Genomic DNA, 72089 nt, shown 5'->3' with positions numbered 1-72089 from the left:
AGTTACTGATGAGCAAAGATCTCACACATTAGGACTTCTTACATTTTGCTTCTATCCTCTCCCTGCTCTTAGATGATTGCTCCCTGCCCAGGTTCTCTGCCCTTAAGGGCTAATTTCAGTTTTATCTTATGTGCAAGACTGTCTCTGGTCACTTCATTACAGAGTGATCTCTCTCTCTGGAACACTAAGGATAGCACTTGATCATATATTTACTGTCTGGTTTTGTTGTATCCCTAGTGCTATGCATATGGCCTGGCATGCAGTAGACATACAATACATGGTGCATGACGGAAGGAAGGAAAGTAGGAAGGAAGGAAGATGCACAGAGGGAAAGACAGAAGGAAGAAAGGAATTTGATATTGCACGCATTGTGTTAGGTGTCACTGAACTTTCATTTTTGGGTTTAACTTTTCATATGTAAATGAAAATCTACCCAAGTAGTTTAAAGGAAAGAGACACGACAGGTTTGGTTAACATTTATCAAATGCTCTATGATATGCTAGGTGCATTATATGATTATTCTCTTTAATTTCATCTTCATAGCAATCACGTGAAGTTTCTCCAAAGAGGAAATTGAAGCTGGGCAAGTTAAGTAGCAGTCCCCACGTCACCCAGCACCAGCAGGGCTTGAATTCAAATCCCAGAGCGTGTGTGTTACATGCATTTCTTCAGACTCCCATGAAGCTAGTCACTGCTTTCTAAATCTCACAGAGCATCTGACAGGAAGCAAATACTCATTTCTTTTTTTATGAATAAATAAATGAATTATTCAGTGCCTTATTAAACATGGATGACATTAGTGCCTTTTAATAAACTACTGCATTTCTACAATTGTGCTACTACCACCACCATCCCCACTGCCCTAACTGTTAAGAGCCCCAACTTTAGAGCCATCCTGCCTTGGTTTCAGTTACAGCTATCTCACGAATCAGCTGTATGGCATAGTCAAGTTCCTTAGTCTTCTGTGCCTCAGTCTTTTCATTTGTTACAGGAGGAAAATAATTGCACTCACTTCCTTGGGTTATTAGGAGGATTAAGTGCAGTTAGCCCAGTTCCTAGACCGTAATAACAAGGAGCATTTATTGAGCACTGAATGCTACCACCACTTCCACCAACATTTATTGGGTTTTTAATAAATGTCAGGAATTGTGCTACATTCTCACTATAAACCTTCTAACAGCCCCATAAACTAGATACTGTTACTGTTCCCCTTTCTAGATGAGCAAACTGAAGCTTAGAATAGAAATTGCTTGCCCAAGGTCACTCAGCTAGTACATGACAGAGCTGGGATCACACCCAAGTCTGTCTGATGCCCCTGATCTAAACTACTAAGTCTCTGCTGAAAATTTGGCCTCTACCCAGTTGCTCTTTGGGGACTTTTTGTGTCCTCTCCTCTGTGTATAGCACCTCTCCCAATATATGTTATGTTTGGCATGTCTCTCTCATTATGTTCCCTGTTGTCCTGATTCATTGTGCATTTAGCTATGCTCACTGGGTGTCCCTAGGACTCCCTTATTTTGCTGTCACACCTGAGGTTCCACCAAACTGGGAAGGTAGTTGGGTCTTGTTATTGCTGTGTTTGATTCTCATTCTTTTGGTTTGTGTCAGCTGTTTTACACACACACACACACACACACACACACACACACACACACACACACACACACACAGTGTCTAGAAAATGATCTAGAAAATGATCTAGAAAATGATCTAGAAAATGATCTAGAAAATGATCTGTTATCAAAATGCAATGACATCAGTCAGCACCATGGATTTCTCTAAGTGTCCTCATGGCTCAGGGGACGTCCTTGTCTAAAATAGTGCCCCCAGGAGAGCCCTATTTAATTTTCTCTAGTAAAAGCAACTTACTGGAAGCAATGTCAGTGAGGCTGTGTGCTGAGTGTGTTAATCTATTACCTGGAAAATGTTTCAGCCTAAAATGGGCTGATCTCCGCTACTCTGGGACACTTGTGATCTCCATAGGCGGTACCCAGTGATACGGGTTCAAAGAAAAATATCTGAAATAGGAGGCTGTTCTTTCAGAGTTTAAGTAGTAAACTCTTACCTTTCTTAATTCCCTCTTTTATCCAAAGTAAAGAGACAATCCATGGACTGTTCTGAGGATGCCCGAGGCAAATGAGGCAGCTAGATATTTCGTAGGTTGCCTACTATGTGCAATTCATTCAACATTTGTGCATTTAGGTTTTTTCACAGATACTGGGCTAGAAGCTTAGAATAAAAATAAAGACAGATTTTCAAGGGAATTGGGGTCCAGTAATACCAAATACAATACTATGTGACTTAGCATACATTTTCTCACTTAATCCTCATAATAGTCTTGAAAAAAACAAATTATTATCTCAGTTTTTACACATGAGCAATGAGAGGCTGAAAGAGGTTTAATATCTGATATTTCAATTAAGGACGATTTAATTCTGCAATTCATGCATCTTACACTATATCACTGTGTCTCCCAGGGGCCACTGTGGGAAACCTCTGGGAACTTTTGTGTAGCATAGTGCTTAAGATTGCAACTTTGGCATCAGACAGATTGTAGTTCAAGTACCAGCTCTGTCACCTATAACTTTTATGACTTCGGGTGTGTGTATATAAGCATGCATATGCCTACATACACACATATATTATATATTACACATAAACCTATATTATAGAATTGCCATGAGGATTACATGGGATACTATATTAAGCCTGCTATAAACCTAGCATGTAGATCTTTGTTAAATGGCATCTACCATTATATAAGTATTGAAGGGAGTTTCTGTTGGGTTGTCCAGTTATAGTAAGAAAAACCCTAGTGTGAAGTGTAGCTCTATTTTTCCACAGAGATAAGAAAAATGGAATTAGCTGGTGGGTAAACTACCATTAACATGAATGAATAAGCCCCATCCTTTCCCCTTCAATCCCTCCAGTTTATTATTTTTTAATAGAAAGATGCTTTTGAAAATTACAATGAAACAAAACCCATTCTCATCATTTATGGCTAGTTGACACTGGAACTAATTTTTGAATATTAAATGTAAAGCCTTAAAATATTGGTGAAGTTCCATTACAATGCTATGCTATTATTGAAATGAAGTGGGTCATGGGAACCTAGTAGGAAAATGCACAGCCTTCTTGCCCTTGTATGACTCTGTGGCACGTTCTCTCCAAAAAAGAGGAAATACCATCCCAATAATACTCCTAAGGAGCTTGAATAAGTGTAGGGGCAATTCTGACCTCTTTTGCCTTAGTGATCCATAAATATAGTAATTTCTGACTCGGAGACTTGGCATGGAAGATATCTATTCATTCACTATTTCAGCAAATACTTAGTGAGCTCCTCTCTGTAGTCCCTTTCATCACATGGAAATTTTAGTCTTGAGTGATCCCTTTCCTGTGTCCTTCATTCCATATAGGTCACATTTACAGTTGCCTATAATGTGCTTATGATATATACTTGAGTAATATAAGGTCATATAAAGTATCATTATAATTCTGCAAAAAATAAAGACAAATGTACAAAGAACAAAAGGCAATATAAAAATAGTTAATATTAACTATTTTGTACTGGTGAGGTTACAGGGAATTTTTGGTGTGTATATCTGTATGTGTGTGTGCGTGTATCTTCCATCATTTATAATATTATTAAAACTTGTAGGTCATAATTTTGTCTATGCCAACATTCCTAAAGTCATCTTTGAGCTTTTACTAGCTCTGCTTTATACATATGTCATTTAATCTTCATTACTCATTATTTTTTATTTTCATTCTACACTCATTCCCAAGGTGATTCATTCAGTCTCATGGCTTTAAATACCATCTATGTGCTGATGACTTCCCAATTGAATTTCTAGCTCTGACCTCTCCCTTAAACTCCATATGTGAAAATCCAGTTGCATACTTGACATCTTGTATTCAGTGTTTAATATCCATCTTGACAGTAACATGTCTCAAACAGAACTGATACAATCCTGACAAACATATCTCACCATTTTTTTTTTTTTTTTTTTACAAACTTCCCCTTTCTGTAAAATTTCAAGCACCACTTTTCAATGATTCATTCAAATAAAAAACCAGTATGTCCTTGATTCTTCACATTTCCAATCACCAAGTTCTACAAGCTTTATTTTCAAAACATATCCGCAGTCTGCCCACTTCTACTGTTAACCAGCCTAATCCAAGCTGACATTCTCCCTGACCTGGATGGCCATGTTGGTCTCTAAGCTGGTCTCTGTTCCTTCCCTGGCCTTCCACATGTCAGTTCTCCATGTAGCCATCAGGATAACATTTAAAAAATAAATCAGATCATGTCACTTACCTGCTCAAAACTGTTTAATGGTTTCCCATCACATTCAGAATAGAATTCTTTCCATGACTGGGCAAGACTCTTAGTGGTCATGGATTCCCTCCTTGACCACATCTCCCTTCCTCTCCCCCATTCATGTTGCTTCAGACACACTGGCCATCTCATGGTTTCCTGAGCAAGCCAACCTTGTCTTCACCTGAGCTATTTTCCTGCCTTGAACACTACTCCACTCCATCTTCATGTGGCTCACCCCCTCCCTTCATTTACGACTTTTTAAAATGTTAGCTCTTCAGAGAATCCTTATCTGACTAACATGGGCAGAAGAGCCACCCCTCTGCTCGTTACCCATCTGCTTGTTACCGTTCTTTATCTTCACCTGAAATTTTACATGCATATACCATATACCCATGTAAACATACACATGTTCAGATACTAATTTATTATTTGAATTACTCAGTATGTTTTCTGTGTATGTTTTTCTTATAAAAACTCTCCCTTCAAGATTGTAAACACTTCAAGATCTGGGACCGTGTCCCAATCTGTACCTATTGAAGGGATCAGCATATAATAATTCTTCAATAAATGTTTGTCAGATTGAATTGAATCAATATAGAGCCCTTCACATTTATTACTCATTCGCTTGTATTGATTTTTAAACTTACTAGAAGATTAAATAATCCATCTTTGCAGGTACATACAAAGAGTTAAAATAGTTTAAAAAAGAAATACAGCTTTTGGTTTAATGTGAATCCTTGCTGGGAAGAGTCACCCTGGTAGCTTACATACGTAGCAACTCTTTGAGGTCAGTACTGAGTAACTATTTTTATTGCCAATTTTGAGTTAAGGAAATTCAAAAATCTACATTGACTTTAATATCATAAACTGTAAAAGCAGTGAATAGTAGAGATTAGCTAAATCCAATTAGAGATAAACTGCAGCTAAGAAAAGCTAACAGAATTCCCAAAGTCTTTACAGACTCTTAGTGGACTAAGGCCAAAAAGATGAAGTGTTGGCAATGTTGAAATAAAAAATTATGCTTCATTCATACATGTTTTGAAGTTTTTCCATGAGTCTGTCTTGTCTCTTGTTCCTGGAAAGGCAGCATGCTGGGGGGGAGGGGAACCTGGTAATGAGGATACTGTGTATCCTTATGCATTCCTCAAGGCATCCACCCTGACATCACAGGGCAAGTTTCAATTAACAGTAGATCTTGGCAGCAATACTATTTGAGTCCTTTTTTCCCCATGTCTCTTCCAAGGTGCCAGGGTTCATCATGATATTTAATTATAATGTAATTGTAATGCACCTACTACATTGGTGTTGTTAAAGCAACATTTTTTCCTGTATACTTACCTTGTTTACCCACTCTGACCTTGTATGCTTACCTTGTTTTACCCACTCTGACCACAAGAACTATGTCTAAAAATAGCCAGGTAGGGTGTACCAGTGTCATTGAGTTATTTATCTTTAACCCTATCTGGAAGGCATCTGAGGTTTAGAACTTCATGAAAATAACAGAAAGATTGAGATTGAATGAATCCACGCTATTGAATAAATATACTGTGCTACATAATTTACATTAGCGTGATTAAATATGGCAACTCTGCATGTTTTACAGAGGGATACTACTTTTTTATTCTCCCAAATTCAGTAGCTGATGAAATTTCTTAGCTGGGGATAGCTGAGGAGAGAGTCCCTGTTTTGATAGAACCTGAATTTCTGCTTCATTTCTTCCTCATGGCCTATGACTAAGCACATGGCAGTCCACACTGAGCATTTACTTCCTCATGTTACCTTATGATTTTCAGAAGATTCTTGCCATTGCTTAATCATATACTTAAGTTCACTGTTAGTCTTGGGAATGTCTTTATTTACAAACTACAAAAATCCACTCAAAATGCTTAGGCCACAGAACAGACTTTGCTATAAGGATATAGGACTTTCTTCCAGAACCCCGTTTAGGGAGTGGAATCAAGTCTCGGGGAGATCTAATATCTGAGGCTGTAAAGCTCTCAAGAATCAAAGCAGATTTAAAGAAAGGTCTGTCTTTCTAGAGAAACAATTATATCACAGCTTTTTTTCAGCATTTCTCCTTCATTCTTCAACTCCTGATTTTACTGATTTAGCTCAAATGACCAGCAGACACAAATTGGCAGCAATCGATCCTGATTTAAATAAACAAGACAAAGTGGATGGAACCACTTGGATGAGATAGCCATCTCTGCATGAATCAGCAACGACCACAGGGAGAAGACCACAGAGCAAACGGCCTATAGCCCATTGCTTAGGCTGAGCAGAGGAAAGGTTCACAGGAGGGAATTTGGAGGCCAGGCAGACACTGCAGAAAGTGCCCCTGCTGGTAAAAGTATCAGTAGATTTGCAAGGAGGCTTTGCTGTCCTGCAGTATATTAATATTTAGTCCTGTATGTCGCTATGTACTTATGCGGAAAGGCTTTGCTGTATGGGTACAATCCAGCTTCCTACCTTTCTCTCTGCTCTGAATGTTCAGTGTTCCCTTATCTGTATCTTCGGGTTCTGCATGGTCAATATTTACATCGCTTGTGTCTTTTGTTGAACAAACGTTCTTTGGTTGTTCGTGGCCAGTATCTCTCTGTTACACAAATAATGGACTTAATTCACATGAATACTTTTTTCCCCCCCTGCTTACAGGCAAATGCCAAGGATTGATGGAGAATAAACAAACACAGTGAGGTTGTTTACTATGTTTATTTCTTATCTCTAAAGGAGATATAGCTCTCTCCAGCAATCCTACTACACATGTTAATTATGTATATTTTCCCATTCTCCAAAGACTATATATACAGCCTAGTTGACTCTCCTCAAGCCTTCTCCATTCCAGCAGCCCCTTACCTTCAGCTGATAACTCGCCTCATAAGTTATTGAGCTAATAGAAGTAATAAGTAGGTACTTCCTCATCTTTCCAACATCATAGTTACCAACCCATCCACATTTCTACTCATTCTGAATGGCCTTATCTTACAATGGCTGGATGTGGTATTGATCTTGGATAAGTTTGGCACTTCCATTTGGACTCCTGAATCTCCCCTCTTCTGCTCAAAAGCCTCTCTCCTGCTTTATACACACTCTCTCCAGCATCATCAGTTTCTCCCTCTCTGTTGGATAATTCCCCTATTACAGTAAAAGTCTTTCCAATTTTTTCCTATCTTTTTCTGTTTATTTTTTGTTTTTTTAATTAATTTTCATTGGAGTATAGTTGCCTTACAATGTTGTCTTAGTTTCTACTGTATAGCAAAGTGAATCAGCTATACATATACGTATATCCCCTCTTTATTGGATTTCCTTCCCATTTAGGTCACCACAGAGCATCGAGTGGCCAATTTTTCCTATCTTAAAATGCTTTCTGTTGACTCTGCTGAACTTCCTCTTGCCAATAACATATTTTTCTATTTTCCTTTGTTATGAGATTCTTAAAAGTGTGGTGCATAGTTGCTGTTCCCACTTACTACCTTGCAATTTTTTATCAACCCACAATTGTGTTTCTGCCCTCCCACTCCACCGAGACCGTTTTGTCAAAGTTATCAATGACATCCGTGTTGCTAACTGAATGATTATTTCTCTGTTCTTAAGCTCTCAAAAGCACTAAATATGGCTGATTATTCCATGGTTATTTGAACATTTTTATTTTGGCTTCTGTGACAGAAAACTCTCCTGTCTTTTCTCTTACTTTGATGGTTCCTTGTTCCTGCCCTACTTAGCTAACTGATCCTCCTCTGCTCAACTTTTCAATGTTGCATTGATCCCTGGCTCAGTCCTGGACCCCCTTCTCTTCCCTAACTACTCATTCTTTCTGGGTGAACTTTTTGCCTATGAACCATCTATATGCCCTTCACCTTCAAATTCATTACTTACAGAGTGAGCTCTTCCCACTACCCTACACCAGTGTATGTAACTACTTACATACTATACTACTGAGATTTCTAAAAGACATCTCAAACAGAAGAGATAGGAACTAGAATTCTTGATTGCTGACCATCTTCCCTCTACTCATCCTGTAGTCTAGCCCACACAAATAAATATTAAAAACACCCACTTGGTTGCTTATGCCAATAATCTAAGAGCAATCTTTAGCCTTGTATTTCACTCTTCTTACCATAGCCACTCCCCAATTGTTTTGACTCTACTTTTGAAACAGTTAATCAAGTATGCACCCACTTCCCTGTCTATTGCTATAGTTCTCATGCACGTCACCATCCTAGCCTGGGCTTCTTTAATAAGTACTTGTCTTTCAATTTTTTTTTTCAGTACATATCTTTTGTGTATGTATTTTCCATGTTGTCTTTTTAAAAAAACTTACACATAACTTGCCTCCCTCTGCTGAAAATAAAACCCTGCAGTGCAAATTTGAAATTTAATCTAACTCATTACTCTGATTTACAAAGTTCTGCATGACTAGGCCTCTGACCAAATCTCTGAAATTATCTCCTACCAGTCTTCCCCAAGTTTATTGTGCAGTCAAGAAAAACAAAACACACACACACACACACACACACACACAATGTTTTCTTTCTGTTTTCAACACACCAACCTTGCTCACTTTTCTGGTCTTAGTCAGTTCCAGCTTCTATAAAAAAAATACAGACTGGGTAGCTTAAACAATAATGATTTCTTACAGTTCTGGAGGCAGGAAAGTCCAGGATCAAGGTGACAGTAGGCATGGTGTCTGGTGAGAGCCCACTTCCTGGCTTGAGCATAGCTGACTTCTTGTTGCATCCTCACATGGTGGAAAGAGAGCTAGCTCTTTGGCCTCTTCTTACAAGGGCACTCATCTCATTCATGAGAGCCCACCCTCATGACCTAATTACCTTCCAAAGGTCTCACCTCTAAATACCGTCACTTTGGGGACTAGGGCTTCAACATGTGAATTTTGGGAGGACACAGCATTCAGACCATAGCAGGGTCTTTGCACTAGGTGTTCTGGAATGCTCTTCCCCATTATTCATGCTTAGCTACCTTTCTTGTCATTTAGATTTCTACATTACTATTGCCTTCTGAAAAAAACCTCCTTTGACCATCCAATCCCTTTCTAACATGTTGCTCTATTTTCATCACCTGCACATCACTTATCTTTTGAGACTGAAACAGCATCTGTTTTATGGTATATGCTCAATAAATATTTGTTGTTGCTATTTTTGCACAACGCTATTGACTTTTTGTAGGCCATGGATTTGTTTAGTTTGTTTTTTAAAGAAATAAAGAGCAACATCCAATTTGGTTTGAATTATAGTAATTAAGACACAATAGAGAAGTGCAACTGAAAATAAAGCAAACAGAAGACAACGCTAAACTGAATATTTTCAGAGACAGCATGTACTTAACCAAAGTGGAATAAATCTGTTTTTGAGAAAATGGGGTGGGGATGAGAATCCATAATGATTGTAGTTCTCAGGGTCCTGTTTTTACATCTTATTGAAAATAACATGTTTTTATACTGGAAGATTATTGTTTTACACTCCACGAACTTCCAAAGTTCTGTGCTATGTTCTTTGTGGGAAGATTGAAACCAGACTGGTATTTTGTTCTTTTGTCTCATGTCTGACCCTAATAGTGGCCCAGACAGGTGGAATTCGGGAGTTCCAGTCATAACACCAAATGATCTAGGGAAGTCAACAGGCCACATGGGAAACTCAGACCATGAACTATGGTCCTCCAAAGAACTGTTCTTTCTTTTATACAATGTGCTCATGGCTGCTTCTTTCAGGAATTAAAAAAATTGTGTGTGGTGTGGGAGAATTAGATTATTGCCATATCCATAGATTTAAATACCAACCAACTAGTTATTTTCCACCTGTAGCAGAGACATGTTGTTTATATTGCCCAGAAACTATTCACTTTTCTTCCGATAACATTTCAGCTCTCTCCTGGGCAACCGCCCTGTTATCCTACTTTCAGGTTACAGGTTTTCTGTGGAGTCAGCTAAGTTGCCAGCTAGAGAGTTGGTAGGTTTCTTTTTGTGACCAATCAGAATATCACACACTCATGACTATAGTAGTAGGTTCGATGCTATGCAGATAATCAGAGTCAAATTGAAATGGGGACTTTTATTGGGATTGCTGAGAGAAAAGCACTCTTTCTGTTTTTCTTGTCTTTATCATGACAGAATGGGGGCTGGATCTGCCACCCCAAAGAGTGAGTGTGCAGTTGAGCAGGCCCAGTGGATGGAGAGAGATCATGTCGTGATATCCAGCTGGCCCCATTCCTGGCCCTGTTCATTACGGGGACTAGTAAGTTTCCATTTTGAGTCAGGTTTTCTGTTATCTGGTATTGAAAGTGCTTCTCTTGAAATATTCAATTTAGGGTTCATTTTCCTGTTTCCTGATATTTTTGTTGTCGTCTTCTCTGCCTTCCCTTGTACATTGGACTCAAGGAAAACATTTAATGTCCTGCTCATTTTGATGTCACAATATATATGAACTTGTATTGATTTCCAATTGTATTTGTAGTTGTATTTATGGTAATGTGGCCGTGTCACACTATATTTTTGAGAGTACTGAGCAGAGAGAAAATACTTATTGAGTATGGATACATTATTGTGAATTATCTTTTTATACTACTTTGTGGATATCATGACATTAGATCTTGAAGAACGTAACAAAGAAGTTTAAAAACCAGGTCTTGTCATCCTAGACTTTCATTTCTGGTTGGGAAGATAGGATTGCTTATGGGAAGCAGCTGAGTGGGGGTAACAGCCTTGTTTAGTTGTCAAAATGAGAGGTACCACTGAATTTGATGGTTCAGAAAAGAGATAGATGAATATGGTTTGGGGTGTGCAGAGAAGAATTTGTGGAGGATTGGACACTTGAAAGATCTTAAAGGGTTAGGTAGGCTAGGTATAGTTGGAGAAGGTTCAAGAGACTTTTTGGTGAGGGGCAAACAGCAAAACCTTGGTGCCTTTGGAGAACAATGAAGCCAATGTGATTGGAACAGAAGGTGTCCCTTAATAATATGAGTTATTCTTATCAGAAAGTGCTAAGTTAGTCATTTGAAGAATGTAGTTTTGTCAAATATCAAAACAAACCTACATTAGAAGGCCTTATTTCCAGTTTATGGCCCAGAAAATTAATGATTTGTGCAGCTGTGTAACTTGCCCAACTTATAGGTGGCAGAGTAATAAGTGACATGTCTTGCTGCAGAGCATGTGCTTTTGAAGGTTGCACAGGCAGAGTGGAGCCAGTTCAAAGAGAGTCTCCAATACCAGTCTGAGGAGCCTGGTGAGAATTCTCTGGAGGGATCTTGGGTCTTTAAGGAATGTTCTAGTTGCTCATATAGTGAGGTTTTAACGTCGAATCAGGATCTTAGTGCAATTTGAAATAAGTAATAAGTCCTCTTCATTTGGGTCCATGATGCCACTCCGATAAGGAAGTATCTTCTAGTTGGAAGAAGGCTTTCTTTGCTTTATTTCATCCCAGTTTCCCCTAGAGCATCCCTGGATCTGTTCCCTAGCTTGTTTCCACAGGTTAGAGTAGAATTAGAATTGAAACAGGAAAATTAAACGCTGTTTTTCATTAGATGTATTTAAAGTCTATTTGTAAATTTTTCTAACAGCTGCAAAGTGGCTTTTTAATGTGTCCAGTAATTGAAATCATTTTGTAATGCAAGTCTTGTCATACCTCATTAAGATCATCCTCCTACCTCTAGGCCAATTTAGGAGTGGCTCAGACATTTGGACTGCCCCGCTGAATAAATCTAATTTGTTTATAGCTATCAGAAATGCAACATTAGTTTTGGTGATTCCAGGGTGACTGCTACATTCAGATGTTCAACGTCCTACCAGCTTTAGTGTTATTTTGCAGATCTGTCCTTGTCTTGGTTACCAGGGTGTGGGAATGCCAGTCTCTTGTTATTTATTGTAGGAGTTAATTTTTTCCCCTGAGATATATGTCTCTGTCTCCCACCATTAAATTTAGAAGTGGAGAATTGCCCACATTGCTGTCCGATTATGGTACCAGTGCCTTTGCCTTTAAAACTCCCTTTCAGCCTTGCTTTGATTGTTCTGATTATTTCCATTATCTGTTGCTGCTGTCGTAACAGCACTTTTGCTCTTTTACATTCATAGTGGTACCAAGGAATCAGTAAGCTGCAAAAACAATGTTTCATTTTAGTTCATTTTTATTAGGAATACTGATTACATAAACCCTTATCAGGATAAACTTACTCGAATTAAAGCAGAGGCAGAATTCCGGGATATAGCGACCATGTCATATGCCAGAAGCCGACATCAAAATACTCATTTGAAGGAGTCCAAATCTGGAAAGAGTAGAGTAGAGCCAGGTGATAGCCATTTCAGGCAAGCAGGAATAAAGCCAAGGTCAAGCCAGAGCTGAAGAATAAAAATGATTCAGGACAAAGCTAGAAAGCAATTGTGGATCAAAACCCAGCATGCATCAGATATTTTATCAGGAGCAAAGAAACAGCCCGGACACAGAATTCTGCTGGGCCAGGCCCTGATGTTGCGGGATTATATTTTCACTTGCTATTTTCATCTGTTCCACATCAAAAGCTTCTACTTCCAGAAATTCTTTAAGATAAGCAAGTGACTTCTACCACCCTTGATTGAGAACTGATGCATGGTGCTTTACATATATCATCTCTAATCTCATAAGAACTCTCAAGGTAAAGATTTTTACTTCAGTTTTACTGATGAGGAATTTACAACTCAGAGTCATTTAGTAAATCTGTCTGGGGTTATACAGCTACTTTGTGGCAGAGCCAGGATTCATAGCCAATTGTGTCTGAATCCAAAGTTGATTTGGGTTTTTTCCTGAGCTCTTACCCTGCTTGCCTTTTATCTAATGGAATTCCAAGTCAGAATGTCACCTCCCCAGTTGGAATGTCACCTCCCCAGTTGGAATACATGAGCATATCTATTTTATGTATAGTAGTTTATATCTGTTAAGCCCATATACCTAATTTGTCCTTCCCCCGCTTTGTCTCCCTTTTGGTAACCATACATTTGTTTCCTATGTCTGTGAGTCCATTTTTGTTTCACAGGGAATTATACTCAAAATCTTGTAATAACCTATAATGGAATATAATCCGCATTAAAAACAAACTGAATCACTATGTTGTACACCTGAAACTAACACAATGTTGTAAATCAACTATACTTCAATAAAAAATTTTTTTAATTTAAAAAACTGTACATGAGCAGAAGACAAAAAGATAAAATCAAATGTAGAATTCAAGTAGTTAAATTCATTATCTTTTCAGATTAGCTAAATAACTTTCCAAGGTAATTCATCCCAGTGTTGCCAAAACCATTACTGAAACCCAGGTCTCTAGATTCCTAGGCCAGTATTATGCCCCTAGACCTTAGTCTCTTGAGGTCATGCCACTGAGTATTGAGGCTGTTTGAATTTGGAGTCTCTGCCATTTACATTCTCTCCTGTCTTCCCTGACAGCCTGAACACTTTGAATTTGGAAATGCATTCAGTTATTGACCAAACACTTGGACCTTATTCAGGTTCAAGGGAGGTTGTCATCCAAATGAATACCCCTGTAGGAATTATTTCACATTAGGGAGGTCATAGGTGAGTGCCTGGTGTCAAAACTGATCCATCGTACATGAACAGGCAGCATGTGATTACATTTTTTTTGGTCCTTGTTGATGCGAGGTAATAATAAATCCCTTTAGCCTCAAGGGATTTGTTGTGGCTTGAGTTATGCCATGGAAACTTTCATCAGTCTAGTAGCGATGAAGTACTACTCTAAAAGAGGTGTGCAAATGATTTCTGTTATTGAGAAAACAACCCACAGATCTAGTCATTTGCATGGAAATTAGATGAAGCCCTAGAGCTTGGGACTTGGTTTTGTTCTGGACGTCATCTAAAAAGAGAAGTGCTCATAAGATGCCAGATGTCAAATAACGTTTTCATTGAATCAATTGGAATTTTAAAACTGATAGGAACAGTGAAAGTATTTTCTCAGTTCTGCTGTATTATTCCATCCACCAAGCTGCCACCTAAATAATCTCTCTAAAACAGTACTTCTCAAAGCGTAGCTCTCAGAGCACCAGCATCGAATGCTTTCGTGTCACCTGTGAACTTGATAGAAATGAAATTCTCAAGATTTACCCTAAATCTATTGAATTAGAAATCCTGATGGCCAGGACTTTGTGTTTTATCAAGGCTTCCAGGTGATTCTGATGCAACTAAGGTTTGAAAACCAGTGCCCTAAATCTAGACTTATTTGTGTTTACTGGGTGTATATATCAGGACTATGTTGTTTGCATGTGTCGGGAACTCAAGTTTAAACCAAGAGGATTTGTATTGGCTCCCATGCCTGTAAAGTCAAAAGGTACGGCTCACTACACTAGAATTCAAATGTTATCATCATAGTGTAGTTTCCAGATTTTGGGTCTGTCCTCCTCAAGGTTGTTTCCTTTATAGGCAGGTTCTTTACATGTAAAGAGGGGCACTGACAGCTCTAGGCTTACATAATTCTCATGGACCTTATTTCTGATAGCTTCAGTTAAAGTACATGGGGATTACAGTCATTGGCCTCTCCTGGGCCACTTGCCCATCCCTGAACTAATGATCAATGTGGCCCGTTAGATGGAGTATTCTCTTTTTTTTTTTTTTTTTTGGTGGAAGGAATTTTTTTTTTTACTTTTTAAAAATTTTTAAATTTTATTTTTTTATACAGCAGGTCCTTATTACTCATAAGTTTTATACACATCAGTGTATACATGTCAATCCCAAACTCCCAATTCATCACCCCCCCACCCCCCAACCGCTTTCCCCCCTTGGTGTCCATACGTTTCTTCTCTACATCTGTGTCTCAATCTCTGCCCTGCAAACCGGTTCATCTGTACCATTTATATAGGTTCCACATATATGCACTAACAAATGATACTTGTTTTTCTCTTTCTGACTTACTTCACTCTGTATGACAGTCTCTAGATCCATCCACGTCTCTACAAATGACCCAATTTCGTTCCTTTTTAATGGCTGAGTACTATTCCATTGTATATATGTACCACTTCTTCTTTATCCATTCGTCTGTAGATGGGCATTTAGGTGGCTTCCATGACCTGGTTACTGTAAATAGTGCCGCAATGAACATTGAGGTACATGTGTCTTTTTGAATTACGGTTTTCTCTCGGTATATGCCCAGTAGTGGGATTGCTGGATCATATGCTAACTCAATTTTTAGTTTTTGAAGGAACCTCCATACTGTTCTCCATAGTGGCTGTATCAATTTACATTCCCACCAACAGTGCAAGAGGGTTCCCTTTCTCCACACCCCCTCCAGCATTTGTTGTTTGTAGATTTTCTGATGATGCTCATTCTAACTGGTGTGAGGTGATACCTCATTGTAGTTTTGATTTGCATTTCTCGAATAATTAGTGATGTTGAGCAGTTTTTCATATGCTTCTTGGCCATCGGTATGTCTTCTTTGGAGAAATGTCTATTTAGGTCTTCTGCCCATTTTTGGATTGAGTTGTTTGTTTTTTTAATATTGGGCTGCATAAGCTGTTTATATATTTTGGAGATTAATCCTTTGTCTGTTGATTCGTTTACAAATATTTTCTCACATTCTGAGGGTTTTCTTTTCATCTTGTTTATGGTTTCCTTTGCTGGGCAAAAGCTTTGAAGTTTCATTAGATCCCATTTGTTTACTTTTGTTTTTATTTCCATTACTCTAAGAGGTGGATCAAAAAAGATCTTGCTGTGATTTATATCAAAGAGTGTTCTTCCTATGTTTTCCTCTAAGAGTTTTATAGTGTCCAGTCTTACATTTAGGTCTTTAATCCATTTTGAGTTTATTTTTGTGTATGGTGTTAGGGAGTGTTCTAATTTCATTCTTTTACATGTAGCTGTCCACTTTTCCCAGCACCCCTTATTGAAGAGACTGTCTTTTCTCCATTGTCTATCTTTGCCTCCTTTGTCATAGATTAGTTGACCATAGGTGCATGGGTTTATCTCTGGGCTTTCTATCTTGTTCCATTGATCTATGTTTCTGTTGTCATGCCAGTAGCATATTGTCTTGATTACTGTAGCTTTGTAGTATAGTCTGAAGTCAGGGAGTCTGATTCCTCCAGCTCCATTTTTTTCCCTCAAGACTGCTTTGGCTATACGTGGACTTTTGTGTCTCCAAACAAATTTTAAGATTTTTTGTTCTAGTTCTGTAAAAAATGCCATTGGTAATTTGATAGGGATTGCATTGAATCTGTAGATTGCTTTGGGTAGTATAGTCATTTTCACAAGGTTGATTCTTCCAATCCAAGAGCATGGTATATCTCTCCATCTGTTGGTATCATCTTTAATTTCCTTCATCTGTGTCTTATAGTTTTCTGCATACAGGTCTTTTGTCTCCCTAGGTAGATTTATTCCTAGGTATTTTATTCTTTTTGTTGCAATCGTAAATGGGAATGTTTCCTTAATTTCTCTTTCAGATTTTTCATCATTAGTGTTTAGGAATGCAAGAGATTTCTGTGCATTAATTTTGTATCCTGCAACTTTACCAAATTCATTGATTAGCTCTAGTAGTTTTCTGGTGGCATCTTTAGGATAGGATTCTCTATGTATAGTATCATGTCATCTGCAAAGAGTAACAGTTTTACTTCTCCTTTTCCAATTTGTATTCCTTTTATTTCTTTTTCTTCTTTGATTGCCATGGCTAGGACTTCCAAAACTATGTTGAATAATAGTGGTGAGAGTGGACATCCTTGTCTCGTTCCTGATCTTAGAGGAAATGCTTTCAGTTTTTCACCATTGAGAATGATGTTTGCTGTGGGTTTGTCGTATATGGCCTTTATTATGTTGAGGTAGTTTCCCTCTATGCCCACTTTCTGGAGAGTTTGTATCATAAATGGGTGTTGAATTTTGTCAAAAGCTTTTTCTGCATCTATTGAGATGATCATATGGTTTTTATTCTTCAATTTGTTAATATGGTGTATCACATTGATTGATTTGCGTATATTGAAGAATCCTTGCATCCCTGGGATAAATTCCACTTGATCGTGGTGTATGATCCTTTTAATGTGTTGTTGGATTCTGTTTGCTAGTATTTTGTTGAGGATTTTTGCATCTGTATTCATCAGTGATATTGGTCTGTAATTTTCTTTTTTTGTGGTATCTTGGTCTGGCTTTGGTATCAGGGTGATGGTGGCCTCATAGAATGAGTTTGGGAGTGTTCCTTCCTCTGCAATTTTTTGGAAGAGTTTGAGAAGGATGGGTGTTAGCTCTTCTCTAAATGTTTGGTAGAATTCACCTGTGAAGCCATCTGGTCCTGGACTTTTGTTTGTTGGAAGATTTTAAATCACAGTTGCAATATCATTACTTGTGATTGGTCTGTTCATATTTTCTATTTCTTCCTGGCTCAGTCTTGGAAGGTTATACCTTTCTAAGAATCTGTCCATTTCTTCCAGGTTGTCCATTTTATTGGCATAGAGTTGCTTGTAGTAGTCTCTTAGGATGCTTTGTATTTCTGCAGTGTCAGCTGTGATTTCTCCTTTTTCATTTCTAATTTTATTGATTTGAGTCCTCTCCCTCTTTTTCTTGATGAGTCTGGCTAATGGTTTATCAATTTTGTTTATCTTCTCAAAGAACCAGCGTTTAGTTTTATTGATCCTTGCTATTGTTTTCTTTTTTTCTATTTCATTTATTTCTGCTCTGATCTTTATGATTTCTTTCCTTCTGCTAGCTTTGGGTTTTGTTTGTTCTTCTTTCTCTAGTTTCTTTAGGTATAAAGTTAGATTGTTTATTTGAGATTTTTCTTGTTTCTTGAGGTAAGCTTGTATAGCTATAAACCTCCCTCTTAGAACTGCTTTTGCTGCATCCCATAGGTTTTGTATTGTCGTGTTTTCATTGTCATTTGTCTCTAGGTGTTTTTTCATTTCCTCTTTGATTTCTTCAGTGATCTCTTGGTTATTTAGTAACGTATTGTTTAGCCTCCATGTGTTTGTGTTTTTTACGTTTTTTTCCCTGTAATTGATTTCTAATCTCATAGCATTGTGGTCAGAAAAGATGCTTGAAATTATTTCAATTTTCTTAACTTTACTGTGGCTTGATTTGTGACCCAAGATGTGATCTATCCTGGAGAATGTTCCATGTGCACTTGAGAAGAAAATGTAATCTGCTGTTTCTGGATGGAATGTCCTATAAATATCAATTACATGTATCTGGTCTATTGTGTCATTTAAAGCTTCTCTTTCCTTATTTATTTTCATTTTGGATGATCTGTCCACTGGTGTAACTGAGGTGTTAAAGTCCCCCACTATTATTGTGTTACTGTCGATTTCCTCTTTTAGAGCTGTTAGCAGTTGCCTTCTGTATTGAGGTGATCCTATGTTGGGTGCATATATATTTATAATTGTTATATCTTCTTCTTGGATTGATCCCTTGATCATTATGTAGTGTCCTTCCTTGTCTCTTGTAACATTCTTTATTTTAAAGTCTATTTTATCTGATATGTGTATTGCTACTCCAGCTTTCTTTTGATCTCCATTGGCATGGAATAACCTTTTCCATCCCCTCACTTTCAGTCTGTATGTGTCCCTAGGTCTGAAGTAGGTCTCTTGTAGACAGCATATATATGGGTCTTGTTTTTGTATCCATTCAGCAAGCCTGTCTTTTGGTTGGAGCATTTAATCCATTCACGTTTAAGGTAATTATCGATATGTATGTTCCTATGACCATTTTCTTAATTGTTTTGGGTTTGTTTTTGTAGGTCCTTTTCTTCTCTTGTGTTTCCCACTTAGAGAAGTTCCTTTAGCATTTGTTGTAGAGCTGGTTTGGTGGTGCTGAATTCTCTTAGCTTTTGCTTGTCGGTAAAGCTTTTGATTTCTCCATCGAATCTGAATGAGATCTTTGCCAGGTAGAGTAATCTTGGTTGTAGGTTTTTCCCTTTCATCACTTTAAGTATATCATGTCAGTATGATATACTTAAAGTGATGAAACGGAAGAACCAGTATATCACTCCCTTCTGGCTTGTAGAGTTTCTGCTGAGAAATCAGCTGTTAACCTTATGGGAGTTCCCTTGTATGTTATTTGTCGTTTTTCCCTTGCTGCTTTCTATAGTTTTTCTTTGTCTTTAATTTTTGCCAGTTTGATTACTATGTTGTCTCAGCGTGTTTCTCCTTGGGTTTATCCTGTATGGGACTCGCTGCGCTTCCTGGACTTGGGTGGCTATTTCCTTTCCCATGTTAGGGAAGTTTTCGACTATAATCTCTTCAAGTGTTTTCTCTGGTCTTTTCTCTCTCTCTTCTCCTTCTGGGACCCCTATAATGTGAATGTTGTTGCGTTTAATGTTGTCCCAGAGGTCTCTTAGGCTGCCTTCATTTCTTTTCATTCTTTTTTCTTTAGTCTGTTCCGCAGCAGTGAATTCCACCATTCTGTCTTCCAGGTCACTTATCCGTTCTTCTGCCTCAGTTATTCTGCTATTGATTCCTTCTAGTGTAGTTTTCATTTCAGTTATTGTATTGTTCATTGTTTGTTCTTTAATTCTTCTAGGTCTTTGTTAAACATTTCTTGCATCTTCTCGATCTTTGCCTCCATTCTTTTTCCCAGGTCCTGGATCATCTTCACTATCATTATTCTGAATTCTTTTTCTGGAAGGTTGCCTATCTCCACTTCATTTAGTTGTTTTTCTGGGGTTTTATCTTGTTCCTTCATCTGGTACATAGCCCTCTGCCTTTTCATCTTGTCTCTCTTTCTGTGAATGTGGTTTTTGTTCCACAGGCTGCAGGATTGTAGTTCTTCTTGCTTCTGCTCTCTCTGGAGTATTCGTATTAACCAGATTTGGGCTATAGGTACCACCTGGAGCCCGTGAGGGGCAACAGTACCATGTGAACCATATCTGCTAAGTTCATTTTCCCAAAGGAAGAAATGTAAAATAACAACAAAAACAAAAAAGGAACAAAAGTTTATTATGAAATCATTCCTCTACAGGGTTGTGTGTTGAATTGTCGCCTCCGTCCAAATTCATTTGTTGAAGTCCTCACCCTCCACTCCCCCACGCCATCCCACATAACTCAGAACGTGACCTTACCTGGAGACAGTGTCATTGCAGATATGATTAGTTTAGTTGAAGCCGTATTGGGAGTAGGCCGAGCCCCTCATCCCATATGACTGGTATCCTTATAAAAGGGAAAGTTTGAACACAGACACACACACAGTGAGACATGATGTGAAAATTGGAGTTATACTGCCACCAGGCAAGGAGTTATCAGAAGGTAGGAGAGAGGCCTGTGTTAGATCCTTCTCTAGTGCCTTCAGAGGGAGCATGACTCTGCCAGCATCTTGATTTTGGTCTTCTAGCTTTCAGAAATGTGACACAGTAAATGTATGTTGCTGAAGCCACCCAGTTTGTGGCACTTTGTTATGTCAGACTTGGGAAACTAATATGAAGATCAAGGGCTTATTCTGTCTAATACCACACAAGGTTTATATCAGATTGTTCAACCCTGCCTGCCTATTAGAACCATTCAGGGTGTGCATCATTCAGCTTCTCAGGACACATGGCATACTCGCTGAAAATAACTAAAGAGAATTTGATAAAGTTACTATTTAGAGAGGCACGGGCAAGGTGAAGGAAACCACCAAGGGGTGGTGAAGCATCAGCCCTACCTGCAGCAGGACACTGTCAGGATCTGGGAGAGGGAGTGCTGAGCTGCCAGGTGTTGGAGTAGCCAACTAAAACAACAGGCCAAAAATGAGAGTCAAGACTTCAATCACTTACTGCAAGGTGAAAGTAAGAGAGAGTCTAAAGCTGGAGAAAGTGCGGACTCCTGCTGTTCTGTTTGTCCCCATGGCATGGGAGCTGGTCAAGGGTCAGTGGAGCAGCACAGGCTGGGGGGAGGGTGTCTCACTGCTGAGAGAGTCCCAAACCAAAGGCTCTGGCAGTTTAATGGATCTAGGTTGGGGTGTTAGGGGGAAAGGATGGTGAGGGAGAAGGGCTAGCAGTGAAAAAGTGTTGGGTATTGAGATAGAGCAGAGAAAGTGTCTTCAAGGTTTTCCTGTCCTTCCCCTATAAAGAGGTCTTCGCAGATACAACTGAAAAAGACATCTGCCCAAGGCCTTGGATAAAGAGAGACCTAGGAATAAAGGTGCCAGGGCTAGGAATGCAAATGCACAAGAGTGAGACTGGCGAGAGGGACCTGAGTCCTTGACTGCAACTCCCTTCAGAGATTGCAATGCATTGTGTGTGCACTAAGTCTAGTGGGGGGAGGGTTGCTTCTCACTGTGAGGCCTGTCAGATAAAGCCTCTGTAATTGTCTATGGTCAGGCCTGAGATATCGCACATTGTTTTTTAACCAGGACCCAGACTCTTCAGGCACCATTAGTACTCCAGAGCAAAAGAGGCAAAAAGGAGAATGATGCAATTTGAGGTCAGTGAAAGTCATTTCCATGGCCACCGTGGGAAACACTGCCATACTTAGAACCACAGTTGTGCAGGGAGAGAGCATGGCGGGAGGAGCAAACCCTCCAGTATCCTTTCCTTTCTTCTGCTAATTCCCCCACCCCCACTGGCTCAATCCGGTGGGAGGGCACAGGGTCAGGGAGCTGGGGGGATGTAGTTTTTAGTTGTCAGCCTCGCAGAGTATAAATCAGAGAATGGCAGGGGGTGGGGAAGCAAAAGATGTATAGTCAACACTCTGATCTTTGGAAAAAAATACCAATGCTTGTGCTACAGCTCTACAGATTGTGATTTAATTGGTTAGAAGTAGGCTTAGGCACTTGTGTATATTTTCTAAAGCTTTTACATGAAACCTAATCTGCACAAAAATAAATTCACAAATTCTAATCTCAATGAATTATCATAAAATGGACACAGCCCTGTAACCACCATGCAGATCAAGAGACACAACGTTATTGGCATTCTAGGGTCCTCTGTCAATCATAATTTTCTAGCTTCCCCCCAAAGGCAACCACCATCTTGATTTCTGGTACCACAAATCAGTTTACTTGTTTTTTAACTTTATGTCCATGTAATCATATACTTTATATTCTTTTGTGTCATTCTTCTTTCATGCAAGTAGAATTTATTACATCTAGGTGTCTTTCCCTGTTCTGATAGAACTGAACTTGGAGCACTGCTGCCATGTGGCCTACCAATGATGTCAGTATTTACCAATGGGAGAATTTCCTTCTGGACTCTTTCAAGGGAAGAGTCAGTTCATGTTTGGGATTTTAACTAAAACAGAGTTCCCATTTTGCAATTTTCCAGCAGTTAGCTGTTAGCTGTTACTTGTGTAACACCATTAAATAGATATATCTTGGCAGAGTTGTTATTGTTCTTTACTCCTTCAAGCCCAATATGGTATAGCCTGCATCAGGGATTCAAAGAAGTCTATGCTGATGTCTCTAAAATAGGATAGATGGGAATGATGCATGAAAAACAGCTCATTCCATCAGACTATATAGGACGCATGTGAAAGGAGCAGTACTGATTACAGAGGCACTATATATGCTTGAAAAGACCTTACTTTCAGGAGAGAAGTATGGATTCTTCACGTCAGGGTCAGAGGTTCAAAGGAATTTTCTGTTTTATAGTGAGGACAAGTTTTTAATTGATTTGCGTACAAGATGTGGGTTTAATGATGACTAGTTAATGACTCTAGCAGATGGAAACGAAGTAATAATGAGATTTTTGAGGGAAATAAAAGGTGCCACATAAATTAAATGCAGAATTGGGATAACAATTTATAATCATGCAAGGTAGCTATTTAGATCTTAACAGATTCTAGAATCCACCTGCATATTAAAAAAGTAGCAAATGATACAGAAGTTATATTATAAAGAAAGATGGCTTATTAATAGACACATACTAAGCATAAAGAATGGGACAATAATGTATAATTCAATCAAGCCTTATTTAATTTCAAGTGATGGACAGTAATTTCGAGTTTTAAATCCAAATAAGCTAAGCCTTAGTTGACTTGTTTTTTTTTTTTTTTTTTTTTTTAACCAAGTTGGTGTTGTGTAACTAGGGCCATAATGTCCAGCTCAGTGGCTAAGGTCCTATTAGTCCCTTTTTGCAGATAGCAAATATATTTAGAGCTTACCTTGAAGAGAATGATGTATGACAAGAACTTCTCCAGGGGGACTTCTCTATTTTTAAAATAATTAATTAATTAATTAATTATTTTGGCTGTGCTGGGTCTTTCTTGCTGTGCACGGGTTTTCTCTAGTTGTGGGAGCAGGGGCTACTCCTCATTGCTGTGCATGGGCCTCTCATTGCAGTGGCTTCTCTTGTTGCAGAGCACAGGCTCTAGGGCACGCGGGCATCAGTAGTTGTGGTGCATGGGCTCAGTAGCTGTGGCTCGCAGGCTCTAGAGCGCAGGCTCAGTAGTTGTGGCGCATGGGCGTAGTTGCTCTGCGGAATGTGGGATCTTCCCGGACCAGGGATCGAACCCGTGTCCCCTGCATTGGCAGGTGGGTTCTTAACCACTGCACCACCAGGGAAACCCATGTATTTTTTAAGAGGGGAATATTTAGCAAATCTTCTCTGTCTGCAGAATTCTGCCTGAATACCAGCCTTGCAATGGCTTCAAGATCTAATGAACATAGGCAGTTCCTTCCTGGTAGAGGCCCTTAATGTAGCAAAGGATTGTCAGTCCCTTTCTTTAAGTGGTTGCTCATAAGCTCTTTTGTTTTAATTACACATAAAGTCATCCTGATGAAGTGAATTCCCCACTGTTGCTCTGACTCGAACACTAAAAGCTAATACTTTCATTGGGAACAGTGGATCTTGAGAGCCTTGTTTTGAATGATGAAATTTGCTATAAATCTTTCTTAAAACAACTTTGTTTTTTCAGGAATTATTCTTAAAACAGCTCTTTGCCATATACTTATAAAACTTCCTTCTTCTGACTTTAAAACAGTTTCAAGGTTCATTATTCTGGGCAAGCCCCCTAATTTTGTAGCTAATGTGGCACTCACCATTCTCTTACCATGGAAAACATTTTGACGTTGACAAAAGCAAAATAATCTCTCATGGTTGAAATGGTTCTAAGGGGTTTTGAAGGCAGACACACTCTTAAAAGTCTCCTCAGACGCTAAGTAATTGTCCTTGCCTGCCAACCACGTCACCCAAGTAGAGGCCTGAGAAAGTAAGGTTTGAAGAGATTTGGAAGATTCGTATGAGGGGATGTAAATCTATCGATTCAAGAATTGTTTCCAATATACACAATTTGAGTGACAGTAGTGAGTTTTAATGAACAGTTCCCTCTGTCAAAGTAAAAATGGGGTGCTATAGTTTCCTGTGTTTAAGACATTAGGATATGACAACTTCCAAAATTCTTAAGATGCTTGTTCGAGACGGTATGTTTAAGAGTAGGAAAGTATGAAGCTTATAGAGCAGTTTTCCCCAGATACACATCCTTGGGCCATAAGTCTATGGTGCTGCTTTCACTGGTCTGTAAACCAAATGAGGATGTTGTCAATCCTTCTTAATGCTATTATCATTCATTTGAAACATTGTTCTTTAATCTAAGATTTCCCTTTCCTACTTTTTTGGTTTTAAAATTATTATTTTTGTGACACATCATGTTGGTACTTGGTAGGGGATGTTGTTGCTGTTTGTTTGTTTGTTTATTTATTAATGCCCCTAGCTGAAAACTATTTAAAAGCAGATGACTTCATTTGGGCACCATTCAAATTTTTTAAAAAGTGTGTTCTATAAATGGCAAAAGACCAAAAACTGCTATGTTAGAGGATGCTGTCCTAGATTATCAGAAATATAAAAATGAATGGGGAATTCTTTATATTTCCACTCTCTAGACCAAAACGTGCAAGTGTCAATACATTGTAGGACAAAGGGTTTGGGGAATGTGCTTCCAAGTTGCAATGTCAATTGACACCTTAGATAGAGTGCCATCCTTCTGTTGGTCAACGTTCTCCTTGAGGGAAGGGATTCCAAAAATACCTCGGATAGGTTCACGCTTGTGCTCATCCTCACATAGACTGTACAAGGAGGGCTTGCTATGAATTGGTCTGATCTTTGCACGGCTGTGATTGTTGTGCGTAGATGTAGCTAGCTCTCTCAGGCTCTGTATTCCTGAGTGCTAAGAGGATCCAGCCCAGGTGAGGATCTGACCATCATTCCATTGCCTCACTCCAAGTGTTTGGCTGGAGTACAGCAATACCTGAGATGCATGTTTCAGCTCAGTGGGGGAAGGAGGCCTGTTACACAGGGTTGGAGATAGACTTGGAATTTGGTTATTATAATACATTGCTATTCTACTTTGTGACACCACTGTTCCTTGTTTCTTGTATATAGATATGCATGCAAGATACCACTGTTTCTTCTTGTATGTAGCTGTCTTTAGAAAGCTGAGAGTGGAGATGCATGTTGGGACAGGACTTGGGTATTTCTAGATTTTATGGTTATGGTTCTACCTAATAAAACTCAGGTAAGAGTAACAAGTAATACCCCAGTATCATGACAAATGTCAACTTAGCTTTTTTGTTCTAAGCAAACATTTCTATAAAACTCCAGAACAGGTTTCTGAGATTATTAATGGCTGGTTTTGTTCTGGCTCTCCCTTAGGAAACCCTTTCCTTACTCCATTAATCTGTTTATAATCTCCCTCCATTAGATCACCATTTATCTCGTAGATTCGATTCTGATAGGATATATTATACTTCATTGCAAAATATTTTTGGAGATTTATATGTCTCCTAAAAGACAGTAAATCCTTGGGTGTGAGAGCTGAACTTCATTTATCTTTGTATCTCTAGCACATATCACTGTGCCTGTCATGTGGTAGACATGCACTGAAATGTGTTGAATGAGGACGGAAACATATAAATGAGTTATTTAATTTCATCAAGACTTATAACTGTGAAATTGAAATAAATATTTAATTATATAAGCAGATATAATCACTGTTGTCCTTAATGTTCAGTACCTTCCAGTCTTAGTCCTGTGAGCTGGTGATAGGAGCTTTCTTTTTCCATTCTTGTGGGTTCACAGATTGAGTTTCCTTTAGTTTGAGATTCTCTGAAATAGCCATAAAAGTGTCAGTCATTTCCTTTGAGTCAGGCTATCACCAATCCTTTCTCTTGTTCTTGTGATGACAATATATGCCTTTTTTTTTTTTCTTAATTTAAGAGCAGCCTGACACATGTTGACGTAAATAAATTTACACCCTCATCTGATCTGACTTTATTTGGTAAACAGCAAGTTCTTATGCCACTACATAGGTTGATTGATGTTACCCAGGAACCTAGAATTTCACAGTGTATTTTCATTTTTATAATAAACATTGCTAACAGTAAAGTTTCTTTTTTTCTTTCTTTCTTTCTTTTTTTTTTAACCTAGCACATCTGTTTACCTTATAAAGGCATTCTTTATATCTTGAATCAGTCCCATGTGGATCATTTTTCAGAGACAAAAACCTCAGCATACAGAGAAACTGATTTCTCTTTTTAGTGTCTATAAATAGCTGTATTATACCTTTAAAATGTACTGCAAGTAAGGGAAAGAAATCTGGAACTGGTTAATTTTTTGTCATCAATAACTGCAGCTTTATTCATGCAGAATGGAATGGCAGGATGTCTTTTTGATATTTGATAATCATTTTTATTTATTTCTGCTATATTTACTAGTGGTACAACTTATTGAAGTTTAAATAGTGGCTTGAGACAATCAACCCTGTTTCTTTCCTTTCTTTTTTTGATGAATCAACCCCTCATAATTATCTTCCTACAAACCCATGTTTGCTATCTTCTTGTAAATCCATATATGAACTATTGAAACATAAAGTTACCTTTCTGTGCCCTAGTTTCCTTGCCTATAAAATGGAGATTTCAACTAAAACTTTCTCCAACTTTGATACGTTATAGATCTATGAATATTTGTTATGTTTTTCTCTGTAATCCTAACTAGTTAATTTAAGACCTTGATTTCTTTTTTTTTTTTCTTTTTGCTGCGCCACACAGCTTGTGGGATCTTAGTTCGCCAACCAGGGATTGAACCCTGACCACTGCAGTGAAAGCACCGAATCTTAACCACTGGACTGCCAGTGAATTCCCAGATCTTGATTCTTTTATGTATTGTATTCACAACACTCTCAGGTTGATGTCAATGCAAATTTGATAAATATGGCCTCTAACACCTTAGCAAAGTCATTGATAAAAATTTTGTTTGGGATAGGCTGGGAACCAAGCCCGGTAGGGAATTGATTCTTTAGTTGCTACTCTTTGGGTATGCTACTTCAATCAATTGTGAATCTACTAAGTTTTACCAATTTCAAACATTTTTATACTTTACATACAGGTAGAAAGAGAGGACTTTTAAGTGCTTTACTGCAATCCAGCGATACCATGTATACATCGATGTCTGACTTAACCATCTTTTAACTCTATAAAAAGTGGAATGTGATTAGTTTGATATCGCTCACTTTCAATTAGTCACGCCTTTAACAAACCCAGTCATTTCTGCTTCTTAATAGCCACAAACTACTCTATTATAAAATCACTCTAGAAGTCTTCCTGGCAATTACATAGGGCTTGGCAGTTGGAAGGTTGTAAAATCTGCCCGGTTCAATTTGAGTCTTAAAAAAGATATTGTCCATCTCCAGTTTCTTTGCATCATTCTCATTCTATCTGTTTCTTCCAAGAATCTGGATGTAGCTCAGGTAACACATATTTCCCTCAGCACCCCAGGATGCAGTTCTTCTAAAGCTGAGCCTGGACTTGATACAATCTCTTTCAATCTCTTCACCTACATTAGACTTCTGTAACCATTTACCATAATTACTTGCATATAGTTTTCTTCATCAGAGAAGACAGAAAATGTAGGAGTTGCATAGTTGAAGTTTACCTTGTCAACAACCAGCATTAAAACAATTGATTTTTTTCTGAAGCTCTCATTTTCTCAGTACTGTTTACAATTAGCTTTAGTTTTGCTAACAATGATCATTATGGTTTATCACGATTTCCTTCTTTATATCCTTCATTTGAGCTCATCAAAGATCATGTTACACAACCACCCTAGTTTCCCTTTTCTACCTCACTGAGGTACTTTACAATGGCATGCTCAGAATAATATTTCTTATAGAGCCCTACTATCTTCTCAAGCCATCTTCCTTCCAGAGTGAAATGCCATGGAATCATTCCTATGACCTAAATATTTAAAAAGTTGCCTACTTAAAAATTCATGCTGGTCATTTGATAACAGGCTTTACATCCTTATATACTAGAGCATCATAAGTAAAACTGTTAATTTTATTCACAATTAACTGTCATTTCAAAGTCCATTAAAAATTCTGTCACTTTTATTTCATCCATCCCAATCTATCTATCTATCTTAGGCTGAAGTCACAGTTTTCATACATTAAAGTTCCTCAACTTCTTCAACATCATCAAATTTTGGGCAGGATAATTCTTTGTTGTGGGGTGCTATCCTGTGCATTGTAGGATGGTGATCAACATCCTTGGTTTCTATCTACTATAAGCTAGTAGCACCTTCCCCAATTATGATAATGTCTCCAGATATTGTCAACTGTCTTGTTAGTAGTTAAGTTACCCTGATTGAGGACCACTGCCCTACTAGATTTATTTGCTCTCTAGGAGATGAAATATCCAGTCAAGATCTTGTATTTCCTCTGTCATTTCTCAAGCAAATCTTCTAACCACTATTCTTCTCCTCCCTGATTACAGCATGAGGTACAGTGGAAATTCATCATCGTTTCCCCCTTCTGGACAAATAACTGTCATAAAATGTTATTTTCCTCTCATTTTTTAATCTTTAAATATCTCTTTTTAAATTAGACTTCTGCCCTCAGGTGAATAGACTTTATAGCAAATGTACATGTTATTTAAATGCACAGCCACTCTATCTCCCTTTGGGGCATAGTTCGAATTTTAAAGTGTTATAAGATGGTATTTGCCTTTTAAAAATGTGGTTTTTTGAAGAGTTATATACTGAAAAACAATACTAACAATATAGGTTTATAAATAAAGGTGAAATGAATGGTAAATATAGTGTTATGAAGGTCTGAATAACACACATATATTCTTTGTGTGATATGAACAAAATTAATAAAGAAGGTAGGACTTTGGACCCTAAAGGAAATGTAGAATCAAATGGAGAGGCAGAGAGAGCAGGAAAATCACAAATGCTAAAACCACGAGAAAAAGCACAAAAGTCCAGAAAGAAAAATATTTGGCTGGATGTGTGCATAGTCTGTTTACCAGCAGCTGGAGAAAAATTTTCAAGGGAAATAATAAACATTTTATTGGGTAGTGTTTTAGTTTTCTTTAGCAGCTATAACAAATTACCACAAACTTAGAGGCTTAAAATGATACCAAATTATGTTTTTAACAATTCTGTAGGTGAGAAGTTCTCACTGGGTTAAAATCAAGCCTTTGGTAGGTCTGAGTTCTTCCTTGCAGCTCTAGGGGAGGATCTGTTTCATTGCCTTTTCCAGCTTCTAGCGGCCAGTTGCATCCCTTGACTTATGACCCCTTGCTTCATTTTCAAAGCCAACAACAATAGGTGATGTCCTTTTTATTCTGCCATCTCTCTGGTTCTGTGTTTCCAGCAAAAATTCTCCATTTTTAAGGACCCATGTGATTATATTGGACATACTCAAATAACTGAGGACAATCTTTCTATCCCAAGGTCCTTAACCTAATCACATCTACAAAGTCCTTTTTGCCATATTAAGTAATGTATGTACAGGTTCTAGAATTATGATGAGAGCATCTTTGTAGGAGGGGTATTATTCTACCTACCACACATAAACTGGCTAAATGCAGAGAGCCTTGAATAATTGCTCAAAGGGATTGCCTTAAGTCTGTAGAGAAGGAGGAGCCATTGAAGTGGATCAAGTTTCATAAAGAAACTCAGATCCTCATCACACACAAGAAAGTATGTTTTCATCAGTTTAGTAGACTTCAAGTTTATTGCTATTTCTCCATTTGTTCTAATATTTCTGTGTCATCTACTTGATCCTTCAGTACCTAAGACTACCATTCAGCACCTAGGCTGCTAGTTCCAATGCAACTAGGATCCAAGTGCCAAATTATGTAATGGGAGTTTTGGCATCCTCTTTGTTTATGTGCTGTGAATCAAGGTGGAAGGCAAATAAAGCAGACCTGGTGCAAAACTGTTAGCTTTAAGTCACAAGGAATGTGTAGCCATGGAATACATTAAGAAGATTAGATGAAACATTCCTCCATAAGAATGATGACTGACCAGAGGTTAAGGCAGTGAAGTGGTTTGTCTTAGTCCTTTAAGGCTGCTAAAATAGAAAACCATAGACTGGTGACTTATTAAACAACAGAAATTTCTCATAGTTCTGAAGGCTGGGATGTCCAAGATCATGGCGCCAGCAGATTGGTGTCTGGTGAGCACCCACTTCCTCGTTCATAGACAGCCATCTTTTATGCTGTGTCCTCACATGGAGGAAGCAGTGAGGGAGCCCGCTGGGCTTTCTTTTATAAATGTACTAATCTAATCCATTCATAAGGGTTCTACCCTTCTGACCTAAGCACTTCCCAAACACCACACCTCCAAATAACATTACATTGGGGATTAGGTTTCAACATATGAGTTTTGGGAAATGCATTCAGTCTGTAGCATGGGTACAGAAAGTAGAACAATCCCAACACATAGTAATTAACAAGAGTTTAAAATTGAGGCAATATTTGCCTCAGCCAGAAATCCTCTCATATTCTGCCTCTTGCAGAAGAGCCAACAATTTACTTTTCCAAATCAAGTTAATCTAAGGCTCAAGCTCTCATGACTAGCATTTCCCTCTAAGACCTGGCACTCTGCTGATAGGAGAATCATAGAGCATTGGATACAAAGTATACTTCACGATCAGCAGTTTTCAAACCTGTATTGTAATCCCCTAGAGAAAAAATTAAATATGTGTTCTCAGACCAGTGCAACCTCTATATCAGAATCTCCAAGGAGAACAATCAGGAAATCTGTATTTTCAAACAAGATCCCCAAACAATGTCTTTAGAGAGCCTGACCCAGATCAGTGGGCTGACTGTGGAAATGACAGACATATACCCTCATTTCACTGAGTGAAACTGGGGTCTAAAAGAGTTAAGACATTTTCCCCACAGTCTCATTTAATGGCCTAGAAGTCCTCAGCCTAAATATCTGCAGCTAATCACTGGGGTATGACAGTTTGGAGTCTAGGAGGACCCTTGGCACGTAACTTCTGGACAATGAAAGTTTCATGCATAAAAGGTCTCCTTTGACCCAGATAATTTTGGGCTTGGCATTACAAATAGCAATAACTAAAACTTGTCACTCGAAGGGTTGATATTATGCTTAGCTAGATATGTGCTTACATTTGCTCCATGGCGTATGACAATTTCCTGCCGTCATCGTGAGGAATGTGTAAAGCTACCTGATCTAAAACTCTTGACCTTCTGGTTTCCTCCTTACCTCTTTTTGCAAGTGGGTCTATTGTGCTTAGAATATTAGGCATTCAAGACTTTCCTTAGGCCTTTAATGAATTCTCTGAAATCATCCTGGAGAATGGGGAGTTGATTAGGGTGATGCATTTGAAATGTCAGAGGTCTTTCTACCTCATCTGAAAGGAATCAGGAACATTGATAGATGTCCTCAGAGATAATGGAAACTGAAGCAGATCTTCAGAAATCCCTAAAAACTACCTCAGTTATTCAGCTTTCCATTTTCCATTTTTTCCCACTTTGGATTAGACAATATAACTAATGCAGATAAACCCATGAGGAAATATAATTTTAGAAAAATCCATCAAACCTAAGTCTCATTACATGTTTTTTAATCCCTCTATCTTCTGCCCCTCCCCTAACTTTGCTTGTAATGGCTAGAATACTTCTTACCCCATTTTGTTTTGCCTTTGAGGACTACTTGGTAATGGTAGAGTTCTTTAGGGAACCACTGATGCTCCTTATTCAACAAATATATACTCTGCCCCTGTGTGGCAGACAGATATTAACATGGTCCTTGTGATCTTCACTGGCTGGTGTTCATGACATTATATGATCCCTTTGGCTTGAATGTGGGCAGAACCTGTTGTTACTGAACTCAAGTTCGGCTGCTCACTGCTCAAAAGCCAATACTAAAGAGACATGTGTAGCTAGAAAAGGAAAGATTGCTTTATTCAGGAGGCTGGCAACCTGGGGAGAAGGTGGACTCGTGTCCAAGAACCAATTCCAGAGAGTCTGCCCGACCATGAAAGTTTTTAAAGGGAGGAAGTTTTTAAAGGGAGGAAGGGATGCTAATCCCAGTTAATCATTTGAGAAGGGGGTTAGAATCTCTATCATTTTCCACTGCGTGCCGACTGGCCAGCTCCATTGTTCTCCTCTTCTGATGCTATCTTGGTCGCAGAACCTAATTAACAAAATGCTGGGGAAAGGTCTGGTTATCATTTTAATCACCTGTTCACTATTTTCCCTTCCTTCAGTCTAAGAAAAGAATCAACATGTTAAGCAAGAAGAACAAGAACAAAGGCTTTGGAAACTATGCAGAAGACTGAGGGTCCTGGAATTTAGCTAATGTAGAGATTAGAGTTTAAAGTGTAACTAGATTCTAAGGCCAGGAGGCTGCTTACACTGTAACTTGCTTCTAACTATAGATATTGCAAAGGTGGTGGGATGCAGGTGATTGTGTATGTGATTATGTCTCATAAAATACTAGTGTCTGTCTTGCTGGGATTTCTCTCACCCTGACTGTGAGAAAGCAAGTGGCCATTTTTAGGAAACCTTACGTGGCAAGGACCGGTGAGCAGTCCTTAGAACTGAGAGCTGTCTGTTCCTGCTGAACAGCCAGCAAGAACCTGAAGCCCTCTTTCTAAAGCTGCAAGGCACTAAATTCTGCCAACAACATGAGTGTTGCCTCACACACTGGTGGTACTCTGGGTTCCAGCAATGCCCGGTTAGTCCTTCCTGAAGAAATGGATGGACTCTATAAACAACAGTCTTCCCCCAGGAGCAAGGAATTATTGTTTCTATCATATATAACATGCAATCTGTTGACCTCAATGGCATTGCTTTACAGATCATTCTGGAATTTTATAAAGACAGATTAGACACCTGAATATCACTAGTGCAAAATGAGCCTGGCTAACAATACTGTATTATACACTCAAAATTTAAGATGGTAGATCTTCTAAGTGTTCTCTCCCTCCCTCCTTCCCTCCCTCCCTGCCTCCTCCTCTCTCTCTCTCTCTCTCTCTCACACACACACACACACACACACACACACACACTTAACAGTAATAATAATAAAGTGGTGGGAAGAAACTTTGGGAAGTGATGGATATGTCTATGGCCTTGATGATGGTGATGGTTTCAGTTATATACTTACCCTAAACTCATTGAGTTGCATACATTAAATATGTACAGCTTTCTGCCTGTCATAATTCAGTAAGGTAGTCTAAAAAAGAAAGAATTATCAATTTTGCATTCCATATCCATTGAAACTACCAGGAGTAAAAAGAAATAAAGGTATTCTCACACAAAGGACAGCGAAGAAAATTTGTTACCAGAAAATCTATCCTTACTGAGTAGCTAAAGGAGTGGAAGTGAAGAATCTCCTTGATGACATTAATGAGAACTAGTAATGTACCTCAACTATACGCTAACATTCTGGGAAACGTAGTTTACATGTGTAACCGAAAAAGAGAAAAAACATTGGAAAGCTGTTTGCCCTTCTCTGTTACCACATGTAAGTGTTCTTCACAAAACAATAACATCCTTTAGCTTCTTCTGTTGCAAATACATTCTCCAGCTAGTAATTAGTCTTTTGATTTTACTTTTTTTTTTTTTTTTTTGCTGTTAAGTAGAAAAATATGCTACACTTTTATGTAGCTAGATTTTTGTCTTTTTCAGTTTTGTCTTTAGAGCACCTGTATCCATTGGAAAATGAAATAGATGAATGTACATCTATGTGTTCTCCAATCATTTTAGTTTTATTGATTCCATTTACTATTTTTAATTGATCTTTGTTTCTGTATGGTGTGAAGTAGAGAAATTGATTTTATCTTTCTCAAATTAACAAACTGTCCTAGGAAAACTTAATACAAACAACCTTCCTTTCCATACATTTAAAAATACCATTTTTAAAATATGCTTTATTCCTCTCTGAGAAATTTCAATTATCTTTCACTGATCTGTTTAACACTACCTTTTTTTTTTTTTTTTTTTTTTTTTTTTAGTATTAGAAAGCATAATAAACTTTTCACAACTCTTCTATTTCAAAACAGCCTTCTTTAGCCTAAATACTTAGTTTTCCATATGGAGTTTGATAAATATACTATTTCAAAGGCCCTGTACATTTATTTTTCAAATTTGTTCCCAGTTATTTTATATAGGTGATTTAGAATTGATAAATGACATTTTTCCTGTGTGTGTGTGTGTGTGTGTGTGTGTATACATTTTAAACAAATTACTGAAATCAGATATGAAAATTATTACCATATAATTATCATATAAAATCACCTTAAAGCATTCTCATTGACTCTCGTATAACTTTTTTTCTTAATTGTTTTTTTATTCTTGTGATACATCTTTATTTCAAAGTACCTCTTCCTTTGGATACTAAGTGCATCGTTTTTGTTTTTATGTTGCAGAATGCTCCATACACTGTATCACATGTTTCCTGCTGATGATTCATCAGTTTGAGTAGAGGTTTATGAGGTCTTTTAATTTGCCCAAAGTCAAGTGTTTTATATTTTCATTGATTTAGCTTATTGTCCAAATTTGTGCTGGTGGGAATAAATGGAGAATTGATGTTTTACTGTTTACTCAGTCATTTAGAGGTGCAGGTGGTTAGAGAGGAGGAGCAAGCTGCAGTTATGGCCCCTTATATCAAGAGACCACACTAAACCCTGGGTTTAGTGAACTCAATATATCTGATGCCCATTCTTTGCATATTCTGTGACTCTGTCTCATCTCTTTTACAATATATTCTAGACTAGATTCCTGCTTGATCAGGATACATCATAGACCCCTGCTGGCTTTTTAGTTTATGCAAACGTGGTAGCCCTCCATACTTCCACAGGATTCTTTTAAGGGATGTTTAGTAAGCAGTCACGCTAAGTGCGCTTCTACATGTGTGTCTCCTGTCTCAGCCACGGCTACCCTCCACTTTTGCCTCTCCCTTCTAAATTAGAGTGTATTTGTGGGTTTTGTCTGATCCTTCTCCATATATTTTACCAACTTTGGATTTCTTTCCAGAAAGACTACATGTGAATGCACTCTTGATATCTTCCTTTGATCTTGTTCCGACACTATTTGAAGAAATTCTCCAATTTCTTCTAAGTTGATTACACAGGGAATGGTCATGTAGAGGCCTGCTAAAAGGCCTATGCATCTAATCTTTACTTTCTTGGAGGAAATCGTCTCTATTTCTTTTACTTTTCTCCTGTACTAAATAACCAAACATGTTGTATCTTCAACACTTTGTCTTATTACATCCACAAACTCACTAGCATTTGGCGTATTCCATTTACTTGGAGAATGTTTGATGTGCCCTTTCTCTTCATCTAGCTGTCCAATGATTGCTTTACCTATTCTTACAGCCATCATCACCATCACAACGACCACCACCACAATTGCTCTATGTTGGAGATAATCCAGTGTTTCTCTGCCTTTTTTTTCACTATTGTTCCCTTCTAAGAAAAATTTTTAGATGTATTTTTCTAATTGGCGTCCCAGCATGAAATTTTAATACCACAGATATACTGTACATCTGATCATGTATTCTGACATTTTGCAGGGCCACAATCCATTGTAAGTTCTACATTTGCCTTACCCCTCAAGAACCAATTTTCACCCTCTTGATCACAATATTGCCCACGTTGAAAACATGGTGTAATTTTTGTGCCAGATAATTTATTACATATTTCATATTTATACTTAAAATATCTTGTGTTTAACTGATTATTTTTGAATGTATGACTGGTCATTTCTCTGATGATGGATTAACATAAAACTCTTTTTATACAAATCAGCTTATAAATTTGGCCTTCCAATGCCTAGACAACAAATATTGTCCTTTTAGCTCTTCTCATGCTTGATTTTCCCTGCTAATTCATTCACCACACACACTTCTGCAGAGCTGGAACCATGAGAAATGTGTAGTGTCAGAATACTGAAGGACTGATACTATGTCATACCACATGGCAAAAGCAGTGTCTGCAAATGTAATGAGATTTTCAAATGTTAATCACTTTTTCTTTTCTTTACTAACTGCATAAAACCTCTGGAACCAGGCTTAAAGAGATATGAAGCTACCTCTTTTGTGGGAGTGGTGGGGGTGAGGCTTCTTTCTGTCCTAATGATTTCTACAGTTTTATTTATTTACAAAGCAGTGATCATTATATCCATACTGATTTGCATTCTAAACATGTACTGTTTTTGTCACTTGCTTTAAAAAAATGTAATCGCATACAGGAGACATGTTTGCAACATGTGATCCTATTCTCAGTGGTCACTGTTGACTGGAATGTGGATGGACAGCTGACTTGGGGTTGGCATCCATTCATAGGTAGGTTAATTAAATTACCTATTAAGAATTTGACCTGAGAATAAAGGCCAGAGTCAGGCAGTAGTGGAGTAGGAGGAGGAGGGGAAGTGGGAAAGGGGGGGAAAAAAAAGAAGGAAGAAAAAAGATGGAGAAGATGAAAGAAGAAAGACTTGCTATCAACATTATTTCAGAAGGGGAAAATGGTGTTAACAAAAGTGGAAAGAACATATCTCACAATAAAAAACACATTAAAATGAACATTCTTGATATAATGAAAAACAGTGCATTGTTTAATTTTCCTTTTTTCACAGCGATCTGTTAATAACTTCAGCTCTTACAGGAGTAGGCTCTTCCTAATATTTGGCCCAAGATTGACAAGGGTTGACAGACTCTTACATATTTCAAAACCTGAGATGCAGATAACTGAAAAAGCAATTCTTTTGCTTTTGCTCTGCCTTGACATAGATTAACTTACTCCAGTAACCAGTGATGATTTCATACAAATGAATCATGTTGATTGGCAATTACATATGTCTTTGTAATAAACAGTAGTCATGTTAAGAATTACTAGATGCCATTTAGTTGATTGACATATCTTTCAAAACATGAGGCTCATGAGGGAAATGACTGTCAATTTTTATCCTATTATTTAAAAAAAACTGTTCAGCAAACTGAATTGGCAGTTATGTCAGTGTTGACGGGACTAAAGTGGAAAGTTCAGCCTCATCTGACTTTATCTTCTTGACCGTTGTTGTACTTTAGGTGTGACCCAGGCATATTATAAGATGCTCCTGGAAAAAAATAAAGGGTCGAGGCCAAGGAGAGTGAATAACTCTGTAACATCCTCCACACACATCCATGCTACCATGGCCTTATATCAAATGTACTTTGTGCATCTAAGGTTTCAGGCATGATTATGCATATACTAAGCAAAACCCACGGCCAATTATGACACATATACCTCCCAAGATACTTAAATTATAACTTACAAAAAGTCTAAGCTTTACAAATGCATTTTGCTATTTGTTTTTTTCATCCCTTTTAGAAACTTTTTTTCAATAAAATTTCACTTTTAATGTGTTTCTTGTTTATCCAAGTTTGTTACAATATTCATGTGGTTTTGATCAATTATGTACTTCTAATATTTGAAGAATAACTCAATCAGGAAGAATATTTCAAGTGTACAACAAAGTGATTCAGTTATGCATTTACATATCTCTATTCTTTTTCAGATTCCTTTCCATTATAGGTTATCATAAGATACTGAATATAGTTCCCTGTCCTTGTTGTTCATCTGATTTATATATTGTAGTATGTATGTATTAATCACAAACTCCTAATTTATCTCTCTCCCCCACCCTCGCTATCCCCTTTGGTAAATGTAAGTTTGATTTCTATGTCCATGAGTTTATTTCTGTTTTGTAAAATAGTTCACTTGTATCATTTTATAAGATTATACGTATAAGTGCTATCATATGATATTTGTCTTTCTCTGTCTTAATGACTTCACTTAATAGGGTAATTTCTAGGTCCATCCACGTTGCTACAAATGGCATTATTTCATTCTTTTTTTATGGTTGAGTAATATTCCATCTCTTTATCCATGCCTCTGTCCATGGATATTTAGGTTGCTTCCGTGTCTTGGCTATTGTAAATACTGCTGCTATGAACTTTGAGGCTATTAATGTTAAATGAGTTCTTTCCCAGATTATTTTTCCTGTTAGGGTTCAAATGTGGTGGAAGTTGAGGCTTGAGTGAACAGCTTTTTAAAAAAATGTCTATTGAAGTATAATTGACATATATTAGTTTCAGGTGTACAACATAATAATTTGATATTTGTATACATTGCAATTCGATCACCACAATAAATCTAGGTGCTATCTGTCACTGTACAAAGGTACAAAATTTTTTTCTTGTGATAAGAGCTTTTAATATTTATTCTCTTAGCAACATTCAAATATGCAATGCAATATTATAGACTATAGTCAGCATGCTATAAATTATATCCCCATAACTTATTTATTTTATAATTGAAAGTTTGTAGCTCCTGATGGGTTCCCTTCACCCATTTAGTCCATCCCACCATCAGTCTGTTCTCTGTATCTGTAAGTTTTCTTTTGTCTGTTTATTAGATTTCACATATAAATGAAATCATGTGGTATTTGTCTTTCTCTGATTTATATCACTTAGCATAATATCCTCTAGGTCCATCCATGTTGTCATAAATGGCAAGGTTTCATTCTTTTTTTTTAATGTCTGAAGAGTATTCCCAGGTGTATATATACTATGTCTTCTATCAATTCGTCCATTGATAGACATTTAGGTTGTTTCTGTATCTTGGCTATTGTAAATAATACTACAATAAACATAAGGGTGCATATATCTCTCAAATTAATGTTTTCATTTTCTTCAGTTAAATAAATAACTGAAAGTGGAATTGCTGGATCATATGGCAGTTCTATTTTTGATTTTTTGAGGAACCTCCAAACTGCTCTAATTTACATTCCATCAAAAGTGCGTGAGGATTCCTGCTTCTCCACATCCTTGCCAACACTCCTTTTTTGTTGCCTTTTTGAGAACAGCAACTCTGACAGGTGTGAGGCGATATCTCATTGTGGTTTTGATATGCATCTCCCTGATTATTAGTGATATTGAGCATCTTTTCATGTGCCTGTTGGCCATGTGTCTGTCATCTTTGGAAAAATGTTTATTCTGATCCTCTGGCCATTGAAAACATTTTTGTTATTGAGTTTTATGAGTTCTTTGGATATGTTTTGGATATTAACCCCTTATCAGAGATATAGTTTGCAAATATCTTCTCTCATTCAGTAGGTTACCTTTTCATTGTGTTAATAATTTGCTTCAATGTACAGAAGCTTTTTAGTTTAATGTAGTCCTATTTGTTTATGATTTTGTTGACTTGCCTTTGGATTCAGATCCAAAAAAATCATCTTTAAGACTAATGTCAAGAAGTTTATCACCTATGTTTTCTTCTAGGAGTTTTATGGTTTCATGTATTACATTCAAGTCTTTAATCCATTTTGAATTAATTTTTGTGTATAATTTAAGATTATATATATATTTCTGGTGGAGTCTGTAGGGTTTTCTACATATAAAATCATATCCACAAATAGTGACAGTTTTACATATTCCTTTTCAGTTTGGATGCCTTTTATTTATTTTTCCTACTTAATTACTCTGGACTTCCAATACTGTGTTAAATAAAAGTGGTGAAAGTGGGCATGCTTGTCTTGTTCCTGATCTTGAAAGAAAAGCTTTCAACTTTTCACCATTAGATATAATGTTAGCTGTGGGCTTGTCATTTATGGCTCTTATTATGGTGAGGTGCACTCTTTTTTTGCCTACTTGGTTGGGAGATTCTAACGGTGTTGAATTTTGTCAAATGCTTTTTCTGCATTTATTGAGATAATCGTATGATTTCTATCCTTCATTTTATTAATGTGGTGTACCATGTTGATTGATTTGCCTATGTCAGACCATCCTTGAATCCCAAGAATAAACTCTACTTCATCATTATGTATGAATCTTTTAATGTATTGTTAAACTTGGTTTGTTAATATTTTGTCGAATTTCTTTCATCTATATTCATCACAGATATTGGCTTGTAATTTCCCACTTTTAGTGATGTCCTTGTCTGGTTTGGTTATCAGGGTTATCCTGGCCTTGAAAAATCAGTTTGGAAGCATTCCCTTGTCTTCAAATCTTTGAAGAGCTTGAGAAGGATAGGTATTAAATCTTTGGACATTTGGTAGAATTGACCAGGGAAGCCACCTGGTTCTAGATTTTTGTTTTTTATTATTCGATCTTCTTTCTAATAATCAGTCTATTCAGATTTTCTATTTCCTCGCGATTCACTCTCTGAAGATTGAATGTAGCAATTTATTCATTTTTCTCTAGGTTGCCCCATTTGTTCAGGTATAATTTTTCACAGTAATTTTTTAGAGTCCTTTGTATTTCTTTGGTATTGGTTATAACTTCTCTTTCATTTCCGATTTTATTATTTGAGCCCCCTCTCTTTTTTTATTAGTGAGTCTAGCTAAAGTTTGTCAGTTTTGTTTATATTTTCAAAGAACCAACTCTTAGTTTAATTGATCTTTTACATTGTTTCCTTAGTCTCTATTTCATTTATTTCTGCTCTAACCTTTATTATTTCCTCACTTCTACTAACTTTGCACTTCATTTGTTTTTCTTTTTTAGTTTCTTTAGGAGTAAATTTAAATTGTTTGAGATTTTTCTTATTTGTGAGGTAGGCCTGTATCGCTATAAACTTCCCTCTTAGAACTGCTTTTGCTGCATCTCATAGATTATGGTATTTTTAAAAATAAATTTATTTATTTATTTTATTTTTGGCTGCGTTGGGTCTTCATTGCTGCGTGTCGGCTTTCTCTAGTCGTGGTGAGTGGGGGCTACTCTTTGTTGCAGCACGTGGGCTTCTCATTGTGGTGGCTTCTCTTGTTGCAGAGCATGGGCTCTAGGCATGCGGGCTTCAGTAGTTGTGGCACACAGGCTCAGTAGCTGTGGCTTGTGAGCTCTAGAGCACAGGCTCAGTAGTTGTGGTGCATGGGCTTAGTTGCTCCACAGCATGTGGGGTCTTCCCAGACCAGGGCTTGAACCCATGTCCCCTGCATTGGCAGGCAGATTCTTAACCACTGCGCCACCAGGGGAGCCCTGTGGTATGTTTTTATTTTCATTTGTTTCAACGTATTTCTTGATTTCTCCTTTGATTTCTTTGTTGACCCATTGGTTGTTCAGTAGCAAGTTGTTTATTCTCTACTTATTTGTGATGTTTTTCCAGTTTTCTTCCTGTAATAGAGTTCTAGTTTCATACCATTTTGGTGGAAAAAATTCTTGATATGATCAATCTACTTAAATTTATTGAGATTTGTTTTTTAGACTAATGCATGATATATCCTGGAGAATGTTTCATTTCCCCTTAGAAGAATGTATACTCAGCTGCTTTTGGATACAATGTTCTGTATATACCTATTAACTCCATCTGATCTAACATGTCCTTTAAAGCTAAGATTTTCTTAACAATGTTCTGTCTGGATGATCTATCCATTGATGTAAGTGGACTATAAATGTCCCTATTATTGTTGTATTACAGTCAATTTCTCCATTTAGGTCTTTTAGTATTTGCTTTATGTATTTAGGTGCTCCTATTTTGGGTGCATAAATATTTACAAACATTACATCTTCTTGCTGGATTGACCCCCTTATCATTATGTAATGCTTGTAGTTGTATTTTATTAGTCTTTTTTTAAGAAGTATTTTATCTAGTATAAGTATAGCTACCCTAGCTTTCTTTTGGCTTGTATTTGCATGAAACAGCTTTTTCTATTCCTTCATTTTCAGTATGGCTGCATACTTACATCTGAAGTGAGTCTCTTGTAGGCAGCACATAGATGGGTCTTTTTTTTTTCTTTTTTTAATCTATTCAGCCACTCCATGTCTGATTGGAAAATTTAGTCCATTTACATTTAAAGTAATTATAAATAGGTATGTATTTATTGCCATTTTGTTAATTGTTTTCTGGTGGTTTTTGTAGTTCTTTGTTCCTTTCTTTTTTTTGCTTTCTTGATTGTGGCTTAATGACTTTCTACATTGTTATTCATAAATTTCTTTTGTATTATCTTGTGTGTATCTACTATAGGTTTGTGTTTACCATGAGGATCATATATACTATATATGATATATAGTATGTATATATCATAATATGTATATATCATGATTTGTATTATATATCATATACAGTATATATGATACACATACACACACACTGATAACAAGTTAAGCTTGAATGTATTCTAAAACTCTCCATTTTTTTCTCTCCCCTATAGGTTTTATGTTTTTGATGTCACATTTCAGATCTTTTATTTTGTATATTCCTTAACTAATTGTTTTAGCTATAGTTAACTTTACTACTTTTGTCTATTAACCTTTATACCTGCTTTTTAAGTGATTGATCCACTAATTTCACTGTATATTTACTTTTACCAGAGAGATTTTACATGTTTTCTTGTCACTAATTAGTGCTCTTTATTTTCAGCTTAACAAAGTCCCTTTAATATTTCTTATAAGGCCAGTTTAGTGGTTTTGAACTCCTTTAGTTTTGTTTGTCTGGAAAACTATTTCTCTTTTGATTCTGAATTACAACCTTGCTAGGTAGAGTATTCTTGGTTGGAAGTTTTTATTCTTTTCAGAATTTGTATATATCGTGCCACTCTCTCACAGCTTGCAATGTTTCTTCTTAGAAATATGCTGATAGTTTTATTGGGGTTTTCTTAAACATAAGTTACTTTTCTCTTGCTGCTCTTAAGATTGTCTCTTTAGCTTTTGACATTTTAAGTGCATTGTGTCTTGATGTGAGAGTCTTTGGGTTTATCTTTTTAGAAATTCTCTGTGCTTCCTGGATCAGGATGTCTGTTTCCTTCTCTAGGCTAGGAAACTTTTCAGCCATTATTTCTTCAACTAAGTTTTCTACCCCTTTCTCTCTCTCTTATCCTTCTGGGGTCCCTATAATACAAATGTTACTATTTTGTTGTTGTTCCATTGGTCCCTTAAGTTATCTTCACTTTATAAAATTCTTTTTTCTTTTTGCTGCTCTGTGTGAGTTCCACTTCCCTTCCTTCCAGATCACTGATCATTTATTTTACTTTATCTACATTGCTGTTGAACCCCTCTAATGTATTTTTCAGATCAATTATTCTTCAGCTTTGTGACTTCTCTTTGGTACTTGTTTATAATTTCTCTGTCTTTAATGAAGTCCTCACTGGGTTCATCCATTCTTCTCTTGATTTTGGTGAGCATCTTTATGACCATTAATTTGAACTCATCATAGTTATTTTAAAGAGACGCAGGTAAATTATGTATCTCTGTTTTATTAAGTTTTCACCCCTGGGACTTTATTTTGTTTTTTTATTTGGAACATATTCCTCTGTTTCCTTATTTTGCTTGACTCTGTGTTTTTTCTATGTATGAGGTGAAACGGCTATCTTTCCCAATCTTGGAGGAATGGCTTTGTATAGGAGATAAAACTTATTATTTAATCTTGCCCTAGCTCTTGGTTGTCTCTCAAACTTTTGTGGTTGTTTAAGCAATCTGATGTTTTTTTTTTTTTTTTTTGATAGGTCCTACCTGTTGAGGGTAGGCCAAGATCTGTCAGTGTTCCAGAGGAAGGGATCTCAGTCAACACCTAGTTTCAGGCTGATTGGAAGCTAGAACCTCAGGCAGCAGCTTTTAAGATATGCAAATATATATAATCCTGTGGGACTGCAATTACGTTCTGAATTTTTCAGATCCATACGCCTCAGAAATGCAAGCCTGCCATCCACCAGAGCCAGGTGCTTAAGGGGCATCGCCTGTGTGTGCCCCAAGCCGCAGGAGTGACAGGGTAGCACTGTGTGCTCACTGGTGTTAGCAGGTTAGAGGGAGAGTGCAAAGACGATGCCCACCAGTGCTGGTGCTAGCAAGGTAGAGTAAGAATGCAACAATGGTGCCTGCCAGAGCCTCTGTTTCCACAGAGAGTCCCAGCAGACTCCTGCCCCAGCTGCAGATGCTTTAAGATTAGCCAATGAATCTTCTTTACATATGATCTAAGCTCTTTTCAAACTGCTGCTTTTGTGCTGGGTCCTGGGATGAGTGGGTCTCCATGTGAGCTCTTTAAGGGTGGAATCTCTGTTACCTGTGGCCCTATAGTTTGCCTAGGCATAAACCCCATTGGTTTTCAAAGCCAGATGTTTTGGGAGCTTGCCTCTCTGGTGCTGGTCCCAAGGGTTGGGGTGCCTGATGTGTGGCACAAATCTCTTGCTCCTCAGGGATAAGCTCCATGTTGGTATTTGATTCCACCCAATTGTGGATCACCCTGCCAGGTTTGGGATAGTTGGTGAGACCTTGTCTCAGCCTCTCCTACCTGACTCCATGTGGTGCTTTTATCCTTTGCTCTAGAGTAGCTGTTCAGCTAGTTTTTAGGTCTTTTTCAGAGTGAGTTGTTCCATATGAAGCTGTAGATTTATTGTGCTCATGGGAGGATGTGCCTTTTCAGAATCTTCCTACACTAACGTCTTGAACCGCCCTTCCCTGACTGAAATGCTTTTATAAAAAAATGATCAAGTGTTACCTCAGCAGGCAACAGATGGAGGAAAAGACATTTGATGTCAGATCAGTAGCAATGTGCCCAACACACGATATGAAGCACAGATGTTTATCTGAAATGGCCGTGGAGTTGGAAAATGAAAACTTGGAAGAAAGCTGTTGAGTTCTAAACCCTTGCTAATACCATATTGTAAAAAGGCAGGACAGCCTCCAGTGGGTAACATGAATACCTGATTCCCTTGTGATTTTCTAGTAACGGAGGATGCACAAAAGTGCTTGTGCTCAGCACTAAAACGTCAAGTCAGAGATGTCTTTTTTAAAAATCTCTGAACAATATTTCCAATTAATGTGCTTTTGTGAGAATTTTTTTCCCTTTTCTTTCTCCCCAGTGTCTTTTTTGAATTTTACATTCAACATTTTATTGTATCTCTCATACCTTATATGAGTGTCCAAATTGAATATCACAGTCCTTTGATTCCCTTTAAAAATGTATAGTTTGAAACATTTAAGTCTCTCAGGTATCTTAGGTTACAATTATCCTACAGAGAACCATTTTATTTCCCCTGAATGGTTGTAAGGTGTTTTTATTTGCTTGCTTTTTATTGATGAGGTAGCATTTTCTATTCCAACTTCTTTAGAGAATGTTCTTCACTCAGCAAAGAGACAAAAAATATTTGAGTGGGTTGTCACTTAACCCGATAGGCATGAATGAAATTTTCTGCTCAGAGTGGGATTTCTATTTTCTATATGTAAACAGACCTACCTCTAACATTTGTAAGGCCTGGGGAAAAAGGACAAATGGAGAGTATTCCATCTAATGTCCACCTCTTCAATTCCCTTCCCTGGTTCCAATCTGTGCTGTGGAGAACCAAGAAAATGTTTGTGGACATCTCAGATCATAAGCCCCAGTTCTGCCAGACAATGGCTTCTTGAAAAGAACAACCCCTTGAATAACTCCTAGGACTTAAAGTTCTGTACATGAGTAGCATGGTTTTCCTTTAGGAGGACAGACTGAAGGAAAGGAAGGAAACAGGCTTGGGACTATTTGGGCAGGGAGTTCTGCAGACTTAAGTAAACAGAGTACAGCATGAAAGAGGAGGTATGTGGGCTCCAGTTGGGCTTATTCCTTTGGCCCCACAGACCCCTCTTCCTGTATGGAGGGACACAGCTAGAAGAGTGCCATAGTAGGAACCTCTACAGCATAAGGCCCAGGACAGTGACTCAGTTGCCTAAGTCTAAGGTTGTACTGTATGTAAATGTTAATCCTTTGTAAACATAAGAAAAGGGGAAAGAATTATGATAATTCATACTTGGACAAAGACAAGTGCCCAATTTGTACTTGTTGATCAATATCATACCAGTCCCATCACTCTATTTAATTGTTTCCATTTGTGGGAGGGATGCCCTAAGGTGACCCCAATGACCACATTTCTGTATAATTCCCTCTCCTCGAATATGGGTGAGATCTGTAATTTACTTCTCACCAATAGAATGTTTCAAAGGTGATTGTATGTCACTGGTTCTGTTATGTGGCTAAGATGATGGAACGCTTACATAAGACAGTCTTGGGAGGCTGAAGAGAGAGACTCTTCTGCCAATCTTGAGGAAGCAAGCTGCTGTGCTGTGAATTGCCTAAAGGGAGGGCCACACGGCAAGGAACTGTGTAAGCCCTTGTGAGGGTCTCATTCTTACAACTGCAAGGAACTAAATTTTGCCATTAACTACATAAGCTTGGAAGATGACCTTCAGCTCCAAAAAAGATCACAGATTATCTGACACCTTGACTGCAGCCTTGTAAGACCCTGAGTAGAGGTCCCATTTACACTGAACCCAGAATCCTGACACTGAGAAAATAATTGTGTTGGTTGAAACTACTAGATTTGTAACAACTTCTTATACAGCATATGGAAACTAGTACTCCAGTTCTTGGGAGTTTGGGCATTTGTTTTTTCTTGTCTTTCTTGTACTTAGTCTACCACCATCTTTTATGTTCTGTTAGTCACTCTCTTCTTGTACATAGACCCTTGTTTTGTTGACATTGGATAGCATCCTTTAGGAATGCCAAATGCCCTGTATTGCTTGAGAAAAAAAATTTTTTTTTAAATTTACTTATTTGATTTACTTTAACTGAACAAAGATCATCATGTTCAAAGACACTGCAAAATTTTTGAAGACCTTGCTCATGATTTGTCCCATTTCCTTTCCTTTCTAATTTGTTCTTCAAGTGCATGCTCTTTCCCCAATAGCTTCCTGATTTCTTACTTTGCCCCATGACACTGGCAGAAATAGTTTCTCCTCTTCCTTTGAACTATAAACCACTCTCTTTGACCTCCTTTTAAGATTTCTTTTTACTTAATCCTTTACTTAGCAATTGTATATGAGCCCTTTCTTTCCTAATTAAATTGTATTTTCCTAGGGTGGAGGGAGAGGCAAGGGCAAAAATAAAATTATTTTTGTCTCTATAGCCTGTCCTTAAACCCAACAGTGCCTTGCTCTCTGTCTTGTATAGAGTAGGCTCTCCTTAGCTACTTGAATGTATACATGAAAGTGATGTTGTTGAACTGTGTAGTTTTCAGCCCAATATTCCTTAGGAAGCTAACTCACCTTTTTTTTTGGAATCTAGCAAAACCTATCAGATGATGCATGTCAAGTTAAGGCTTTGGTGATATTTTACCATCCTGAAACTGACAACACCTTATGGATAGACTTGGGAACTTTGATTCAGCAAATCCTCATTTACTTGCAAATTTGGGTGCAATTAAAAATAGCAGCCTTAAAGGACAGTTGAAGTGAATGATATGATTTGATCTATCATGCACATATGAAAAATATCTACAGATATGTTTAGAAGGACGGATAAAGGCTGAAATCAACTGGGAGTCTAAGGAGTAGCTCGTATTTCTGCTCCAGTTCTCTGCTGGCCTAGCAAGAGCCACGTGGAGCCTCCTGTGGGTTCTTGTCATTCTTGGTTGAGGCCCTAAATGTTGGCAGACTGTCCCCACAGGCAAGGTAAAAGGAAGAATTGAGACAATAATTGGGGTCATTCAGGCAATGTGTGCACTCATAGAGAAAACAGGTGCTTGGGGCTTGGTTGACCCAGAATGAATGCTCTGGATAAATGGCCTCACACTGCTTTCTGTTTTATAACTAGAGGCAGCTTAAAATCTCTGCCCTATTGATATCTCTGAAAGTAAAGCCTATGTCTCCTTATGAAAAGTGTCCAGATTGCTATGAAGTTCAGCCTACTTACAACGATATTATAAACCTCAGCCATAATTGTAATATTTCCCATTAAAGTTAAGACATTCACTTCAAGTAATACTGATAATCTAATATTTGAACAGCTATACAAGAAACGGTTTGGGGACTCAAATGTCTTGTCACAATGGGGAAAAATTACCAGAGATGCTATGTGTAGAGGAAATAATGTTATAATCAATGTGACTTGAAATTTTAAGAGCTTTCTTTCTTTGGATTAAGAGTACCATTAATTCTTTGTAGGAAAGTGTGTCTTGCTCTAGTTTTCTGTGCAGAAGAAGTAGAGAAAGGGTGGCTAATTCCAGATGCCACTGCCTCCATTTATATAGCAGATTACTCTTTGTGATGTTGATTGTGACATCCACCCTGGGGCTAATGGAGATATTTTAACCAAGTTTTCTCTGCAGCAGGTCCTTAGACCTTAGACATCAAAGGGGATATTCAAAAAGACCTATTGTGATATCCCCATTTGATTTTAATAGACATTTGCTTAAGTCTGGTCAATAAAACAACGTGCAATGGCAGAGTCCTTGGAGTTCACTTATAGAGCCAGCAAATGGGAAACCTCTTAGCTGAAATTGTTGTAGAATGTAGGAGGGAAAGAGAGGTCACCCAAGATCTGTTTACAACTGGCATTTATTAATTTGAACAGAATTCCAGGAGATTAACTCTATGTCTAGACTGGTATCAAATAACAATAAATAAATCAGGCAGACCCTTCTCAGAATCACTGTGAATTTCTTCTTGCTGACTTTGAATGTAATTGTTGATTAAATCTGAGACCACAGTACAAAATTTTTAGTTTTCTTTTAGCTTTCCACTTTTCTTTTAATGTAAGAATGGATTCTCTTTGGTTATCTAACTTCCACGAGGACTGCGTCCTACAGTTAGTTTTCAGGAAATTTCTCTTATTTCTTAAAAAATATTTTGCTACTTCATTGCAAATCAAAACATTTAAAAGAATATAAATACTTTAACAGTAACCATACCCTTACTCCAACAATTCTTTCTTTCAATTTACGGAAGATTGGGCCCCACTTGCCTATGATAAAATCAATATTAAAAGTCTTCACTCCTTCTAGAAGCTTAAGGCCATTATCTTCATGAAAAATACAGCAAAAAAACCTTTCTAACTTTTTTTTATTCTGTTTCAATTTTGTCCTTTGTCCTCCAAATTATAGAAAAAAGACGTCCCATTTAACTCTATTAAAAATGGATGATGGTTTGCTTCTAAAAGTATATAGAACAGTCAATAAATTAAACAGGGCAAAAAATAAAAAATGAATTAAGAGGTGGGAGGTTGAGGTTCCTGTGTGAAAATATTGGTAATCATTGATTGATTGGTCAATTGGTTGATTGATTCATCTAGGAATATATTTTTTGAACATCTGTCACAAGCAAGATGCCAAGCACTAAGGATACGCTAGTGCACATTATTAGACTTGGTCAGTCCCTGACTTTACCAACTTCTGGTCTGATGGATTAGAAAGACAGTCATTAAACAATAGTTTACTTTCAAATGCATAGATAATTATGAACTGAGATAAATTCTGCGAAGGAAAGAAACACCACTTTTCAAAAAGGTACTTACAAAAGAACTTGGCTTTCCAGAGAAAAGTATACTTGAGATAAGTGATAAATAAATAAGGAAGAGAGTGATGAAATAACATTGGTTGCTGCCAGAGCAGTATGTACAAAAGAGTACATGGGTTGTAGGAGAAGTTAACAGTGGCTGAGATAAGAGTGTGGGGAGACTGATGAGAAGGATGAGCAGAAATCAGATTACATTGCTTTGCAGGCCATGTTAAGGATTTTGACTTTATGTGCAATGGAAAGCCTTTGGATAATTTTAATCAAACATTACCATAATTAGATCTAAGCTTTGCTAGTTAAACTTTGAGATAAAAACTCTAAGTATTACAGAATCTACTTTTGAGTTCTTGGCCACTTATTAACTATAGACAAGTCTTACTTTCATACCCAGTGAATGTATGTGTTATTGTGTGAAATTTGTGCAAAAACTGAACTGTGCCCTTACAGGTTATAAGAAGAGTTCTGAGATAGAATAAATTATAAATTTCCCAATTTTATTCTCGATACTGTCTATGCCAATATATGTTTGTAATTTTGTACCTGGTATTTAATTTCCTTTTTTCTTCATTTCAATTTTAATTTTAATAGCATTTGACAGAGACTAAATATTCATGTAACAATGTCTAGCTTTGTATTGAATTGATAAACCTAAAGTTATTATCAGTAACATCAGCACAGTCATTTTATTTTTTGACCTTTTCATAGGAAGGACAAAGTACAGTGAATTATTCATATCGTTGCATACATTGATAGTGATTGTGGCAATAGACTCATAAGGTAGCCCTAAAAATCCCTGTTTCCTGGTATTCATGCTATTATGTGATCCCCGATGCCAGATGTGGATAACACCTTTGATTTTCTTCTAACAAAAAAGTATGGCAAAAATGATAGGATGGGCATGATTATTTGCGATTATACGATTCAGTTACATAAGACTGTAGTGCTCCTCTTGCTAGAGTCTCTCCCTCCCTTGCTCACTTTGAGGAAGCAAGTGGCCATGTTGGAGAATCCTACATTGCAAGGAACTGTGGGTGACCTCTAGGAACTGACACTGGCCTCCACTCAATAGTCAGCAAAAAACAGACGCCCTCAGTTCTGCAACTGCAAGAGACTCAATCCTGCCAACAGCATGAGTGAGCTTGGAAAGCAAAAACTTCCTCAGTCGAGCCTCAGATAAGACTGCAACCCCATTTCAATTAGCCTTTATCGCACCTTTGCAAAGCCCTAAGGAGAAGATTCAGTTTAGCCATGTTTAGATTCTTGACCTACAGACACTGTGAGAATGTGTGTTGTTTTAAGCTGCTAAGTTTGTGGTAATATTGTTATGCAACAGTGGATAACTAATACGATGATGAGGACAAAACCATACTGTATATGGCAGAAAGGATGGCCATTCAGCAGATAAAATGTTACTGGCCAGTAGATGCATGGAAGACTGAATTCAACCTGAGAAACTTGATTGAGGTATATCTATGCATTTCTCTGAAAGAGTTTGTTCTAAAAAAAAAAAAAAAATCAGTTGTATGAATGCAAAAGACTAGCTGCCTGTTAACTTGGGCAAATCACAATTTCCCTGGTTTAGTTTTCTCATCTCTAGAAAGAGAATATGTGTCCTACTTACATGAAGGATTATTATAAGATTATACTGAGATCATTTAAATTAAATAATTATTAGGTTTGTACTTGTATAATACTTTCACATATAGTACATGCAAGCAATGACAACTGTAAAATGTTAGCTATTTAAGTGGAAGTATTAATATAGTGTTAATGAGTTCTCCTCTATGGTGACCCACCATTAATTATATATCCAACTTGGACAGATTCTTCAGTTACAGTTCTTGATTTTCTCTCTTTAAGAAGAGACTGGTTGTTAATGTCTTTAGTAACACTCACATTTGTGGCCCTTCATTTTAACTGCTTACTCTTAAACTCTGTTCTTGGGGGCAGTACCAGTGGAAATTTTCTTTTGTGAAAATTCAGTATGTTCCATTTGTTCACGTCTTGCCATTAATATTCAGCTTCACGTTTGCAAGCTTGTCACAAAAAATAAATTTATTTTCAATTCTTTACTATTTGTGCAAATGCTGCTGTCACCGAAGGGTGAAGATATAGATAGAATTTAAATGCATAATATCACAAATGTTTTTTAAACTCTTTATTAATGCAGTTCACAGCACAATTAACATAAATAATATTGTTTTTAGTCCACTGGTTCCCAAAAGCATTAAGATGCAAAAGCAGATCATGGGGAGAAAATATGGTTAGGGAAAAAAATGTCAGCAACTGGGTGCAAAATGTGGTTAAGCTGCTCCTGTTTGAAAAAGAAAATGTGAATTATGAGAGACCTTTTTATTGTTGTTGTGTGTTTTCCCTACTGGCTGATTTTTCAGCTCATAAAGTATCCTTGCTGTCTGGGTGAACCATCTGTGGTATCGCCATTTTGGCGGATTTTCTCTTTGTGTCAATGACCAACCCACATGGGGAAGGACTTAGCGTTATAAACAAAAGTTCAACTTTCATGAAAGCAAAGAGAATTGGAAAGCACTTTATTTAAATTAAGAAGTATCCCTTAAAATTATGGTACTTAGAAAATTGGTTATTTTGGATTTCACATTCACTGAATACAAAGTGTATCACTTGTATAGCCAGTCAGGAGCAGAAAAGAACATAATCACACAATTACTAGGTTAAACATCTTAACTATATTTTCAAGACTTAGCTGCCCCAATAAATGGGAATTCATCACAAAAGAAATACATCTCTATTTAATGTAAATTTCTTATTCCCTTAATGGTAGAAAGCTTTTACAAAACAAGATTCAGATACGGAGAAGTAATATAAAGGAAAATGTAACCTTGGCTAACATTTATTGGGTACTTACTATGTGCAAGTCTCTATTCTGTTGTTTCTACACAGGTTATACAGTTTATTCCTTGCAACTAACCCTATCAGGCATGTACCAGTATTATCTCGATTTTACAGATGAGGAATGTGAGGTAATGAGAGATTAAGCAATTTAACCAAGGGTCAGAGAGTTGGGATTAAATCTAGGTAGTGAAGGAGCTGGGAATCAAACATAGGCAGGTACATTGCAAGCTGAGCTAACCATGAATCTTTAATGTAGTGAGAAGTGAAAATTATTGATTCTGCCCACTAAAGGTCTACTTCACCCCTTCTCAGTGAGGCAATGCATTTTCAAAATCAAACATTTTAGAAACCAAGGATAACATGAACCTGACTCAAATTCTTTCCTTGGATTTTGGAATACTGCAAGGGAGAATGTGTACGTTGCAACAATAATTTCCTAAAGCCCTTCCTGGGAGTCTCTTGTCTTCCTTTCTACCCCAGTCCTTGAAATGTAAGAGACTGGGTGAAGGAGAAGGATATTGAGAGAGCCAAGCCCAAGTTCTTCTTCCTGGGCAAAGGGAGAGATAGCTTGTGGCACTCAAACGTTACTAGTTTTGTTTGGTTACAACATCATTGTTACGTGTTTAAAGGCATTGATGATCATGTATGTTTTGGAGACTCCCAAGTTTTAAAATGTTAGAGCTTGGCCAGCTGGCACTAGAAACAGAAGTACACAGACTTAAAATGGCTTTTTGGCTTTTTTTCATGTTATACAAGTCTTTCAAATTGAACTAATGCTATTCTGATTACCTGTGTTGGGTAGGCAGGGTGAAGGTAAATGACAAAATTTCTCACAGATTAATTGAAACTTGTCTGCTCAAATATCAAAATGGGCTGGCTGGTTTAACCAGTAAAGCCTACTCTATTGCATTGATGTTATTTATGAAGGATTTGTAAGAGGTTCTGTGTAAGAAATATTGATTACTAATACCATTTTACTCGGTAACAGCACTTGAGTAAGTTTTGAAATGAGGTGCAATTCCATCTTTACTCGTAACTAATTTGAATGAACATCTCATGAGCAGGCATTTTCATTTCATCTGTAGGCCTCACGATATCATCATGTTAATCCACAAATCTTGAGAAGGGGTAGTCAGTAGCCAAAGTGTATGAAGCAGCTTGATTTTGTGCTTTATCCAAGAAAAATTCAACTTCCAACCAATCTCTCACTTTCACCAATAAGAAATTTATATTTGGTTACATCCACATCAAACTGAAATACAGTTTGAGAAGCCCGGCATTCAAATCATTGCTCACTGTTTTTTATATTATCCTCTTATCCTATTAATGAGTTGGCTTCTATAGATCTGAACATGTATTCACAAGGACAGAAGAAAACCAACATTTAGTAAGTTCCAGAGTCTCCAGGGCATTATGTTAGAATCTAGCATGTAGACCCTTTATATGTTATTTTATTTAATCCTCACAGTAGTTCTTCTGGACAAAGGATCATCCCCACTTTAAAGCTAAGAAACTGAACTCTTGCCAATCACATATAAAGAAGGAATGGGACAAGGTTCGAACTCAGACAGGCTTAAACATTTGGTTTATTTTTTCAGTATACCTTTTATTTGATAATAATATATAATAGATTTCCATATTCCCCCACACCCAGATTTCCCTATTTTTAACATCTTACATTGGTATGTTGCATTTGTCACTATTAATAATAACGTTTCAGTACTGGTTTAATAATTCAATACTTCTTTTCAGATTTCCTAAGGCTTTCTCTAATGTCTCTATGACAGCCCACGCTTAAGGAGTGGGGAGTTATGCTCTACCTCCTTAAGGACTGATACATTACTTGGATACATTATTTATCCATATTTGAGTAATTATTATCTAGATACATTTTTGGAATTCTCCTGCATGGGAGATTTGTCTGTTTTCTCCCCTTTGTTTCACCATTTACTTATTTATATCAGTATTACTTATGGATATTTATTTTACACGTTGGGTTATATCCAATACTACTTTATTTTTGTTGTGGTTGTTGCTATAAGTCTGAAATCCATGTGTTGCTAAGACGATGCTCTCTCCAAAGTCTCTAGGGGAACATTCTTCCTTGCCCTTCCAGCTTTTAATAACCTCAGGTATTCATCAGTCAGTGGCAGTGTAATTCCAGTCAAACTGCAAGTTTGTGCCACTTGATCCCTTTCACCTATTTCTCCCACCCCTCCAACCTGCCTTCTCTCTGGCAACCACCAGCTTGTTCTTTGTGTCTATGAATCTGTTTCTGTCTTGGTTTTATACATTTATAATAGAGTAAGATTATTTTTTCATATTCTGCATTCCGTAGTCAGATGCCCTAACCTCTTACATAATTTTTTAGATTTTGCATACATACATTAAGGTTCATTCTTTGTGATGTAGAGTTCTATGGGTCTTGTTGAAAGCATAATGTTATGGATCTACCATTACGGTGTCATCCAGAATAGTTTCACTGCCTCAAATAGTAAACCGTGCCTCACATTTTCAAACTTTTCTCTCCCAACCTCTCTCCACCACTTATCTGTTTATCATCTCTATAGTTTCACCTTTTCCAAAATGTCATCTAAATAGAATCAAACAGTATGTAGTCCTTTGAAGCCAGCTTCTTCTACTTAGCAATATGCATTTGGAATTCATCCATGTGTTTGGTGGCTTGAGAGCTTAATCCTTTTTATCACTGAATAATATTCTGTTGGATGGATTGTACCATCATTTGTTTATCCATTCACCTGTTGACACATTGGTTGCTTCCTGTTTTGGGTGATTTTAAATAAAGCTGCTGTATATATTCATGTTCAGGCTTTTGTGTAGACACAAGTTTTCAGATTAACTATGTAAATAACTGGAAGTACAATTTCTGGATGATATGGTAAGACTATGTTTAGCTTTGTAAGAAACTGGCAAGCTGTCCTCCAAAGTTGATGTACCATTTTGCGTCCTCAACAGTTAATGAGGGATCAAGTTATTCTGCATCCTCATTAGCAGTTGGTGTTGTCAGTTTTCTGGATTTGAACCATTCTAATAGGTGTACAGTGAGGTCTCATTGTTTTAATTTTTATTTCCCTAATGACAAGTGATGTTGAGCATCTTCTCATACACGTATTTCCTATTTGTGTGTCTTCTTTGGGAAGGTGCATGTTTTGATCTCTTGCTCATTTAAGAAATTGGGTTGTTTGTGTTATTTTGGAGTGAACATCTGTTTCGAATGTATAATTTCAAATTATGTTGTAGGAAGGATGATCTATATGGGCCAGGCATTCTGACATGAATTATTTAATTTCAGTCTAAATCTGTTCCTAAGAGGCAGGTATTATGCTTTTTACACAGGAAAGATCTAAGGGTAAGAGATCAAACATAATATTCAGAAGCCACACAACCAGTAAGAGGTAAGATGGTCTTTTCTAACAGGGTCTAGAAAGTGTTTTCAGACCTATCAGACCTAAGAGCTCCCTTTTCCTGTTATAAGTATTTTTATATCTCATTCACTATCACAAAGTGATAGTTATAAATAATATGACCTACTTAAAAACATCATAAAATAATATAAAACTCTGTAGTATAAAGGAAAACTAAAAGGAAAGAGGAATAACAGTAAAACAATAAAATATCATGTGTATATATGTAAATACTTATACAGGATTATATTAGATTATAATACTAAATATTGATGTAGCACCCACTTATAATTGATAAATTTAGATGTAAAAGATCAGAAAACTTTCCATACCAGAAACTCAGGAAATTAAAAGATATTTTAGATTAGTAGATGCTACAATAAAAAAAAGTCAGAAATTAAGTATTAGCCAGCTGGATTTATTTGAATATAGTACAAGAAGAAAGATAATGCTTATGTGAAATAGGGAAAACATGCTAGGATAAATTGTAAAATCTAGAGGTAGAGAAATGAGGAAGCACAAAGTCTTTGCAAACAAGATGTATCCAAAAGTCATATAGGATGTGGAAAAGTTATTTATTGGATGAAATTGTCATGCATTGCAACTTACCATCTCTGGCACCCAGTTACTAGATCCCAGTCCTAACTCCCATTCATTGTGATAACCCAAGACAATAAGACATTTTCTTAATTTCCAAATTTCCCTAATACCCCTTTATTCTAAATCCATACATTAATTGTTCTAACTTGTAATATTGTAATTTGAGGATTATTGTGACTCAAGTCAAGCTGCAAAATTTTAGTATATTCTGGAAATTTTAATGGTAATAGAAATGTTGAAGATCAATAAAATACAGAGCTTAAATTTCCAAACTCATGGCCTTGAATCAAATGGATCTTATCTTGGATAGCACATGAGCTTTGTAAAAATTAAAATACATTATAGGTCTTCCCCTGTGGTGCAATGGTTAAGAATCCATCTGCCAATGCAGGGGACATGGGTTCAAGCCCTGGTCCGGGAAGATCCCACATGCTGCAGAGCAACTAAGCCCATGTGCCACAACTACTGAGCCTGTGCTCTAGAGCCCGTGAGCCACAACTACTGAGCCCGTGTGCCACAACTACTGAAGCCTGCGCGCCTAGAGCCTGTGCTCCGCAGCAAGAGAAGCCACAGCAATGAGAAGCCCGCGCACCGCAACAAAGAGCAGCCCCCGCTCGCCTCAACTAGTGAAAGCCCATGCGCAGCAATGAAGACCCAACGCAGCCAAAAACAAAATAAATAAAATTAATTAATTAATTAAAAAAAATTATATAGAATAGAGTCAAATACTTTAGATTTAAGCCGAAACTGCTCCCCCCAATCTTAAAATCACCCCCACCCAGGTTCTGCCTTGTGTACGTAACAGCCTCAAAATCTTTCTCTGGTATAATACTGAGAGACAAACTATGAAAAATCATTGCTTTCCTTTTAATGAGCATCCATTAGGTATTTCTCTTGTACTACGAATTAATTGTGTGAGGTAGATATGGAGGATACCTATACAACTGGAAACACACCCACACACTCACGCACACACACCAGCCCCTCCTTTCAACTTCTTACCTTCCTTTACCCTCATCTCACAGATTAAGGGCACGTGACAGTCATAGTCCTGATAGGCCATAGTGGCCTTGTCATCTTTGAATTTTCTGGCATGAATTGGTATTTTCAACCTGGGTCACCTCTTGTGGTAATACGTACCTCAGAGATATCCAGGAGTACCTCAGAAATATTGCAGGTTCACTTCCAGACCACCACACAAAGCGAATATCACAATAAAGTGAGTCACGCACATTTTTTTTAACAGTACATATAAAAGTTATGTTTACGTAATTATACTATACTATATAGTCTATTACTAATGCGATCGCATATGTCTAAAAACCAACGTATATACCTTAATTAAAAATACTTTATTGCTAAAAAATGCTAACCATCATCTGAGCCTTTAGCGAGTCATAATCTTTTTGCTGGTGGAGGGTCTTGCGTGGATGTTGTTGGCTGCTGCCTGATTAGAGTGATGGCTGCTGAAGGCTGGGGTGGCCGTGGCCATTCTTAAGATAAGACAGTAATGAAGTTTGCTGCATGAATTGACTCTTCCTTTCACAAATGATTTCTCTGTATCATGCAATGGTATTTGATAGTGTTACACCCACAGTAGAACTTCTTTCAAAATTAGAGTCAATCCTCTCAAACCCTGCCACTGCTTTATCACCTAAGTTTATATAATATTCTAAATTCTGTGTTATCATTTCAATAACCTTCACAGTACTTTCACCAGGAGTAGATTCCAATTTAATAAACCACTTTCTTTGCTCAGCAATAAGAAACAACTCATTATTCACTAAAAGTTTTGTCCTAAGTTTGCAATGATTCAATTCAGCAATTCAGGCTCCATTCCCCTAATTCTAGTTCTCTTGCTATTTCTGCTACATTTTCAACTACTTCCTCCACTGAAGTCTTGAACACCCTCCAAGTCATCCATGAGGGTTGGAATCAACTTCTTCCAAACTCCTGTTAATGTAGACACTTTGACCTCTTCCCATGAATCAAAAATGTTCTCAATGGCATCTAGAGTGGTGAATCCTCTACAGAAGGTTTTCAATTGACTTTGCTCAGATCCATCAGAGGAATCACTATCTATGGCAGCTATAGCCTTATAAAATGTATTTCTTAAATAATAATACTTGAAAGTTGAAATTATTCCTTGATCCATGGGCTGCAGAATGGATGTTGTGTTGGCAGGCATGCAAACGATGTTAATCTCATTGTACACCTCCATCAGAGTGCTTGGGTGACCAGATGCGTTGTCAGTGAGCAGTCATGTTTTGAAAGGAATCTTTTTCTCTGAACTGTAGTTCTCGAGAGGGCATAAAATATTCAGTAAACCATGTTGTAAACAGATGTGCTGTCCAGGCTTTGTTGTTCCATTTATAGAGCAGAGGCTGAGTAAATTTGGTATAATTCTTAAGGGACTTAGGGTTTTCAGAATGGTAAATGAGCATTGGCTTCAACTGAAAGTCACCAGCTGCATTAGCCCCTAATAAGAGAGTCAGCCTATCCTTTGAAGCCAGGCATTGTCTTCTCCTCTCTAGCTATGAAAGTCCTAGATGGCATCTCCTTCCAGTATAAAGTTGTTTCCTCTACATTAAGAATCTGTTGTTTAATGCCGCGGAGCAACTGGGCCCGTGAGCCACAGTTGCTGAGCCTGCACGTCTGGAGCCTGTGTTCCGCGGCAGGAGAGGCTGCGGTAGTGAAAGGCCCGCGCACCGCGATGAAGAGCGGCCCCCACTTGCCGCAACTGGGGAAAGCCCTCGCGCAGAAACGAGGGCCCAACACAGCCATAAATAAATAAATAAATAAAAATTAAAAAAAAAAAAAAAAAAGAATCTGTTGTTTAGTGTAGCCACCTTCACTAATTATCATAGCTGGATTTTCTGGATAACTTGCTGCAGTTTCTACATCAGCACTTGCTGCTTCACCTTACACTTTTATGTTATAGAGACAGTGTCTTTCCTTAAGCCTCATTCTAGCTTCAAACTTCTCTTCTGCAACTTCCTCACCTCTTTCAGCCTTCAAAGAATTGAAGAGAGTTAGGGCCTTGCTCTGGAATAGGCTTCGGCTTAAGGGAATGTTGTGGCTGGTCTGATCTTCTATCCGGATCACTAAACATTTTCCATATCAGCAGTAAGGCTGTTCCACTTTCTCATCATTCGTGTATTCACTGGAGTAGCTCTTTTGATATCCTTCAAAGACTTTTCCTTTGCATTCACAACTTGGCTAACTGGCACAAGAAGCCTAGTTTTTGGCCCATCTTGGCTTTTGACATGCCTTCCTCACTAAGCTTCATCATTTCTAGCTTTTAGTTTAAAGTGAGAGATGTGCAACTCTTCCTTTCACTTGAACACTTAGGGTTATTTATTGGCCTAATTTCAATATTCCTCAGGGAATAGGGATGTCCAAGAAGAGGGAGAGAGGTGAGGGGGGGATGGCTGGTAGGTAGAGCAGTCAGAACACACACAACATTTATTGATTAAGGTCACCGTCTGATATGGGCACAGTTTGTGGCACCTCAAAGCAATTACAATAGTAACATCAAAGATTACTGATTACAGATCACCATAACAAATATAATAATAATAAAAAAGTTTCTAAAAATTGCGAGAATTACCAAAATGTGACACAGAGACATAAAGTGAGCAAATGCTGTTGAAAAAATGGCACCAATAGACTTGCTTGTCATGGAGTTGTCATCAACCTTCAGTTTGTAAAAAAACAAAAACAAAAACAAAACAAAAGAAACCCCACATTCTGCACAGCTCCATAAAGGGAAGCCCAATAAAACAAGGTATGCCTGTGTAGATTTATTCCTTGTTCTCTCAGACAAGTCTTGCTGTCATTAGTCCACAATTTTACTCTTCACTTTTAAGGGAATTTTTTGTCATACTAGCCAGACAAACAAACCAGAAGAGTACTAAGGCTAGAGCAGGAGTGTAGAGGGTTGGAGGGATTTGGAGACCCATCAAGGGAAAGGAAATGCCCACTAGGTGGCAGTAGCACACAGAAGTTTTATTTGGGAGACCCTCTGAATGCCTCACAACAGGAGACTAGAGGTTACAGGAACTGGGGTACCATCCAGAAGGGAAGGAGGGCAAAGAACTCCCAGGGGAAGATGGAGCAGAGAGGAGGATTAACGTCTAGGTGATGTCGCTCAGCAGCATGGTGGGAAGTCTGGGTCAGAGAGCTCCGAAGGACAGCAGAGACTTGGGATGTGCATGGCCCCAGGGCTTATCTTATCTATGGCTAGAATATGTAGGGCAACTTTTCATGGCATATGCAAAGCAGGCAGGCTCTAAATGACTAAAAACATCTGCTTATTTGGGTTATGTTTGTTTAAAACAACTGGATGTGCTAAAATTTGAGTTTGGTGTCAGCTGGCTTTTGAACTATTGAGTCTCAGCTTGCAGTGAAGAAACAAACAACTTAGGAGCGAATATATGGGGGCTGACCTTGGCTCATTTATATAACAGGAAGACTTTGTTGTATGGTGAAAAAAGGTGAGTTTGGAATCAGAGAGATCAGGATTTGAAGTCCTTATTTTATCTCTTATTAACTATATGACCTTTGTAAATTTCATTACCTTTAAGAACCTCAGCTATCTCATGTAGAACAGGGATGTCTTAATAGCCAATCAGTAAGACTGAGAGGAAGATTAAATGAGGTAACACACACTAAACACCAGGTATGTAGTATACATTCGATAAATATTAGGTGCCTTCATGATCCTTTCCTGTACTCTGGGGTTTGTCTTAATGTGCATGTTCTTGGGTAACAGCAGTTTATCCAAAAGCTCGCATACAGGTAGTTTATTTTGGGAGTTGATCTCAGGTAACAGGAGTGGGGGTCTGAAGAGGGAAAGCTTATGTAAGGATGTGCTCTAGGGTCTGCTTTTACAGTGACCAGCTGTAAAAGTTGTCTGAGGACCATACTGAACGTGCCTCAGGATTACTTACCAGAGGAAAAGAAGTGAGGAGAATTTATCTATGGGCACTTTCCTCCACCTCATCCAACTAGCATGTTAACTCTTTCTCACTTCTGGTTTGCAAGCCTGTGAGTGCTGGTTTCCAGAAGCTATCATAATACCACCACTTCAAAGCTAGAGGTGAAAGGGCAGAAAGCCAGAGCAATGGTGCCCCTGGGATGAGATGCTTTGCAGTTACACCTGTGTGAAGCTGGTTGCTGCAGCAATGGTTGGAATACAAGGTGGGCCAAAAGGATGGTGATTGGGGTGTGTTCAGTAGAGAATGCTAACTGAAACAGAAGAGAGATAACTATCCAATGATGGGCAAATCCTTTTTGGAAAGAAGGGGTTATTTTTAATAAAATCATGAGGTAGCTTATTGATTTTTCAACTCAGGAGTAGAAAATTTTTGTAGGCTACATGCACTACAATTCTTCTTGATAATTTTTTAAAATTAATTAATTAATTTTTTTTTTTTTTTTTTTTGGCTGTGTTGGGTCTCGTTGCTGCACGCGGGCTTTCTCTAGTTGGGGTGAGCGGGGGCTACTCTTCATTATGATGCGTGGGCTTCTCATTGTGGTGGCTTCTCTTGTTGCAGAGCATGGGGTCTAGGTGCGTGGGCTTCAGTGGTTGTGGCACATGGGCTCAGTAGTTGTGGCTCGCGAGCTCTAAAGCGCGGGCTCAGTAGTTGTGGCACATGGGCTTAGTTGCTCTGTGGCATGTGGGATCTTCTCAGACCAGGGCTCGAACCCGTGTCCCCTGCATTGGCAGGAGGTTTCTTAACGACTGCAACACCAGGGAAGTCCCTCTTCTTGATAATTTTTGAACTGGGCTAATTTTAGATTTTTGATTGTCTATTTCTCTGTATGAAGATAAACTGATAAAACACATGATTTCCTCATTCTGTTAGGTTCTTCTGGTTGCAAGGGACTGAGGCTTTCTTACTTTATTTAAAGCATCAGTGATTATTTAGGAGAATACACACGTACAATAATGTAGGGCACATATTGAGATAGACAAAGTTAATTCATGCAAATTCCATTTTACTGGCTTTTCTGAACGAGGAGAGGAATGGGACATTCCTGTGACAATTATATTTAATAAACGTGTACCCAGGAGTGAGCGTAAACTGGAAGATGGGCATTTTCTGTTTCTTTGGTCATTTTCTTTTATGGTGAGAACATCACATGAAACCTTGGGTAATACCAGAGTTTAAAGAAGCATATTTTTCACACAAAATTTCTTCCAAAAGCAAGTCATCTGCTTCATCTTTTACTCAATGAAAGAAACCATGATTTGCTCCAAAGCTAGAAGAAAAAAAAATATTTCAGTCTCTATAGTGGCACTCTCTCAAAGGATTTTCAAGGAAATTATAACTATCTTGAATTTTTGTCTTATGTCTGAGGAATCTAAATTTGTTGAATTTAAATTAGATTCTCTGAATCTAAATTCACTGTAGAATCTAAATTCTGAGTAGATATGTGATATAAGTGACAAGCCAGACCAACAGAAGGGAAGGAAAACTAGTAATGCCAGTGCCTCTGAAATGTTTTAGTTTTCTCCTTTTTTTGATATGTTTACCTTTCTATACTATTGATCTTTTACTTTATGCTTCTTCTCATAATTTTAGTTTACTCATAGCTTTGACATTCAGGACCTGTCGTGGATCAAATTCTGTTTCAAGGCATCCTTTGGCCATCCTCCTGCCAGTGACCTAATTTGGTATGGGGTGAGTGTGTGTGTGTGTGTGTGTGTGTGTTTGGCTTGAATTCCTGAGACTATATTTGACCCAACTCAACACTTTGAGGCTTTAATATCTCACCTATGGCTGACACACCTGAAAGTGTACCATTTGGGGTACCATTGTCCTAGAATTCCATCTGGGGATAAGACAGGGTCACAGAGTCTTCACAGAGCTTTATGAAAAACAAACAGGCTATGGGTAAGACAGTTTACACAGAAGGGGGCTGTGGCTCTGGCAGATAATCTGAGAATTGGTCTATTTACCATCAGTTATCTAGTACAAAGAAAGGGTGTTCTCCACTCAGTAGTCAGTAGTCAGCTAATATCCTGTGTATCATTCAGATACAACATAGCCAGGATGGAATATTCTTTGGCAAGAATTCTGAATCCAAGGTTCGTTGCATTTGGCTTCTCCTCTTGCTTTTGAACTTTTCCAGTTGTCCTCAACCCTAATAGACCTATTATTTTTATTCTCTGACATTCTTACTTAACTCTCTCTTGATTAATAATACATGAACAAACAACAACAGACTCTTATTCTGAACTTCCTCAGTGGAAGTCAGTGGAGTCAGAATAACTTAAAAGTTGTGGGTATCACAATTAAATTTCCTTCTGACATTTGAGAATATCCCAAGGTGATAAAGACAAGGGCTTAACCTCAGTCAGGGCAAGGAGGAAATATTATGTGGTGATGTAGCCATTGAAATCTGAACCTAGCCAGTGTGGACAATATTTGGTTGGCTTTAATAAAAGTCCATTATTTGATCTATTAGGTCAAAGTTTGAAGTATTCTCTCTTTAGAACATTGTTCCTAAACAGCGAGAGAAACAGTATCACTTATTATTATAAATTAGCCAATTTCTTGAGGACAGTGTATAAAAGAAAAAGGGATAAATGAGATGGTATGTTGCATGAAAGAAGAGAGATAAAATTCATCAAAATTTAATATCTATGAATTTTTACTCATTAGGTATGACTGAACATGTTTTTACAGACTAGAAAATATACCTTAGGATTAAGTTAGAAGGTTTTGGAATATGTATAAATTCTTTCATTATGCAGGTGCTTCAGGACATAACTCATTCTCTGAGAGAGGTGGTCTCATTTTGTTCTCAAATGACACAGTTTGTTCAGGCATTTAAAAAACTATATCTTAATTAAATTTCACATATCTTTCCAGCATGTAGTATATTATATAGGCTCTATTAAAATGTTTTCAATGCCATTACAAAGTTTAATGATGCAAGCTTTGAATCACTGCAACAAAATTTAAAATGCATTCACCCAACTATCCTCTCATCCTTAAAATATTAGTAAATGTCCACAATGGACATTTGTGTTTGATTAAGATGTGGAGGTGAGTAAAACAAACAAACAAAACAAGAAAGTCATGTATAAACAATTATAATACAAAATAGTATATATTAAATGTCATACCAAAGGTCACAGTAACATAATTGGGAGAAATTGGATGGATGCATCAAATTAGCTGGATGAATCAACAGAGTCTTCATGATAAAATAGGTATTTGGATGATCCTCAAGGAAGGGGTAGAAGTTTATGGGTATTGGGTAAGAAGGAAGAGAACAAAAGGCAAGAAAAATGAGGCATTGAAGGGTGAGTCATAAAAAACTGTTTGGGGAAAATTTATGTTGAATGTAGATTTGATAAAGGAAAATTCTGGACAATAAGGCCAAAAAAAAAGACTGAGGTAAGCATGTTTGGTACCTTCAGTGACATGCTAAAGAGTTTTGGTTCTTTCCTCTCTTCAACAGATGGGGCATAAATAGGTTATAAGAAGTAACAGCAATTAATCTGCTGACATGTAAGTTCTCTTTGGCTCCTGAGACTGCATAATACAGTTCAGCTACTTATTCAATTACATCTTAAAGACAAACAAAATCTTCCTCTATGCATCTCTAACTGCCTTTGAGAGAGTGAATATACCCCAATAATGGAAAAGATGGGCTATTCTAAGTTCCACATTATTTTATGTATATTATTCTTCACAAATTAGCTGCAATATAAATATTTCCTTATTACTTGATACAATGAATCACTAAAGAGCAAACCCACACTTCATCCCCAATACTATCTGGTTTATCTGAGAGGAGCATCTCAGTGAAGCTGGAAGTTGTCGTGTTTCCAGATCTTGATTCTCAGGAGAACAGATGTAGGTCAGAGAAAAAGATGGTTGTTCCACGGGCAGTGCCTACATCTCTACCTGAAAGATGCTCAGACAGAGATTTTTGATGCTTGATAAGAGTAGAAAACTCTTGACTGCCATTAACTAGGAGATATACCATCATTAATAGGCTACAGTCATTAGTCGTCTGGGTCTCTTAATAAAGAAGTATAGAGGAAGAGGTGCAAAGAATATTTAGAAGATACAATAAAAGAAAATTAAACACTTTCAAACTTGGGTACTGAAAGCTGACAAAGCTAGAGAGGATTTGAATAGCTTTGGCAAGAAAAAAGACAAAACAGTACAATGAATGTAACCTAGCTAAAGTTACACTTTGCAAGCCCATGTAATGTACAGAACTTTGCACTCGGGGGATATTCAGCAAATATTCATTGGTGATGACAAGTATCACAGGATGGTTTAAAACTTATAAATCAAGGAAGTGTGTTTTTAATGATTGGATTTTTAAAAATAAATCTAGAGATTGGTTCAAGATTGTGGAGTAGAGGGACGTGCACTCACTTCCTCTGGCAAGAGCACCGGAATCACAACTAACTGCTGAAAAATCATCAACAGAAAGACATTGGAACTCACAAAAAAGATATGCCCACATCCGAAGACAAAGGAGAAGCCACAGTGAGGCGGTAGGAGGGGTGCAATCAGGATAAAATCAAATCCCATAACCTCTGGGTGAGCAACTCACAAACTGGAGGACAATTATACCACAGGAGTCCACCCACTTGAGTGAAGGTTCTGAGCCCCACATCAGGCTTTCCAACCTGGGGGTCCGGCAATGGGAGGAGGAATCCCCAGAGAATGGGACTTTGAAGGCCAGTGGTATTTGATTGCAGGACTTTGACATGACTGGGGGTAACAGAGACTCCACTCTTGGATGACACACACAAAGTAATGTGTGCACCAGGACCCAGGGGGAAGGAGCAGTGACCCCATAGGAGACTGAACCAGACCTACCTGCTAGTGTTGGAGGGTCTCCTGCAGGGGGTGGGGGGGGGACAGCTGGGGATCACAGCAGGCACAAGGACACTGGCAGCAGAAGTTCTGGGAAGTACTCATTGGCATGAGCCCTCCCGGAGTCCACCATTAGCCCCACCAAAGAGCCTGTAGGCTCCAGTGCTGGGTCACCTCAGGCCAAACAACCAACAGGGAGGGAACACAGCCACACCCATCAGTAGACAAGCAGATTAAAGTTTTACTGAGCTCTGCCCACCAGAGCAACAGCCAGCTCTACCCACCACCAGACCCTCCTGTCAGGAAGCTTGCACAATCCTCTTAGATAACCTCATCCACCAGGGGCAGACAGCAGAAGAGAGAAGAATTACAGTCCTGCAGCCTGTGGAAAGAAAACCACAATCACAGAAAGAGACAAAATGAAAAGGCAGAGGACTTTGTCCCAGATGAAGGAACAAGATAAAACCCCAGAAAAACAACTAAATGAAGTGCAGATAGGCAACCTTCCAGAAAAGGAATTCAGAATAATGATAGTGAAGATGATCCAGGACCTCAGAAAAAGAATAGAGGCAAGGATCAAGAAGATGCAAGAAATGTTTAACAAAGACCTACAAGAATGAAAGAATAAACAAACAGAGATGAACAATACAGTAACTGAAATGAAAAATACACTAGAAGGAATCAATGGCAGAATAACTGAGGCAGAAGAACGGATAAGTGACCTGGAAGACAGAATGGTAGAAATCACTGCTGTGGAACAGAATAAAGAAAAAAGAATGAAAAGAAATGAAGATAGCCTAAGAGGCCTCTGGAACAACATTAAACACACTAACATTCGCATTACCGGGGTCCCAGAAGGAGAAGAGAGAGAGAGAAAGGACCTGAGAAAATATTTGAAGAGATTAGAGTCGAAAATTTCCCTAACATGGAAAAGGAAATAGCCACCCAAATCCAGGAAATGCAGAGTCCCAGGCAGGAGAAACCCAAGGAGAAACACCCTGAGACACATAGTAATCACACTGACAAAACTTAAAGACAAAGAAAAACTATAGAAAGCAGCAAGGGAAAAACGACAAACAACATACAAGGAAGTAGCATAAGGTTAACAACTGATTTCTCAGCAGAAACTGCAAGCCAGAAGGGAGTGGTATGATATATTTAAGGTGAAAAAAGGGAAGAACCTACAACTAAGAATACCTTGCCCAGCAAATATCTCATTCAGATTCGACAGAGAAATCAAAAGCTTTACAGACAAACAAAAGCTAAGAGAATTCAGCACCACCAAACCAGCTCTACAACAAATGCTAAAGGAACTTCTCTAAGCGGGAAACACAAGAGAAGAAAAGGAGCTACAAAAACAAACCCAAAACAATTAAGAAAATGGTAATAGGAGCATACATATCAATAATTACCATAAATGTGAATGGAGTAAATGCTCCAACCAAGAGATGCAGACTGGCTGAATGTATACAAAAACAATACCCATATATATCCTGTCTACAAGAGACTCACTTCAGACCTAGGGACACATACAGACTGAAAGTGAGGGGATGGGAAAAGGTGTTCCATGCAAATGGAAATCAAAAGAAAGCTGGAGTAGCAATTCTCATATCAGACAAGATAAACTTTAAAGACTATTACAAGAGACAAAGAAGGACACTACATAATGATCAAGGGATCAATCCAAAAAGAAGATATAACAATTGTAAATATTTATGCACCCAACATAGGAACACCTCAATACATAAGGCAAATGCTATCAGCCATAAAAGGGGAAATCAACAGTAACACAATCATAGTAGGGGACTTTAACACCCCACTTTCACCAATGGACAGATCATCCAAAATGAAAATAAATAAGGAAACACAAGCTTTAAACGATACATTAAACAATATGGACTTAATTGATATTTATAGGATATTCCATCCAAAAACAACAGATACACTTTCTTCTCAAGTGCTCATGGAACATTTTCCAGAATAGATCCATATCTTTGGTCAAAAATCAAGCCTTGGTAAATTTAAGAAAATTGAAATCATATCAAGCATCTTTTCTGACCATAACAATATGAGATTAGAAATAAATTACAGGAAAAAACCCGTAAAAATCACAAACACATGGAGGCTAAACGATACGTTACTAAATAACCAAGAGATCACTAAAGAAATCAAAGAGGAAATCAAAAAATATCTAGAGACAAATGACAACGAAAACATTATGACCCAAAACCATAGGATGAAGCCAAAACAGTTTTAAGAGGGAAGTTTATAGCAATACAATCCTACCTCAAGAAACAAAAATCTCAAATAAACAATCTAACTTTACACCTAAAGGAACTAGAGAAAGAACAAAACCCAAAGTTAGTAGAAGGAAAGAAATCATAAAGATCAGAGCAGAAATAAATGAAATAGAAACAAAGAAAACAATAGCAAAGATCAATAAAACTAAAAGCTGGTTCTTTGAGAAGATAAAGAAAATTGATAAACCTTTAGCCAGACTCATCAAGAAAAAGAGGGAGAGGACTCAAATCAATAAAATTAGAAATGAAAAAGGAGAAATCACAGCTGACACCGCAGAAATGCAAAGCATCCTAAGAGACTACTACAAGCAACTCTATGCCAATCAAATGGACAACCTGGAAGAAATGGACAAATTCTTAGAAAGCTGTAACCTTCTAAGACTGAACCAGGAAGAAATAGAAAATATGAACAGACCAGCTATAGGCACTGAAATTGAAACTGTGATTAAAAATCTTCCAACAAACAAAAGTCCAGGACCAGATGGCTTCACAAGTGAATTCTATCAAACATTTAGAGAAGAGCTAACACCCATCCTTCTCAAACTCTTCCAAAAAATTGCAGAGGAAGGAACACTCCCAAACTCATTCTATGAGGCCACCATCACCCTGATACCAAAACCATACAAAGATACTACAAAAAAAGAAAATTACAGACCCATATCACTGATGAATATGGGTGCAAATATCCTCAACAAAATGCTAGCAAACAGAATCCAACAACACACTAAAGGGATCATACACCATGATCAAGTGGGATTTATCCCAGGGATGCAAGGATTCTTCAATATATGCAAATCAATCAATGTGATATACCATATTTACAAATTGAAGAATAAAAACCATATGATCATCTCAATAAATGCAGAAAAGGCTTTTGACGGAATTCAACACTGATTTATGATAAAAGCTCCGCAGAAAGTGGGCACTGAGGGAACCTACCTCAACATAATAAAGGCCATATATGACAAACCCACAACAATCATTCTCAATGGTGAAAAACCGAAAGCAATTCCTCTAAGATCAGGAACAAGACGAGGATGTCCACTCTTGCCACTATTATTCAACATTGTTTTGGAAGTCCTAGCCATGGCAATCAGAGAAGAAAAAGAAATACAAATTGGAAAAGAAGAAAAACTGTCCTTATTTGCAGATGACATGATACTATACATAGAAAATCCTAAAGATGCCACCAGAAAACTACTAGAGCTAATCAATGAATTTGGTAGAGTTGCAGGGTATAAAATTAATGCACAGAAATTTCTTGCATTCCTATACACTAACAATGAAAAATAAGAAAGAGAAATTAAGGAAACAATCCCATTCACCAGTGCAACGAAAAGAATAAAATACCTAGGAATAAACCTAGTTAAGGAGGTAAAAGACCTGTACTCAGAAAACTATAAGACACTGATGAACGAAATCAAAGATAACACAAACAGATGGAGAGATATACCATGTTCTTGGATTGGAAGACTCAATATTGGGAAAACGACTATACTACCCAATGCAATCTACAGATTCAGTGCAATCCTTATCAAATTACCAATGACATTTTTTACAGAACTAGAATTAAAAAATCTTAAATTAAAAAAAAATATTTATTTTTATTTTTGGTTGTGTTGGGTCTTCTTTGCTGTGTGCAGGCTTTCTCTAGTTGGGGCAAGCGGGAGCTACTCTTCATTGCAGTGTGCAGACTTCTCATTGTCGCGGCTTCTCTTGTTGCAGAGCACGGGTTCTAGGCATCGGGCTCCAGTAGTTGTGGCACACAGGCTCAGTAGTTGTGGCTCACAGGCTCTAGAGCACAGGCTCAGTAGTTGTGGCACATGGGCTTAGTTGCTCCGTGGCATGTGGGATCTTCTGGGCCAGGGCTTGAACCTGTGTCCCCTGCATTGGCAGGCAGATTCTTAACCACTGCACCACCAGGGAAGCCCAAAAATCTTAAAATTTTTATGGAGAGACAAAAGACCCCAAATAGCCAAAGCAGTCTTGACAGAAAAAAAACGGAGCTGGAAGAATAAGACTCCCTGACTTCAGACTATACTACTAAGCTACAGTAATCAGGACAGTATGATACTAGCACAAAAACAGAAATAAGATCAATGGAACAGGATAGAAAGCCCAGAGATAAACCCACGCACCTTTGGTCAGCTACAGAGGAGGCAAGGCTATACAATGGAGAAAAGACAGTCTCTTCAATAAGTGGTGCTGGGAAAACTGGACAGCTACATGTAAAAGAATGAAGTTAGAACACTCCCTAACACCATACACAAAAATAAACTCAAAATGGATTCAAGACCTAAATGTAATACCAGACACTATAAAACTCTTAGAGGAAAACATAGAAAGAACACTCTTTGACATAAATCACAGCAAGATCTTTTTTGACCCACCTCCTAGAGTAATGGAAATGAAAACAAAAATAAACAAATGGGACCTAATGAAACTTCAAAGCTTTTGCAAAGCAAAGGAAACTACAAACAAGATGAAAAGACAACCCTCAGAATGGGAGAAAATATTTGCAAATGAATCAACAGACAAAGGATTAATCTCCAAAATATATAAACAGCTCATGCATCTCAATATCAAAAAAAAACCCAATCCAAAAGTGGGCAGAAGACCTAAATAGACATTTCTCCAAAGAAGACATACAGATGGCCAAGAAGCACATGAAAAGCTGCTCAACATCACTAATTATTCGAGAAATGCAAATCAGAACTACAATGAGGTATCACTTCACACCGGTTAGAATGGGCATCATCAGAAAATCTACAAACAATAAATTCTGGAGAGGGTGTAGAGAAAAGGGAACCCTCTTGCCCTGTTGATGGGAATGTAAATTGATACAGCCACTATGGAGAACAGTATGGAGGTTCCTTAAAAAACTAAAAATAGAATTACCATATGACCCAGCAATCCCACTACTGGGCGTATACCCAGAGAAAACCATAATTTAAAAAGACACATGCACCCCAATGTTCATCGCAGTACTATTTACAATAGCCAGGTCATGGAAGCAACCTAAATGCCCATCGACAGACGAATGGATAAAGACGATGCGGTACCTATATACAGTGGAATATTAGCCATAAAAAGGAATGAAATTGGGTATTTGTAGAGATGTGGATGGACCTAGAGACTGTCATACAGAGTGAAGTAAGTCAAAGAGAAAAACAAATATCATATATTAACGCATATATGTGGAATCTAGAAAAATGGTACAGATGAACCAGTTTGCAAGGCAGAAATATAGACGCAGATGTAGAGAACAAATGTGTGGACACCAAGGGGGGAAAGT

This window comes from Eschrichtius robustus, chromosome 7, assembly GCF_028021215.1.
Source record: "Eschrichtius robustus isolate mEscRob2 chromosome 7, mEscRob2.pri, whole genome shotgun sequence".
NCBI lineage: Eukaryota > Metazoa > Chordata > Mammalia > Artiodactyla > Eschrichtiidae > Eschrichtius > Eschrichtius robustus.
This window is presented reverse-complemented; position numbering follows the sequence as displayed.